This window comes from Bos indicus x Bos taurus, chromosome 16 (assembly GCF_003369695.1).
Source record: "Bos indicus x Bos taurus breed Angus x Brahman F1 hybrid chromosome 16, Bos_hybrid_MaternalHap_v2.0, whole genome shotgun sequence".
Taxonomy (NCBI): domain Eukaryota; kingdom Metazoa; phylum Chordata; class Mammalia; order Artiodactyla; family Bovidae; genus Bos; species Bos indicus x Bos taurus.
Window position 1 is genome coordinate 69506602 of NC_040091.1, and position 72089 is coordinate 69578690.

The following is a 72089-nucleotide window of genomic DNA, read 5'->3' on the forward strand; positions in this document are numbered from 1 at the left end:
CCCTGCCTTCTGGGTCCCTACCCCTGCCTTGGCCTGGCCTCCAAGTCACACCTCCCCTTTCAGCCACTCTGGGCTCTACTGATCCATTATCCAAAGGTCAACCATATGCATGTCTTAACAAAAGGAAGGGCAGGAAAATGTCTATTTTTGCACATGGCGCGCCCACTTCTCTTTACATCCCTTGCTCCTCTAAACTGTTGCCATTTTGGTCTCTCCTTATTCCCCAAGGAAGCCTTCAAAAGCTCTATGCTTTGGAAGCCTAGAGCAAACCCTCTTTTCTGACAGAGAATCAGAAAACTTGACGGGCGCACCCCCTAGTGGTGGCCTTATGAATACCCCTCAATTATTACAGGTTACGAACTCATGCGGGTTCTCAAAGTTTGTTCCGTGGGACTCCCAGTTCTGCAGGAAAATATCAGAGAGGACAAGCATTTTATGCTTAAGTTAGATTTGCAGACACTGAAATAAATAAAAGCAATCAGTTCGCTTTATCAAAGGACCCCTCTAACTCTTTACTATGTTGATGAATATTATGAATCTCCAAGGTAAGATTCTCACATACAGCGACTCTCAGATTTATCTGGTCATACTTATGGGAAATAATAGGAACATCTACCATTTATTAACCACATACATCAATTATAGTGTTGTAATTTATAGATGTAGAAATTGATGCTTAAAGAGGTCAAATAAGAAGTTTATATGACAGCAGACTCCCATGTCTTAACTTTATAAGATCCTAGCTTTATATTTGTTCCAGGACATTGCTTTGCAAATTCCACTTGCACCAGTCAGTGTGTGCTTAGTCGTGTCGACTCTTTTGCAAACCCATGGACTGTAGCCCTCCAGGCTCCTCTGTCCATGGGATTTCCCAGGCAAAAATACTGGAGGGGTTGCCATTCCCTCTTCCAGGGTCCACTTGCATAAACTATGCAATTAATGCACATCACTCCACCTGTTTCACATAGCACCAGCCATGCAGGCCTACAGATCATCTCTCCATGGAACAGGAAGAACAGGAACCTACAGAGGATACAGAGAACTCTCTTACAGCCCTTGGGAGGCTTCTGTTTCCATGACAATAGAGAGAGCATCAGTATTTCAACGCCACAAACAAAACCCTTCTTGAAAATCTCAGCAAAGGGGCCATGATGAGACACCATGTCAGGGAACCTAATACATAACTTTCCAGTGATAATTATGAAAAATACAGTAGACTACTGTTTAATTTCTTATGAAAGAAGCTTGACTTATTTTGAGTCTTATATATCTGTTAACCTGGGTTTATTCCCCTGGAGAAGGGAATGGCAACCCACCCAAAATTCTTGCCTGGAGAATTCCATGGACAGAGGAGCTTGGCAGGGTATAATCCATGGGGTCGTAAAGAGTGAGATATGGCTGAGTTTTATAAACATTAAGATATTTATATCCTGGTTTTATAAACATTAGGATATTCCACAAGAATATCCACAACATTAGGATATTCCACAAGAATATCTGGGGAGTTGTACATCTATTAAAAAATTGATTAGAATACCCACCTTACATTTTTATGTCAAATTTAAGTACATAATATAATTTAAAACTTAGGTTGTTTTTTGGGTTTTTGACCTTTTTTTAATGGTTTTCCAAGTAGAAGAAATCCAAAGGTATTTTAGTGACTCATGTAACTTAAAATAACAGCTTCAGGCACAGGTGGATCCAGGGGCTCAAAGAAAACCACCATTAAACCTGAATGCATGGTACCTGTATTTTTAGGGAAAATAAACAGAATACAGTGCTATAAACCTGACTTGGTCCCTTGTTCTCGCTGACATAGAGAGATGCTGTAAATAATTACATAGATGTGAAGAGTTTGGGGATGGACTCCCACCTCCATCACTGACCCTTCAGCTACTCTTGTTGAGACTTGACTTTTCCATCTGTAAAAATAGACACACTACTCTCTTTTCACTTCGGTGGAAGCTTAGGTAAGTAGTAAAGCTTTAGACAGCTTATTTACCTTAGAGGATTAAGTGCTGTGGTATTTATATATACACACATATATTTGCTATTAATGTTTAGGGAGATAGCATTTACACTGGCAAAGGGTTTTCCAAGTATTTATTTGTTTTACAAATTTATCATTTAAAGCTCCATAATTAGCCTGGCAAAACCTTCAACATTGCAACCACAGTTTAAAGCCAATCAAGGCACAGAGGGAGAGCGAGATATATATATATCTCTGTACCCATACCCGTATTTAAATTCCCATTGTGCGTGTGCACGTGTGTATGTTTGCAAGACACATATAAATGGCAAATAAGGAAACTTTGAAAAAAAAAAAAGACAGAGAGATAGATAGTCCCAGATTTTAAAACCACCCCCAAGGTAGAACAGGTGGTGAAAATATAATAAAACATGTTGCAAGGAACTTGTCATGAATTTTAAAAACAAAAACGCCTACAGACCAAATAAACTGCTCTGACACTCAGCTAAATCTGAAGTTCCGAAACTATTTTAAATGACAAAGCAGAAGTTCCCCAGAGGAGTCCAACAGGAACGGTTTGAGGGCGATCTCTGTGGAACTCAAACGGAACAGAGCTGGAAACGGAGGGCAGACACCCAGCGCGCTGCCCCTGCCTCAGGGGCAGACCATGTGCCCAGGGGCCAAGGAGTGTGTTGATACAAAGGCCTCTGGGAGCCTCCTGCCCCCATCTCCCTACCTGGTTGGTGGCTCTCAGTGGATCTGAAGGCAAACATTTGGGTCACTTGACTGGAAGCTGGGCACACTCCCATCTGCTTGCCGGTGCCCTGTTTGAAGGCAGGCTGGAGGCTCTGGCTTGGGAGCAGAGTTGGGGAGTTGGTGGTGCCAGCAGACACTCCCCCTCTCTGCACACCCCCCCCCAATTCATTCATCACAACCACCTGCCTGTCCTTTTGCCTCTGTCCACAGTTTATGAAGAGCTTTCTCCTCTGCTGTCTCCTTCCATTACGCAGAAACTCCCGGAGCCACACAGAGGTGATAGCAGCAGCTCATTCCGCAGTGAGGAAGAGGTCGCGTGATCCACCCAAAATCACAGAGCGGGACCCACAGTGTCGGGTGTGACGCCTGGTCCAGTGCTCTGTCTACTAGAATGTGCTCACGAAGACCATGCAGGGATAAGATTCAGGGGAGGGGTCAGCGTTCTGGTCCCTCAACCCTAGGCCCACAGACTCACTTCGTCACCCCAGATCACGCACTAACCAGAAAGCCCGTCATCCCTGGGCACCAGGAAAGTGTTGTGATTTGAGAGCAGTGCATCTTCTTCTTTCTCAAAGTGAAGCCATCTCTTGATGTAAAATGTCCTGATTTGTAGCTACCGGTTTGGTTGAAAACAACACCATTGCCATCTGAACCTAACAAATCCATTTGCAGAGGGCTTCAGGCTGCAGAGCACAAGTTTGAGATCCCTGCCTGATCGCAGTTCCCAAAGCCCCTGCTCCCTCACTGAAGGCCACGATGTAATCCATTAAAAGAGGGCCAGTCTGGAGACACAGAGGGAGTCGCCAAACCTGACTCTCCATCTTGGCCCTGACTCTTGCTAGTGGCACGACCTTAAGCAAGTGACTGAAGCAAGTCTCTCTGAACCTCAGTTTCCTCCTCTGTTGAATGGGGCTAATAATACCTCCCTGGTTTCTTCAGCCCTTATAGGGCTGTGGTTCAATGAGTGTGCAGGCCTCCCACACCATCTTACACCACCCCCGCCCCCCATACAGCTTCCGTTCAAAGCTTTCATCTCTCCTGCCATCCTGCCCTACGATCATTTGTCACTCCATGAAACTAGTGGGGTGGGGGGTGGGGTCCTCACAAATCAGGTTTGCCCATCTTTGTTCTCCCCTGAGTATACAAGGACATAACAGAAAGAAAGTGAAAGTCACTCAGTTGTGTCCAACTCTTTGCAACCCTGTGGACTATACAGTCCATGGAATTCTCCAGGCCAGAATACTGGGGTGGGTAGCCTTTCCCTTCTCCAGGGGATCTTCCCAACCCAGGGATCAAACCCAGGTCTCCCGCATTGCTGGCGGATTCTTTACCAGCTGAGCCACAAGGGAAGCCCAAGAATCCTGGACACGGGTAGCCTATCCCTTCTCCAGCGGAATGACCCAGGAATCAAACCAGGGTCTTCGGCATTGCAAACAGATTCTTTACCAACTGAGCTATCAAGGAATCCCTAGGATATAAGTGCTCAAAAAACCTTACAGGATTAAGGGACTTCCCTGGTGGCCCAGTGGCTAAGACTCCATGCTCCCAAAGCAGGGGGCCCAGGTTCGATCCCTGGTCAGGTAACTAGATTCCACCTGCCATGAGTGAAAAAGAGCCTTCATGTGTCATTGAAGACCCTGTAAGCCACGACTAAGATCCAGAGCATACAAATAAATAATAATAATAAGTGGCTACTTTCTTTAAGTTCATAAATCTTACTGAATTAAGTGATAGACCAACCAGCTCAGCAAGCACTGACTATGTTCCAGACCCTCCAGTAGGTGCTCAAGGAACCAAGAAAGACTTATGCTCTTGGAGACGAGGTGCGCCCCCGGGGAGGCAAGACACATGTCAAACAATGAGACTGCCAGTCAAGGTGCTAAGTGTGCTCCTGGGAGCCTGGATCCCAGCCACCTGGAGAAAGGAGTAAGAGGGAGAAACCCTCTCTCCCTGGCTTTTTCACAGCCTCTTTTAAGCTTTTCTTGGCCCTCGAGTTTAAGAAGCTCATCTTCCCACACAAAAACTGCTTAGGGATCCTGATATCCTCGACAAATACACCACGTGAGTGGGCGCAGAGTTGCGGGCAGCTCCCTAATTCTCATTAGGCACCGTCTTATCTGCTGGTCTGGAGGCTACTTGGGGAAAGCCAGGCTGCATTGCTGTCACAGTCTCCTGCCTGTGAAGCAGGAGAGTGGAGGCCCATCTACCACCCACTTCCTCCCACCCAGGCCCTCGCTTCTCACCCTGATTAAATGGCCCTTTCCCTGGGTCAACCAGGTAGCAAGCATGTGCTAATTCTCTAATCTGGCTTGTCCTCGGAGGCCCACCCCATCCTGCTGGCCGTACCAGCTGCCTAGGGGAGCACAGCAGAGAGGAGATTTGGCAATTATCCAGTTAATTTGATCAGTGGAGACAGCCAAACAAATAGTCTGGGCCAAAAAATGTCCAGATCAGCTGTCTGCATGGATCAAATTCCACTTCATTGACACCGTGCAGGTTCAGCCTTAGAGAATGGCTTGGACTGAAAAACTGTCCCGGGGTCCCGGCCTCCCGGGTGGCATCGGCCTTGAGGGGAAACTGTGAGCTTGGCTCCATTTCTCTGCGACTCTGCTTCCATGCCCTTTCAGCGCCCTTCCCATTCACAGGCAGCTCAGCCCCAGAGGGCCGGGGTCTTGGGCAGCTGTCAAGGGCTGGAGCATTCTTACCTCCATCCCCAACTCAGTATTTAAAATTCATTAAGAGATTTCCAACATTTGAAATGCATTCAAAAATTAAAGGAATACAGTGTAATGGTAGAACGGTCTGGAGCCAAACAAGCTGAGCTGCAGAAAGATACGAAACAGGAAAACTTGCTCATATCTTTATAATCTATACCATCTTAGAGGACACTCACTCCTTACCTCCTGAAACCCACTCTTATCGGGTCTTATCGGGCCACTCCCACTGCCCAGAGGATAATGTACCAAGTCCGCAGCAGCACGACAGAATAAGACTGTCACAATCAGCCCCCAGACTAGGCTATCAATTAAGATCAAGTCCGTTAAGCCAAATTCTCGGAAGCTGAAAGACAAGGGCTTACTTCCCTACCTAAATTAGTTCAAATGCAGGCAGTCCGCACTAGGGAGAACGGCTCTTCTAATTCTGTCCTTGCTGTGGTGGGTACCAGGCTTATTTCCTGCTAACGTGTTGGTTTTGAAGCCACTATAAAAAGCCAGGAAAGTTTCATGTTGTAAGATTCTCAGTAAACTTAGATTGCAAACCGAGAGTGGTATGTCTGTGTGTATCTGTGCTCAGACTGGCAAGCTTTCCTTTACAGGACTTTCTTAGAAGTGGAAAGAAAAAACAGCAAACCAACGCTGACTTTCTCCTGCCATTTCCCCTAAAGCAAGAGCTTCAGTCAACTTGCCATTTTCTTTCCCAGTTACCAGTGGCAACAACTCAATCAAATGCTCCACCAATGCATAACTAGGATCCCCGGCTTCCTACTTTGCAACATCTGAGTCCGAAATATTTGTCTTCCCACCTCCTCCACTCAGTCAATATCACACTTTCGATTCTGTTTCTTGGAGCAAACAGCAAGTATCAAATTCTCCATCACTTTGGATGCAGTTCAGCTGCGTAGAACAGAAGCTGAACACACAGGATTTAGTCTCTTGAAAAGGAGTCCACAGTTAGGCAGGGCTGGAGGCTTCACAGAATCATCCGAGAGCTAGGCTCCTTCTACTATTAGCATCTACTATTAGCTCCCCAACCAGGGATTGAACCCACACTTACTGCATTAGAAGGCTTTTAGCCACTGGACTATCAGGGAAGTCCCTAAATAAAGTTTTATTGGAACACAGCCTTGCCTTTTCCCCTCCTCTGTGACTGGGTAAGGGAGGCAATGTGAAACTTCTCTCTCCAATGAGATAAAGGTAGTATTTCTAGAGAGGTTTTCTCTCATTATATATCATTTAAGGCTATTTTCCTGCTACAAAGGGAGAGTTCTATAGTTGTAACAGAAGCCATATGACCTGTAAAACCTAAAACATTTATTGTGTGGTTCTTTACAGAAAAAGTTTACTGACCCCAGCTCTAGATCATCAGCGTGGAGCATGAATACTAGCTAATGTTCTCCATTGTAATGGGCAATAAAAATAAGAAAAACCCCGCAGGACCGGGAACTCCATCCAGGAAGCAATTCCTTTCATAACCACTTCCTAATGCAGAAGAAAGAGCCACAAAATCTTCTATAGATGAAAAGTTTTTACCTTCTATCTGTTGGGTTTTGATATACCACTGCCCTGGAGACAGCTATTATGACTATTTAAAACACATATAATAAACCAATTGTTCCATCATTGTGTCAATTTGTAATAAGCACAGACAATGCACTACAGCACAGTTATGGAAAAGAGCAATGTAATTCTATGAATCAGTATTAGAACCTAATTAGCCACTGAGCCCGGGCTGATAACAGCTTATCATACCTTTCAGCGGAAAGAAAGCTCAGGTGGAAGGAAGAGAGAGTGTGAGAAAAAAAGAGGGAATAAATAGCTAATTATGATAAACTGGTTTCCTTGGTAACTCTGTTTATAACCACAATGATGTTGCCATATTTTTTATGATAAACACAAAGGTTTGATGTGAGATTATGCCATGCGTACTGTCTCAGTACTGGTTCTACTCTAGCAAAGGTGAAGCCAGATACAAATGTAAAATTTGAGGAGGCTAAGAAAATTAGAGAGGCTTTCTCTAAACCCTACCCCAAATATCTGTCAGTAATTTATTCTCTGGGTATTAAGGAGTTCAGGAATTCTTTAAGGCAACAGATACTTGTGGTGCTCAGTGAATACGATGTGCCCATTTACCCTCAGGTTTCAGTTAGCAGCTACTATTCTCTCTCCCAGCTGGGCGTCCCTTGGTCATCTCTTTGACCTGCGGTTTGGAGAGGGACTCACAGTGAGTAATGCAGAATGGATGGGCCACTCCGCTAGGCAATTGGCCATGAGAGTCAACCCTGGGGTCACCAAATCATCTTGTGAGATCCACTCTCCACTCTTCATCTTTCAGGGATGTCTGCACCCCCAGTTGATGAGAGCGACATTTTGGCTAAAACAACGGGTTCAACAGCAGATTATTGTGGGAAAAATCACTACAAAAATCAGGTATTGGCAACTATGGCCTATGGGCCAAATCCAGCCCACTGCTGGTTTTGGAAGTGAAGCTATATTGAAGCCCAGATTATTACAAAATACTGAGTAGAGTTCCCTGTGTTGTTGATCTATTTTATATATAGTAGTGTGTATATGTTAATCACAAACTCCTAATTTATCCCTCCCCCTCTTTTCCCTTTGGGGCTTCCATGGTGGCTCAGATGGTAAAGAATCTGCCTGCAATGCGGGTGACCCAGCTTCAATCCCTAGGTCAGGAAGATTCCCTGGAGAAGGGAATGGCTACCCACTCCAGTATTGTTACCTGGAGAATTCTGTGGACAGAGTTGCCTGGCGGACTACAGTCCATGGATTTGCAAAGAGTCGTACACAACTGAGCGACTAACATTTTCACTTTTCACTTACTTTCCCTTTGGAAAGCATAAGTTTTCTATGTCTGTGAGTCTGTTTCTGTTATGTACATAAGTTCATTTGAATCATTGTTTTTTAAGATTCCACATGTAAGTGATATCATATGATATCTTTGTCTGACTTACTTTATAGTATGATCATCTCTAGGTCCACCCATGTTTCATTGTTTCTTTCTTTTTTATGGCTGAGAAATAGTCCACTGCGGAATCTTCATTTTAAACAGTTACCCCGGGGGAGCCTGCTGCAGGTGGTACACAGATGAGAAGCACCAGAGGGATCCCTGGTCCTGGCCCTGCTTTCTGTCCATCCTCGTCCTATTGCTCACAGCAGCCCTGGTGACCACGGGCAGTGCTGCCAACCATCACAGGCACAGAAAACTGCCAAGGTGCCATACCTGAACCCAAGAATTAAGATGTAGTGGGTCACGAACAGATGCAGAGTGCCTCCATTCCTAAAGACGTGTGCTGAGCACACCTGCCCAGACGGGCTCTGAGGCCGTGTATAGGGAGGTCCTGAAAGCAGGCTGCCCAGGTTGAGCCCATGAGCGAGGGGACAGCAGCCCCTGGCATGGTAATGGAGCTGGAGAAGGAAACAGATGCGGTCATGCTGCCACGTGAAGGAAGGATTCTTCTGGGTCACTGAAAGGGACGCGTGACCTTTGAAAGCTCCTTTAATCCCTGAGGACCTATGACGCTAAACAAATCAGTCTGTGTTTATAAAGCAGGAAAATGAAAACATCCCAAGTATCTACAGAGCTACAGGAACATCTGATACAGCGTATACAGTTATAACAGCCTATGCTAACTCCCAGAACACCTCGCCCATCCTTTTGATACCAGGCATCACCCTGATTGCTGATTAGTTGCTAGCTGTCTGGCTTCTCCACTGACCACCAGCTCTAAGAATTCAGGGACACTGTCTTGTACAGCTCTGTCCAAACTTCCTGGCCCAGTGTCCCCTAGATAATAAAAGCTGGGTATTATATAGTGGGGCTTCCCCAATGCCTCAGCGGGTAAAGAATCCATCTGCAATGCAGGAGACACAGGAGACCTGGGTTTGATCCCTGGGTCAGGAAAATGCCCTGAAGAGGAAATGGCAACCCACTCCAGTATTCTTGCCTGGAGAATCCCATGGACAGAGGAGCCGGGCAGGCTACAGTCCTTGGGGTCCCAAGAGTCGTCCACGACTGAATGACTAAGCACGTGCGTGCACACAGTATAAAGTACTTACTATGTGCAGGCCCCATTCTAAACTCTTTACCTACGTTGTCTCATTAATTCTTGTTACAACCTGATGACATTGGCACCATTATAATTCCTCCTTTACAGTTGGGGAAAGTGAGGCCAGAGATTGTTGAATAACTTGCGCAGGGTCACACAGCTAGTAAGTGTCAGAGCTTAACTCTGGAATGGACCCAGGCAGCCCTACTCCCGGGGTCTCTGCTCTTAACTGCTAAACCATGCTGGCACTTAGCAGGTGCTCAATAAAATATTAATTGGCTTGAAAACATTCCTGAAGTGTTTCCACTGAGTTTAACAGAGACTTACATAGAAGATCACCCAACATATGAAAACAAAAAAATTGTCTAGTCAAGTACAAAATAAGCTAATATCCTGTGTTTTCTGCAAGAGACAAGCTTAATTAGAGTTTAGGTAATTAAAGCTTTCATGGTTTATACAGTACATTCATTTATGCAAATCTACCCCAGAGTATGATTTTTGAAAAATACTTTGTAACTTGCTTCTCATAGAGAATGATTTCAGAACCTCCCTGAGAAGTGATTGCCTCGGATGTGGGCATTCCAATCTTCGGTCGCCTGTGTCTGTGTTAGTCTGTAGACCCCTATTCTAGAGCTGGTTGTTCCAAACAGTCACCTCAGACCCAGGACTGTGATAGGAGGGCTGTGCCTTAGGGAGGGGTAGGTGTGGCAAGAAGGGGTCCTTCCAGCTGATCCTGGGAATGACACTCACCTGTACATCCTACCCAGCCTTCTCCGACTGGTGCCCTCGGCCACTACTGCCAGACTTGCTTGTCTCTCCGAGATCGTTCTAACTGTTCATTACAGCTGGAGGAAACTCAGCAGAACTAAAGTATCTGTTGGGAAAGGAAAGGACAGGACAATTTTTCCAGGCCAGTTCGGGAGAGCGGTTGTGAGGTTTCAAGGGGTTCATGTACGTGGAAGGATTCGAATTCCTGAGCCCCACAGAAGTGCAGGGGATTTTTTGGAGGCATTTTAACAATATTTATATCTGTATAACACACAGAAAATAAACATGAATCATAAGAGCACAGATTGATGAGTTATCACAAAGTGAACACAGTCAAGAAGTTGATTATTACCAGCAAGTAATAATCCTTGCAAGTGCTTCCTCCCAGTCACTCCCGCCCCTTCCTCCCAAAGCTTACCCATTCTTCTGTTCTAACCCTCTCAATTTGTTCCTCCTGTTCTTTGAAACTTAAATAAGTATAATTGTACAACAAATCGCGTATCCTCCTGAAGCTTCAGTTTCCTCAGCTGTAAATTGGGATTAAAAATTTAACTAAAAGAACTTGGAAAATTATAGGGGATTGTTGACCTTGGGCAAACGTCAGGAGACGGTGAGGGACAGGGAAGCCTGGTGTGCTGCAGTCTGTAGCACTGCAAAGAGTCAAACATGACGGGGTGACTGAACAACAACAACTATTATCACCTATCAGCAGTCAGAGAGCAAATGTGGATAACAGCAGTTGTGGTACATATATACAGTGGAATATTACTCAGCCATAAAAAGGGACAGTTGACTCGAATGTGAGTCCATTGAACTGAGGTGGATGAACCTAGAACCTTTTATACAGAGTTAAATAAGTCAGAAAGAGAAAAAAGAGAAAGAATATCCTGTATTAACACATATATATGGAATCTAGGAAAATGGTACTGATAAACCTGTTTGCAGGGCTAGAATAGAGAGAATGGACTCATGGACACAGTCTATGGGGGAGAGAAAAGGGCAGGATGAACTGAGAGAGTAGCGTTGACTTATATACAGTACCACATGTAAAATACACAGGCAGTGGGAAGATACTGCATAGCACAGGGAGCCTAGCCCAATGCTCGGTGACAACCTAGACCAATGGGATGGGGAGAGGAGACTCAAGATGTGTGTGTGTGTGTATGTGTTTGCTAGTCACTCAGTCGTATCCAACTCTTTGTGACCCCATGGACTGTAGCCCGCCAGGCTCCTCTGTCCATGGGATTCTCCAAGCAAGAATACTGGAGCGGGTTGCCATTCCCTTCTCCAGGGCATCTTCCCAACCCATAGATCAAACCCAGGTCTCCTGCATTGCAGGCAAGTTCCATACTGTGTGAGCTACCAGGGAAGCACTATATGGCACACGGAGCCAAGCCCAGCTCTCTGTGATGACCTAGGCAGATGGGATGGGGAGAGGAGGCTCAAGAGGTAGGAGTTATATATGTATATATGCACACATACATATACATACATATATTCACATTGTTGTACAGCAGAAACCAACACAACATTGTAAAGCAATTATCCTCCAATTAAAAAATATTTTTAAAGGTTAATGGGCAGTCATGGTGTCAGGTGAAGCTAGAAACTTCCTACATGTGACCACTTTTGATTCTTCCCACCAGCAATTGAGGTAGGTCCTCTTAGCTTCTATTTTATAGATGAAGAAACAGAGGCTCAGAGTAGTTCATCAGCAGGCCCGAAATAGAAGTGGAGGCAACAGCTAAGGGTCTCTCAGTCGATGTGCTGAGTTTCATCCTGAGGTTGCTCGACACACGGCGACTCAGGGTGAGCTGCTGGCCCAGGAGAGAAAAAGTTCTGGCTATGGAGGATCCTGAGGAGCAACTAAAAAGAGGTCTTCTTAGATGGCCCTCCTCGTTTTCACTTAGGCTGTTCCCTCCGCCCAGAATGCCTTTCCACTTGATTTTCCCTTGGCCCTCCACTCAACATACAGCAACAGCACCCTCTGAATTTCCATAATATATCTGTCTGTCCTTTTCCCATGTGATTCTACTTTCTAAAAGTTACAAAAATGTGCTTCATTTTTTTCCTTATATTTTTAATCTATGAAAGCTAATATGATGTCAGGTTCATAATAAAAGCTCAACACCGAGAGATCTAGTAATGCAGTCGGGCTGAAGTAAGCTTTAAGGGCAACCTCCTGGGTAGGAAGAGTCAGAAAGGACTTCAGTTCATTGAACTCCATTTCACAGCCACAGAACTGCACCCGTAATGCTGAGGCCACACCTTAGACCCAAGTCCCTGAGAAGGCGAGTGTGAACAGGTGAAGGCAGGAAGCAGGTGCCTGGATTAGAATCACTGTTTCAGCAGTGAACTGGCTGGGTGACCTTAGGTAAGTTACTTCCTCCTCTTTGCCTCAGTTTCCCTGTCCGTAAAATTAGGATGAGAATACTAGTACCTACATCGGAAGATTGATCAAACAACTTAATGTATGTTTAGGGCTGAAACAGTGCCAGACACATTCTAAGTGATACGTAAGTGCATTTTTACAAGCATAAATCAGTGATCACTATTAGAGAAGCATACCAGAGCATTCGCTTATTCAAAAGATAGTTAACTTTGTGGCAAGTATTGTTCAAGACACTGGGAGTGATGAAACAAATATCTGTATCCTGATAAACTTACATTCTAGCAGGTGATGACAGACAGTCGGCATAATGTGTAAACTCTACAGTATGACAGAAAATGCTTGTCACTTTAGGAGTCCTGATGGTGTCATCTTATAAGCGCCTGAGGACAGCCCTCTCACATCACACTGACTTCTTTTTTAAATGGTCACGATAAATCTAGTTAACATCCATTTCCACACATAGTCACAATTTTTTTCTTGTGATAAGAATTTTTAAGATCTACTCTCTTAGCAACTTCCAAATATACCATACCGTTTTATCCACTGTGGTCACCATACTGTAGCATACTTCCTCAGGACTTATTTATGTTATAATTGGATGTTTGAACTTCTTGAGCCCTGCCATCCATTTCTGCCTTCACACTGTTCTTATTTCCCCACAGTAGTCATTCATGGGGTCCTGAACCTGAAGCGTGCACAATAAATTAAATTGGTTGACTGAATTTTAAATAGATAGCATAAGTACCTAACAGTCCATGCTTAGCACACCTTGTCAGTGCCACGAGTACTGATCTGGATCAGAGATCCAGAACTGTATTTGCCTGTGCCCATTCGCGTACTGGGACCAGCTCAGGGATAGCTTGTCATTGTTATTTTTGCTGTTGCTATCGAAGTTTCTCTCTCTCTCTCCTTTATTTTAAATTTTGCCATATCACACAGCATATGGGTTGTTAAATAAACACAGTGACAATACACAGCCTTGACGTACTCCTTTTCCTATTTGGAACCAGTCTGTTGTTCCATGTCCAGTTCTAACTGTTGCTTCCTGACCTGCATACGGATTTCTCAAGAGGTAGATCAGGTGGTCTGGTATTCCCATCTCTTTCAGAATTTTCCACAGTTTATTGTGATCCACACAGTCAAAGGCTTTGGCATAGTCAATAAAGCAGAAGTAGATGTTTTTCTGGAACTCTCTTGCTTTTTCCATGATCCAGCGGATGTTGGCAATTTGATCTCTGGTTCCTCTGCCTTTTCTAAAACCAGCTTGAACATCAGGAAGTTCACGATTCACATATTGCTGAAGCCTGGCTTGGAGAATTTTGAGCATTACTTTACTAGCGTGTGAGATGAGTACAATTGTGCAGTAGTTTGAGCATTCTTTGGCATTGCCTTTCTTTGGGATTGGAATGAAAACTGATCTTTTCCAGTCCTGTGGCCACTGCTGAGTTTTCCAAATTTGCTGGCATATTGAGTGCAGCACTTTCACAGCATCATCTTTCAGGATTTGAAATAGCTCAACTGGAATTCCATCACCTCCACTAGCTTTGTTCGTAGTGATGCTTTCTAAGGCCCACTTGACTTCACATTCCAGGATGTCTGGCTCTAGGTCAGTGATCACACCATCGTGATTATCTTGGTCGTGAAGCTCTTTTTTGTACAGTTCTTCTGTGTATTCTTGCCACCTCTTCTTGATATCTTCTGCTTCTGTTAGGTCCATACCATTTCTGTCCTTTATTGAGCCCATCTTTGCATGAAGTGTTCCTTTGGTATCTCTGATTTTCTTGAAGAGATCCCTAGTCTTTCCCATTCTGTTGTTTTCCTCTATTTCTTTGCATTGATCGCTGAGGAAGGCTTTCTTATCTCTTCTTGCTATTCTTCGGAACTCTGCATTCAGATGTTTATATCTTTCCTTTTCTCCTTTGCTTTTCACTTCTCTTCTTTTCACAGCTATTTGTAAGGCCTCCCCAGACAGCCATTTTGCTTTTTTGCATTTCTTTTCTATGGGGATGGTCTTGATCCCTGTCTCCTGTACAATGTCACGAACCTCATTCCATAGTTCATCAGGCACTCTATGTATCAGATCTAGGCCCTTAAATCTATTTCTCACTTCCACTGTATAATCATAAGAGATTTGATTTAGGTCATACCTGAATGGTCTAGTGGTTTTCCCTACTTCAATTTAAGTCTGAATTTGGCAATAAGGAGTTCATGGTCTGAGCCACAGTCAGCTCCTGGTCTTGTTTTTGCTGACTGTATAGAGCTTCTCCATCTTTGGCTGCAAAGAATATAATCAATCTGATTTCAGTGTTGACCATCTGGTGATGTCCATGTATAGACATGTATGAGAAATGCTGGACTGGAAGAAACACAAGCTAGAATCAAGAACTATTGATCCTGGAATCAATCCAGGAGAAATATCAATAACCTCAGATATGCAGATGACACCACCCTTATGGCAGAAAGTGAAGAGGAACTCAAAAGCCTCTTAATGAAAGTGAAAGTGGAGAGTAAAAAAGTTGGCTTAAAGCTCAATGTTCAGAAAATGAAGATCATGTTATCCGGTCCCACCACTTCTGGGAAATAGATGGGGAAACAATGGAAACAGTGTCAGACTTTATTTTTCTGGGCTCCAAAATCACTGCAGATGGTGACTGCAGCCATGAAATTAAAAGACGCTTACTCCTTGGAAGGAAAGTTATGACCAACCTAGACAGCATATTCAAAAGCAGAGACATTCCTTTGCCAACAAAGGTTCGTCTAGTCAAGGCTATGGTTTTTCCAGTGGTCATGTATGGATGTGAGAGTTGGACTGTGAAGAAAGCTGAGCGCTGAAGAATTTATGCTGTTGAACTGTGGTGTTGGAGAAGACTCTTGAGAGTCCCTTGGACTGCAAGGAGATCCAACCAGTCCATTCTGAAGATCAGCCCTGGGATTTCTTTGGAAGGAATGATGCTAAAGCTGAAACTCCAGTACTTTGGCCACCTCATGCGAAGAGTTGACTCATTGGAAAAGACTCTGATGCTGGGAGGGATTGGGGGCAGGAGGAGAAGGGGACGACAGAGGATGAGATGGCTGGATGGCATCACTGACTCGATGGACGTGAGCCTGAGTGAACTCTGGGAGTTGGTGATGGACAGGGAGGCCTGGCGTGCTGTGATTCATGGGGTCGCAAAGAGTCGGACACGACTGAGCGACTGATCTGATCTGATCTGATGGGTTGTTAGTTCCCCAAACAGGGATCAAACCCACATCCCCCATACTGGAAGCTCTAGGTCTAAACCACAGGACTACCAGGGAAGGCCTTCTAGTCTCTTTAAAATACCCTAGTGGGCTTTTGTCACTGACAGAGGTGAGGATAAGCTATAAGGTCAGGGAGGCTTAGACTTCCCTGGCAGTCCAGTAGTTGAGACTCCAAGCTCCCAATGCAGGGGGAATTTTAATCCTTGGTCAGGGAACTAAAATCCTGCATGCCACACAGCACCACCACCAATAATAATAATAGTTAGGCTAGGGAGGCTTCAAGCATCACTTGGTATTACTTAAGGGGGACTAAGTATTACTCACGGGGAGACACGAGTCAAACCGAGTTAGACTAAACTCAGATCAATAGTCGCCTTCTTTTCCCGCCCATTCTTAGCCAGGGACTGCAGAAGCCACCTCCCAACAGGGCAGCTTCAAAGAGCCCATGTTGGTAGGATGGTAAGTTTCCTTTAGTTTTTGCAGCTATTTTTTCTAATTTCTTTAGAAACAAGATCTTCCTTCCTTTTACTCCTCTCACATTTACACAGCAAATTGTGCCTTCTTTGCATTGGTCCCGAAGCTACACTCATTGAATGCCCAAAATTGCTGAGTAATTACAAAATTTCAGTCTTTAGCAAATCTCTTCTTGACCAATTGAAACCCTTTGTTCTCTTATGAACTTCATCCACTCCATTTGGCATTTAACTTTTCATAGTGACAAGTCTTCAACTTCTAAATTCTTTTTTCATATGTCTCTACTGAAATCTGGCACAGAAAAAAACAAACTTAAAATACTTAAAACTTTTGATACCATAATTCTAAGTATTGATTCTAAGGAAATAATCAGAAATCCCATGAAAGTGTGGGGAGAAAATATGTTATTATAATTTTAATTATAAAAATAAATATGCAATTAAAATACAATCTAAAAATATACCACATCTAAAGGGGACTTCCCTGGTGGTCCAGTGGTTAAGAATCTGCCTTCCAGTGTGAGGGCCGCAGGTTCAAGCCCTGGTCGGAAAACTAGGATCCCACATGTGGTGAGCCAACTAAGCCCGCATGCCCTGGAACCTGTACTCTGCAACTAGAGAGGGTGCATGCAGCAACAAAGAACCAGCATAGTCCCCAAAATTAATCATGTATATTAATATATTATGTACATAATTAATTGATTATGTATGTTAATATATATTAATAATATACACAAAAAAAATCTAAGTCATGAAAAAGTAGTCAAATACAGGGTTTCCCAAGTGGCTCAGTGGTAAAGAATCCACCTGCCAAGTAGGACACAAGTTTGATCCCTGGGTAGGGAAGATTCTCTGGAAAAGGAAATGACAACCCACTCCAGTATTCTTGCCTGGGTAATCTCACGGACAGAGGAGCCTGGTGGGCTACAGTCCAGAGGGCTACAAAAGAGTCAGACACAACCTAGCGACTAAACAACAAGTCAAATACGATTTTGTAAAACCATCAACTGCTATATAACACAGTCATGAAAATATTTCAGAAATATTTAATGACAAACATATCAAATATGATTTTAAAATGTGTACTAAGTAGGATACTTAAAATGCATGTGTGCTAAGTCACTTCAGTCACGTCTGACTCTTTGCAACCCTATGGACTGTAGCCCACAAGGCTTCTCTGTCCATGGGATTCTCCAGACAAGAATACTGGAGTGGGTTACATACCCTCCTCCAGGGGATCTTCCCAACCCAGGGATAGAACCCACATCTCTCACATCTACCTGCATTAGCCAGAGTATTCTTTACCATTAGCAGAAACTGGGAAGCCCAAAAAATACATATGTATATATAAATGTGTACAGATATAACTTTTGTTACATGTATATTTGTGCACACAGAAAAAGAAAGGAAATACAACACAACTTTAAACACTCTTACCGCTGGGTGATAGGATAATATATAATTTTATTTTCTTTCGCCTTGAATATTTTCCAAGTTCTCCATGATGAATACGTATTATTTTTATAATCTGAAACTGAAAGTGTTTTTAACGACCATTCCAAGTCTTTAATTAATTCAGCTGTCCTTTCCTGGGTCTTCTCCAGCTCCATTATGTCATTCTTAAGAAGCAATAGACAACATGGCACAGGATTTTCCAGGTGTCCACTTTCAGGAAATCTGATCTCTAACTCTCAGAGGCTGCTCTCTCTCTCTCACACACACACACACACACAAACACATGTGCATGCACACACACACACACACACTCAGCCACATCTGCCACAGAAATGCCCATCCTATCCAGCAGGACCTCTACTTGCTCTTTTGTTGATAAAAGAGAATGCTGTTTTATTTGCACCCAGATCAAAATATCACACTACCTACTATCTAGCCACACGTGCATATGATGAAAAGCGAGAACAAGGTCAGTTCTGATTGCTAAGCTGTAAAACTCATCTCTGATTGCTTTTCCACCCGCAGGTGATCCTAGAGATGCAGGACTTCGGTTAAGGAGGGTGGAAGAAAGAGAGACAGAAAACACAAAGAAGAGAAACCTTGAGTCGTAACCATCCCCAAGCTTAGCACGAGGGAACAAAATCCAGGATCAAGGTTTCAGCCCGGCAGAATGGATCAGCATGCCATCCCATACCTTTTGCTGTAGGTCTAAGTCCACACCGCCCTAGCTGCACCATTCTCAGACCTGTGGGGACAGGAGCTCCCCCGGAGGTCAGCAGGAGTTGGGTGAGGATTTGAGAAAGGATGGTAGAGAGCCATAGCCCTCAATCTGAAAACAGTTAACAACCAAACTAAATGTTTGTATTTCTCATGATGAGATCCTCTGTCTCTGAGGAGAGAAATGTTAATAATGCCATGTTTTATCACACACTCGTGACCCTGGCAAGGTTGGTCATTACTGCCAGGACCAGGGACACAGCAACTTTACTAAAAAGAATAAAAGTCCTGTTCTCCAGTTTTATTTTTGAAATACTGAAATACAGTACTGTTTTGTTTCCCATGTGGTCTGTGGTTTTGTATTTGAGAAGGTTTTCAGGTTTTACAAATTTGAGTTCAAATAAAAAGTGTTTTTAGGAGAATTTCCCTGGAGGCCCAGGTGTTAGGATGCTGTGCTTTCCCTGCCAAGAGCCCAGGTTCAATCCTGGTCTAAGAACTAAGATCCCCACAGCACAGTGGAAAAAAAAAAAAAGCAACTGTAAATTCCCTGGGAGAGTCCCCTTCTGCTCCTTGGGACCTATTTGCCAATCTATGATTCCCCCTAAGAATCTGATGACCCTTAGCATCGACCTCAGGCTGAGTTCTGCCTGCTGAAATTATTGTAAGTCAGCAAGATGTAGAAACCTGGGGGACCTTTGCCCTGGGGTAGGGAAAGCAGGCTTATCACAGAAGCACCTTGACAATAAATCCAAAGTATCAGATGGCCTAAATCCATCCTGCCTCCCTTGGTTACCCTGGATCCTCCCAGTGCGGACACATTGCCCTCCTCCAGGTCAATGCTAGCGGTGACCAATGGCACTGGGTGTGGGCAGGGGGTTAGGAGAAAAACACATCCACGAGACCTGTGTATGGGCAATAAAAGTGTATAAATGAAAAAATAAATACTTTCCTAAGCTAATAGAAAATTTTTACAAACTTTTTACAAAAAAAAAAAAGACGTTTTTTACAAAAAGAAAATTTACTAACAAATTGGGCCAAAGAAAGCCAAAGTCATCTTCAACTTGAGTTGAGAAAGAAACCCTAAGCATGAAGACTAGGGTGTGGTGGTGTTCCTTCCATTTCCTCACAGCCCTTCAAAAATTCAATCACCTATCACTCATTTGTTCGATTCAAGGAGCACTTTTTAAGCACTTATTTGTACCAAACACTGTACTGAGGGCTCTGCATACATTATCTCATTTCATCCTTTCATGTGGCTGCTGCTGCTGCTAAGTCGCTTCAGTCGTGTCCGACTCTGTGCGACCCTATGGCAGCAGCCCACCAGGCTCCTCATCCTTCCATAAACCTGCCCAGTAGGGCTTACTGTTATACAGAGGAGGGGGAGAAGCCAGGAGATATGGCTTTTCATTCTACCCAGAAGAACTATGGAGCCACTTAGAAGATCTATAGTCAGGTCTTGATACATCAGTTAGGAATACTAAAATTAGAGAAAAAAAAAAAAAAAAACACTTTAATAAAAAAATTTTTTAAAAAAATGACTGTAAATTCCCTGGGAGAGTCCCCCTCTGCTCTTTGGGACCTACTTGCCAATTAAGATTCCCCGAAGAGTCTGATGACCCTTAGCATTGACCTCAGGTTGAGTCTGCCTGCAGACATTCCCACTCAAAACACCTTAAACAGTATGGAAATCTATTATTTTCACAGTAGAACATCCAAAGACAGGGTGAGCTCAGGATGGGCAGATCCAGCACCTTAACCAGTGCCAAGTTCCGTGTCCCTTACACCTCTTTTCTGCCATTCTTCTTGTCGACCTCATCCTCAAGATGACAGAATAACAGCTGTCATACTCAAATAGTTTTTCTTTTAAGGGCAAGGACAATGTCTGTAGAAGCACTTTTGGAAGACTTCTCTCATGTCTTCTAGGCCAGAATCAGGTCACACGCCCTTTCCAAAACCCATCGCCTGCAAGGCGAACAAAAACAACCCTGAAGATGAAGAAGGGGAAGAATTAGAGGGAGGGTGTTTATTGTCACACCTCTCGGTGCTCTTTTCATCTGTGCGAGTAGTTATGAGCTACAGGTAGATCGCTGGGAACATCAGTGACGTCATTTGGGATGCTTTAGAGAAAGTCTCTGGGGCTTTCCCTCCGAACCACTGAATCAGACTCTCTGGGGTCCAGAAATGTGTGTATTTTTATTTTATTCAAGTCCAGTTGATTTACAATGTTGTGTTAATTTCTACTGTGTAGCAAAGTGGTTCAGCTTACACATATATACATCCTTTTTCACACTCTTTTCCATTATGATTTATCATAGGATATTCAATGCAGTTCCCTGTCCTATACCGTAGAACATTATTGTTTGTACACTCCCTATATAATAGTTTGCACCTGCTAATGCCAATGTCCCAACCTTCCCTCCCCTGACCCTCTCTTCCTGGGCAACAATGAGTCTGTTCTCTGTGTCTGAGTCTATTTTGTGGATAAGTCTGTTAGTGTCATATTTGATTCTACATATGGTGATATCATATGGTACTTGTCTTTCTCTTTCTGACTTCATTTAGGATGTTAATCTCTAGTTTCATCCATGTTATTCCAAATGGCTCTCGTTTACGGCCGAGTAGTATTCTATCGTATGTATATACCACATCTTCATTCATTCATCTGTCGTTGGACAGTTAGGCTGTTTCCACATCTTGCCTATTGTAAATAGTGCTACTATAAAGATAGGTGTGCATGTATCTTTTTGAATTACAGTTTTGTCCGGATATATGCCCAGGGATGGGATTGCTGGCTCATACGGCATTCAGTTTTTACTTTTTTGAGCAAACACCATACTACTTTCCATGGTGGCTGCTGTACCAATTTCAGTTCTGCTCAGTCACTCAGTCATGTCTGACTCTTTGTGACCCCATGGACTGCAGCACTCCAGGCTTCCCTGGCCATCACCAACTCCGCTCAAACTCATCTCCTTCGAGTTGGTGATGCCACCCAACCATCTCACCCTCTGTTGTCCCCTTCTCCTCCCACCTTTAATCATTCCCAGCATCAGGGTCTTTTCCAGTGAGTCAGTACTTCACATCAGGTGGTCAAAGTATTAGAGTCTCAGCTTCAGCATCAGTCCCTCCAATGAATATTCAGGACTGATTTCCTTTAGGTTGACTAGTTGGATCTCCTTGCAGTCCAAGAGGCTCTCAAGAGTTTTCCCCAATGCCAGAGTTCAAAAGCATCAATTCTTCGGCATTCAGCCCTCTTTATGGTCCAACTCTCACATCCATACACGACTACTGGAAAAACTATAGTTTTGATTAGATAGACCTTTGTCGGCAAAGTAATATCTCTGTTTTTTAATATGATATCTAGGTTGGTCATAGCTTTTCTTCCAAGGAGCAAGCATCTTTTAATTTCATGGCTGCAGTCACCATCTGCAGTGATGTTGGAGCCCAAGAAAATTAGGTCTGTTGCTGTTTCCATTGTTTCCCCATCTATTTGCCATGACGGATGGGAACAGATGCCATGATCTTAGTTTTCTGAATGTGGAGTTTTAAGCCAGCTTTTTCACTCTGCTCTTTCACTTTCATCAAGAGGCTCTTCAGTTCCTCTTCGCTTTCGCCATAAGGGTGGCGTCATCTGCATATCTGAGGTTTGATATTTCTCCCAGCAATCTTGATTCCAGCTTGTGCTTCATCCAGCCCAGCATTTCTCATGATGTACTCTGCATATAAGTTAAATAAGCAGGGTGAAAATATACAGCCTTGACATACTCCTTTCCCAATTTGGAACCTGTCTGTTGTTCCATGTCCAGTTCTAACTGTAATTTACATGTCCACAAACAATGTAGGAGAGTTGCCTTTTCTCTACACCCTCCCCAGTGTTTGTTATTTATAGACTTTTTCATGATGGCCATCCTGACCCATGTGAGGTGGTAGTTTTGATTTGCACAGAAACGGGTGCTTTAACAAGCTCCCCAACTGATTCTGCATTTGGTGACTTTGAGAATATTAAAATACATCTTCAGACCCTGTAAGAGATGATGCAGGTCTTTAGTGTGGTCTACTCGCCCTTTCAGAGCTGCTCCAGCACCACCCCCCACCTCACTCCAGCTACACTGACCTCCCAGATCATGTTAACCTCCCGGTCTCCTAGTAACCTCTCACCTTTGACTTTACGTTCTTGGGCAGGTTGGATAACCGCCACCCCAAAGATGTCCATATACTGTCCCCATAACCTGTGATTGTGTTAAACAACTTGGCAGCTGGGGTTAAGTTCCCTTTGCCTTTGTTTCTTTCGCATTTCCTACCCACTACAGAGCTGATCAGGTTTTCTTTACTCCTTTATTTTCTTTCCTCTGACTTGAAAGCTAGATTTTTATTTTTGTTATCCCAATTATCTATACATTTAATATACATACATACTATATATTTTCCTATTTCTAAAGCGGTTCCATGTCTCTCATCTCCTTCTAAAACAAAATAAAAACTGTTTAACTATCTCTTGAGAACAGGTAACTTTAATTTTCTGGTTGCACCTTTTGTTAAAAAGAGGAAAAAAAGTTTTTACAATAATTAACCTTATTACCAACAGATATTAGTTTCATTTTTCACCAGCTTTTTGGCATCCAACTCTTTCCCTCTGGGACCACTTTTCTTCTCCTTACATATACCCTTATTAATCTATTCTGGAAAGGTCTTGGAGGGTTAATTCTTTTGGTTTTTGTAATAGTAAAGAGGTCTATGTATCATCATGAATCTTAAATATTCGTGGGGTTTTTGGCTGTGGAATCTGGGTTAATGCCTTTTATTGCTCAACACTTGAAAATATCATTCCTTTGTTTATATTGTTAGTTGTAAGAAATTTGTAATGACTGTATTTGTCATTCTTGACCTCCACTACTGATAACAAAGGACTCTAGATAATTCATATTCAGACCAAATTTCCTGTAAGAAGTTTCTAGGTCAGCTCTGCCTTAGGTATCACTCATCCTCCTGGGACCAGCAAACTAACCTAGAGATGTCCTTTTTCATGAGAATGAAAGAAGCGCAAGAGCACATATGTTTGTAAAGTCATACTCTGTACTTACCTATGCACACAGAGCTTTCCTGTAAAGAGAATCATACCGTATATGCTATAGCGGCCAATTTTTTTCCATTTGAATTGTATTATAGGCATTATACTATGTCAGCACATGTAGATTCTACTTTATATTGTTTAAAATCATATAAGCAAATGAGCTTAAATAAAAGCGGAATTCTTATATCCTCACAATGTTCTGTTTCACTACTCAGGGATAACCAGTTCTATTTTCTGTTTTCTAGTCATTTCCATCATAATTCTTACACTTCTGTGTCATGACTTATGAACTTGATGACTCTCCTCTATCAAAAAAGATAAAATTTAACTCTCTAATACTACCTCTTGCCTCACCACTCTTCCCATAATTCTATTGGTTGTATTGTTCATTGTTCTGCTGGTTACCTTTATAATGATGAATCTCCAATATTAAGTCATCTGTACATTATCTATGGGGCTTCCCATGTGGCACAGTGGTAAAGAATCTGCCTGCCAATGCAGGAGACACAAAAGACTTGGGTTTGACTCTAGGGTCAGGAAGATCCCCTGGAGAAGGAAATGTAAACGCGCTCCAATATTCTTGCCTGGAACATTCCATAGACGAGAAGCCTGGTGGGCTACAGTCCACGGGGTTGCAAAGAGTGGGACACAATTAAGCAACTGAGCACAGAGCACATGTATTATCTACAGGTTAATTATACAAAAAACTAAACACCAGTAAATAGGAGTTTTACTGCTGACTATAGCATATTAGCTAATAACAGACCAGCCCTCCTGCCAGGAATAACTGAGAGCTGCATTATTTGCTAAATGCAATGTGATATACTAGATTGGACCCAGTCATTTTCAAAGGATACTACTAGAAAAATTGATGAAATAAAAATAAAGTCTGAAATTTTGTTAATAGTAATGTACCCACGTTGACTTCTTAGTTTAAGCAAGTATACCATAGTGATATAAGAAATTACATGTTACATTAGGGTAGGTTGGGTTAGAGATATATGAAAACTACTATTTTTACAACTTTATTGCAAGTATAAAATTATTTCACAATAAAACATTTATTAAAAGAAAAAGACATTTAAAGGCATTGGAAAGCTGCCAAGACAAGAAGATTTCAGAAGTCCAATATGTCAAAAAGAAGTAAGCACAGAAGAAAGTCAGCTCTCCATGTAGGTTTCAGCCTCAAGGCATTTGCCAGTGCTTAATGCTGCAGATAAGAGGCCAAGAAGCAGAGTGTCAAAAAAGCACAAGAGAAAGTGACAGCCACAAACCTGAGAGGCTAAACAGAATTCTAGGCATCCTCAAGTGGCTAGAAGAATAAAAAATGGAATTTAGGGCCTATCAAGATAGAGGATCCCAGGAAAACATTCCAGTCATGTCCTAGATGGGAAATTCCCTAGAAATAAAAAACCAGAAGAGACCAGACTTTCCCAAGACTAAAGTCCAGCTTTGAGTAAACTAAATTCTAGATTCTGGTGCAATGCCTGCCATCTCTAAAAACAGCATCCACAGATCACATGTACAATTTTTATTTCACAACATCCATAATTCAATCAAAAATAGTTGGTATAGCAACAGGCAAAATTAAATGATCAAAAAAGGAAAAAACAAACAATAAAACAGATCCATCAAGAGAATGAGAAAACAAGTCACAGACGGAGAAAATATTTGTAAAAGGCATTTCTGATAGATACTTGTTATCTAAAATACACAAAGAACTCTTAAAACTCAACAGTAAAATAACAAACAGCCCAATTAAAAGATGGGCCAAAGACCTTAACAGATATCTCACCAAAGAAGGGGTACAGATGGCAAATAAACAAATGAAAAGATTCTCTGTATCCTATGTCATCAGGGAACTGCAAATTAAAACAACAGTGAGATACCTCCACACACCTATTAGAATGGCTAAAATCCAAAACACTGACAACACTAAATGCTGACAGAGATGGAAGGCAACAGCTCATTCATTGCCCATGGGAATGTAAACTGAATGCACAGCCGCTTTGGAAGACAAGTTTGGTTTCTTAGAAAACGAACGGTGGCTCAGACGGTAAAGCATCTGCCTACAATCCGGGATACCCGGGTTCAATCCCTGGGATGGGAAGATCTCCTGGAAAAGGAAGTGGCAACCCACTCCAGGATTCTTGCCTGGAAAATCCCATGCACAGTGGAACCTGGTAGGCCACAGTCCATCTGGTCGCAAAGAGTCAGACACGACTGAGCAACTTCACTTTCACTTAGAAAATTAAATATATTAATACTTTTACCATACTTTTTACCATCTGGTGACCACACTCCTCAGGTGTTTACCCAAAGGAGCTGAAAACTTAGGTCCACAGAATAGCCTACACACAGATGTTAATAGAAGCTTTATTCATAATCACCAAAACTTAAAAGAAATTGGGGTGGCCTTCAGTAGGTGGATGGATTTATCCTGTAGTACTGGATACTGTGGTACATCAGACAATGGAATATTATTCCATGCTTAAACAAAATGATGCTAAACCTGAAACTCCAGTACTTTGGCCACCTCATGTGAAGAGTTGACTCATTGGAAAAGACTCTGATGCTGGGAGGGATTGGGGGCAGGAGGAGAAGGGGACGACAGAGGATGAGATGGCTGGATGGCATCACTGACTCAATGGACGTGAGTCTGAGTGAACTCCAGGAGTTGGTGATGGACAGGGAGGCCTGGCGTGCTGCGATTCATGGGGTCACAAAGAGTAGGACACGACTGAGCGACTGATCTGATCTGAAACAAAATGAGCTATCAAGCCATGAAAAGACATGGAGGAGACTTGAATATTACTAAGTAAAAAAAACCAGTCTAAAAAGGCAACATACTGTATGATTCTGACTATATGATATTCTAGAAAGGGCAAAATTAAGATTTCCAGGGGCTTACAGAGAGGGAGGGATGAACAGCTGGGCAGCGAACCTCTTCCATATGAAACTACCGTGGCTGACACATGTTTCTTATTTGTCAAAACCCATAAAACGAGCAGCGCCAAGATTAAACCCTAATGTAAACTATGGACTTTGGGTGATGATGACATGTCAATACCAGTTCACTAAAAGTAAAAATGCACCACTCTAGTGCCAGATATTGATGGTGGGGAGTCTGTGGGTATTTGGGAGAAAAGGGTATATGGCAACCCTCTGTATTTTCCACTCAATTTTTCTGTGAACCTAAAACTACCCTAAAAAACAAAATCTATAAAAAAATAAAATAAACATACCCAAGGGAAATCCAAATATTGCAATTATCAGATAAGAGCTTTGAAGTAATTCCGATTATTATGCTCAAGAAAACAGAAGATTGATAATTTCATCAAACAGAGAGTAATTGGGACAATCTCAGGATACTGGTAGAATTTTGTTTCTTGATCTGGGCAATAATATTCATCAAGCTGTACCCTTTGATTTGTGAATGTAGATTATGCTTCAATAAAATAATTTACTATTGAAAATAAGCAGTATTTATAATATTAAGTTTATATAATTATTATTCATTGCAGAACCAAAAAATGTGACTGAAATCAAAGGAAAATTACCTTCTGTCACTAAACTTATGCAATTTGAAAAAAATAAACTAAAAGAATCAAAAGGGTTGGCATTTTCTTATTCAATTATTTAACAAATAATTAGTGCTTACTGTGTGCTACGCAGTTTTCTAGGTGCAAGAAACAGAACAGTGACTGTGAGAGACAAAATTCTCTGCCCTCACAGAGCTCACATTCTACTGGGGGTACAAAACAAAGAAACAAAACAGAAAACAAATAATAGATTTATAAGATATAATTAGATTTTAAGGAGTATTAAAAGATGTTAAGTATTATAAGAAAAAGCTATCTGTAAAATAATTCAAAATCATGCTGCATTTTAGCTGACTACCTATTTGGGCCATGATTTCTGGTATAGCTTTTGGTTTTCCTGAAACTTCTGAATTCTTATTTTTCCTGTAATGAAAAGAAGTATACATTTTTAAAAACCATATTCAAAAGATATTGAGAGCAAATAATCATACTACTTATTGAACATAATCCACTTTTCTTCTTAAAAGCATTCTTCTTGGAGTTATCTGACATCCAGTTCTAACTTGATCTGATTGATTTTTTTTTTTTTTGGCCTGCTGGCAAACTGAGATTTCTTTTTAATAGTCTCTGCATATTGGCTCCTGTGTTTACCCCCTTCTTCAGTTATTTTCTTATTTTGCTAGACTGCATGCTAGGGGTTTTTTGTTTGTTTTAGTTTTGCCTTGTTTTGTTTGCCTTGTGTTTTTGTTTTGTTTCTGTGGGAGGTAAAGTTTTTTAATCTTTTCATCTCTGAAAAGTGTCCTTACACCTCACACTTGAATGATACTTTGTCAAGGTACTAGAAATCTAGGTTCAAGATTACTTTCCCTTAAAAGTTAAAAGGTATTGTTCAATTCTTTTCTAGCAAACAGGGCTGCAAATGAGAATCATATGAAATCTGATTTTTTTTTTAACTGGTAATCTATTTGATCTGCCCTCATAGCTCAGTTGGTAAAGAATCCGCCTGCAGTGCAGGAGACCCCATTTTGATTCCTAGGTCGGGAAGATCTGCTGGAGAAGGAAAAGGCTACCCACTCTAGTATTCTTGGGCTTCTCTTGTGGCTCAGTTGGTAAAGAATCCTCCTGCAATGCGGGAGACCTGGGTTTGATCCCTGGGTTGGGAAGATCCCCTGGAGAAGGGAAAGGTGACCCACTCCAGTATTCTGGCCTGGAGAATTCAATGCTCTGTATAGTCCATGGGGTCACAAAGAGTCGGACACACTTTCACTTTCAATCTATTTTTCCCCTCTAGATGCTTTTAGAATCTTCTCCTTTTCCTTATGTCCTGAAATCTGATGAACAAATCATTAGATGTGATATATTTTATTCATTTGTTTGATAGCTAATGAAAGTGAAAGGGCCTCAGTCGTGTCCAACTCTTCGTGACCCCACAGAATATATAGCCCATGGAATTCTCCAGGCCAGAATACGGAAGTGGGTAGCCATTCCCTTCTCCAGGTGATCTTCCCAACCTAGGAATTGAACCAGGGTCTCCTGCATTGCAGGCGGATTCTTTACAACTGAATTATCAGGGAAACCCTGATAGCTAATAGGCTTTTTTAATTTAATTCTTTAAAAATAGGTTGTCTTCCTTGAACTTTGGGAATTTGATTAGCTCCTTTTTGTCATGTCTCTGGTATCTCTTTCTGTAGCTTTAACTGCATAGGATTATATCTCTTGGTTTGACCTTTTCTGTCTCTTCACTTTTCATTTGCATCTTACATCTTTTTTCTCTGTGAACAGAGATTTTTTTCCCCCAGTGTTATTAATATCTTCCAGGACTTTTACTGAAATCCTTCAGTATTCACATTTTTTAATTCCAAGGATTCTTTCTTGTTCTTGAACTTCTTTCTTACCAACTACACATCACTTAAGTCCTGTTTTGTTCTCTAACTTCTCTCTGTTTCCTCTAGGATTTGTTGGTTCTTCTCTTTTGTGTTTTACATTTTCCCCCTTTAATGTCTAGAGACAACCTAGTCTATATTACACTAAATAAAGGTCTTATTTATACTTATGAATGAAGTTTGACTAATATAGGTAAACAGTACAACTTTCCTCTGATATTGTATGTGTCTTTCCCAGTATGCCTCTCCTCTGAATTAAAAGACTGATTACAAGCTGTGAATATATGGGAAGGCTGGCAATTAACTGACTATGTTAGGGACATGGGTGGAAGCGTGAAACAGGCTGGTTTCCAATCCCCACCAAATTAAGAAAGAGCTGAGGTACCAAGAGCTGTACAAAGAGCCTTTTCCCACTCCAGATATGACATTCATGTTTCCTTAGAGAACAAGCCTGTATGGACCAGACACTACTGCTGCTTATCACTCCAATGGAGAAGATTTGCTTTTCTTTTAAAAGTTAAAAAAAGAATTAATATCTAAATCTGGTCGATAAGTGAGATGATGAAACTTTCCCAGTAAAAAATGACGTGTGATTTCCAAGGAATCAACAGACTGTGACAGGAAAAGGTGGTGCCACAGCCCCTGGGTAATGGGAGAGATGCTGGACCCAGGGTGCGACTTCCTTCTGAAGCCTTCAAATGGACAGCGCTCGTCTAATGGGTCAGGTGGAGTCAGATTCACCCCTCACATCCACACCTTACTTGAGGAGGACAGGCCACCTAGTGAGAAATCGACTGAGCTACAAATAATGAAAGGTAGTGGGACCTGGGAGCATGGGAGAGATCTGACTTGTCAAGAGAAGAGTTGAACAGAGAAATGAACATTTACTGACTTTGGAGTAAGAGACAAACTTTGAAAGGATACAATATTTACAGTGTGCGGGCTACCCATGATACATCACATAATACTTACAACAGCCTCACAGAGCGGGTACAGTGATTGCTACCATCTCGCATTTGAAAAGAAAAAAGTACATCATAGAAGCGAAGAATTCAGCCTCTAGAGCCAACTGGTAAGAATCAAATCCAGGTTCCTCTACTTCAGAGTAGGGACCCAGAACAAGTTACTTATCATCTTATCATCTCTGCACCTCACCTTTCTCACTCATAAGATGAGGACAATTATAGCATACACCCTGTGGGATTGTGATGAAAATAATTTAATTAGCATCCAGAAAACAGTACCTTTAAACAGTGCCTGCCACACAGTCATTGCTGTTTAGTTGCTAAGTCATGTCCGACTCTTTTGTGACCCCATGGACTGTAGCCAGCCAGGCTCCTCTGTCCATGGGATTTCCCAGGCAAGAATACTGGAGTGGGTTGCTATTTCCTCCTCCAGTGGATCTTCCTAACCCAGGGATCAAACCCACATCTTCTGCATTAGCAGGTAGATTCTTTACCACTAAGCCACCAAGGAAGCCCCACAATATAGTCACTGGTCAATAAAAACTGCAGTTTTTATTATTATTGAGGAGCTAAGTAATCTGCTAGCTGTCAAGCCGAGACATTAACCCCAGATATCTCAGATGCCTTGATGCACATTCTTACGCATCACTCTGTGTGGCCCTTCTCCCATGGTATAGCAAATGCCTACATGGCAAGATACCAGGATACCCAGACATGCTCCTACCCAAACATTTCACTAGTGACCTATTGACTGGGCATTCGACAGAATCACAGGGCATTCTACAGGTAGCTGAAGACTGTTTCCTGTTAAAATATAAACCCATTCCCTCATTCTCTGGCTCTCCTCAAACTTCAATTCATCAGTCAGTGATCCTTGAGCATGAATGCCTCTCTCATGTTATGGTTGTTTAGTTGCTAAGTCGTGTCTGACTCTTTTGTGACCACATAGATCATAGCCTATCAGGTTCCTCTGCCCATGGGATTTTCCAGGCAAGAGTACTGGAGTGGGTTACCATTTCCTCCTCCATCTTTCATGAAAGCTTTTCTTAATTGGGAGGGGAGGGTAAGCAGTTTAATAAGTATCTAAGCACCCCAACAATAAAGGGGACATGCTGAAGAAGCAAAATCACAGAGATCAAAGATTAGAAGCTTCAAAGGCAAACTTTCACCAGTCCATAGGATAGCATTTGTCAGTTTCATATTTTCTCTCCATTGTTGTCCTGAATGGCAGGGATTACTATCATCCCCACTTGATATAGCAAGGAAACTGAGGCTCAGAGACACTATGTGACTTCTCTGAGTTAAGCCAGCTGATAAAGGATCCCAACCCCACCCCCGGGGAACTAGAGTCCAAGTGTTTCCAGCACACACCTTGACTCTGTCCATGGTCCTGCCTCACCCCTCTCCAGACACTGCATGGTTTGGCTGTGATTTATTTCTGCCCAGTCACTCAGATGGAGTCAGGCAGGGCCAATCAGCCTTGATGACCCACATTTCTGTCCATTCACTGGAAGCTCCTGCAGCAGGCCCAGATTTATCAAAACAGAGAAAAGAAGAGGAAAGGTCATTGTTCTCCACCATTTGCAAGAATATCTGAGTTAAAAATGGAAGATTTGTCATTTGCATGGTGAAGGGAGGCGGGAGAGAGGAAGCATTGTTAGGTGTTGGTAATGTAAAAACATAAGTATGCTGTTATTTATGTAATTAGTTATTGCTTTCATTATGGGTGCAGTCTTAATGGTTATAGTATTTATGTATAATTACCTTAATATTCACTGAAATTTCCAAGTAGCTCCCTAATTAACTGTCTCAAATATATAATTACATTGCATCTTTACGCAAGACTTGCCTAATTAATGTAGTTACACCACTTCTTTTGTGAATGTGCATTATTAATGCTCTTTGCATCATTCTTCTGACTTCTTGTAATTCACGCTTTACAAAAATTAAGACCCCGAATTAGAAACCTTCACAAGCAGCCCAATCTAGCAGCAAAGCAGAGGCTCAGAGCTACTGGAAAAAACAAGGACTTGCTAAGCCTCATTATGAGTTTCTCGTTATACAACCTTTCTGCTCGGAGGTGAGAGGAGCCCAGGGTAGCAGGGCTCATTAGAACAGGCAGCCTTCTAGTGAGGCCCCACGGTCTCAACTTTCCTCATCCACTTCAGGCTACTGTCCTCGGGTTAACCTGCCCTCAACAGGGAAGGCTACCAGTTGTCCTGGGACTTCTGCATGATGGAGGTGTTGAACACTAATTCTATATTCCCTTTGAGCTCACGTGTCTGACACAACCTCACTAGGTCTTGATTTTCTAATCTGTAAAATAGGTGCAGTGACAACTACCTGTCTCCTTAGAAAGTTTTGCAAGAATTAAATGAGGTGATAGACATGAAAAAACTCAAGGATATCATGAATGTAGTGTATTCCTGCAAAAGATCGCTTCTAAAACCACTTTGCCTTGCCACCAAGGTGTTCTCACAGACTGTATTGGTTACTCAGTGCTGCATAACAAACTACCCCAAATCCAGTGGCTTAAAACCACAGGCAAGTTATTTAGTTCATGATTGTATAGCTGGGATGTTTGGTTCAGTCTCCGCAGCATGATCTTTCTGGTCTGAACCTGGCCCAGCTGTTCTTGGACAGGCTCATGCCCATGACTGGGGCCACAGCAGGCGTGGCCAAGACCTCTCTCCTTGTGGCCTCTTGCCCTCTTCCCAGCTCGCCTTCTCCTGTTCAGTGTTGGAAGCATTTCCAGCTCAAGATCAAAATCTAGAAGGCTTCCTTCCCGGAACTCGCACAATGTATTTGCCCACATTCTGCTCAACAGAACATCTTACAGGACCAGCCCAGAGCCAAGGACTAAGGAAAGAGACCCCACAGCTGATGGGAGGAGCTTGTGCCACTCTTTGCAGTCTATCACACCTGGCTTACCTTCAACCTGTTCTTTCCAAGAGGAAAATAACCCTTCAACTGATCAATAACCAAGGGTTTGTTGAGCACCTGCTGTGGACTTTGCATCATGGGAGATTCCATAGGGGATCTAGAAGAAGCTAAGACAGCAATATGATCAGACCTCTCAGGATGGCTGTTGTCTTGCTCTCTGGTCCCCTGCTCGACCAATGCCGTTTCACCTGCACCCTACTCATGTGACGGGCCTTCTTACATCCTTGACCCAGGCCGCAGCTGGTGATTATTCTAACTTTAAATCAGAACTCTCCTCTATGTTTATCAAAGGGCTAGTGATGGGCATGCCTTCTGCTGGTTTCCCTAGTAACTGATGAGCCAATCTGACGTCAGTTTTGACCCTATAACTGACAACCTCCGCCTGGCCCTGGGAGCAAAGACTGCTGCCATGTCCCGCCAGCTGTCCACCATACACAGTGGGGTGTCGCTCCAGGACCTTGCTTCAGATGTTAGGCTCCCCACCCATTAAACCATCGCTGTCTTTGTTGCTAACTCCTGATCTTTCTTCAGGTTTGAACCTGAGCTGGTCCAGGCCTGGTAGACCTGCAGGGTGCAGACCAACACAGCTCCCTTCCAAACCGCTGAGATGCAGTTGAAGAGGCAAAGTGAACAAACATGAATGAAAGGGAAACAAAGTATGTGAAACTATGAGGTCCAGGCTACAGTAAAAGCACAATAAAAACACCCAGAAAGGAGAGCTCAATGGGTTAATGAGAGAAGACTTCATGGAGCATCTTAGGCCAGGCCAAAGCAAGGTGGTAAGGAGGGATTTCATATGGGAAGCCATGAGACAGTCAGATGCAGAGGAGAGTGAGGTTCCTACTGGAAAGAACTCTGGAAGCATCTGGACTTTGACAGTCCATGGGAAAGCAGTTCAGTTCAGTTCGGTCACTCAGTCATGCCCGACTCTTTGCAACCCCACAGACTGCAGCACGCCAGGCTTCCCTGTCCATCACCAACTCCCAGAGCTTGCTCAAGCTCATGTCCATTGAGTCGGTGATGCCATCCAACCATCTCATCCTCTGTTGTCCCTCTCTCCTCCTACCTTCAACCTTTCCCAGCATCACGGTCTTTTCCAATGAGTCAGTTCTTAGCATTAAGTGGCCAAAGTATTAGAGTAGGAGAAAGCAAGGTGGGGTTTAAACAGAGTAAGCCCAAGATCCATGAATAATTATTTATTTAACATTAAGCGAATGGTTCCCAAGAATCTAGGAACTCAGCTCTTTCCCCAGATAACCACATTGTTCACTCCCCTTAATTCAGGTCACCTTCCCAGGGAAGGCTTCTCAACCATGCTGCACACACATTCTCACACACACACACACACACACACACACACACCATTTAAACACATGCTCACCCCTCACTAACTCTGCTTACTCTGCTCTTTTGCCTTCAGAAAAATGTCACTGCCTTACACCATAATTACATATTTTTGCGATTCTTTGCTTTTTGTCTGTCTGGTTTCCCATCCCCCACAGGACTGTATGCTGCATGAGGGCAAGAACTTGATCCATTTTGTGTGGAATTCTATCATCTCTACCCACACCTGGCATGTAGCAGACTCTTAACAAATATCTGTGGAATGAATATACACTATATGCCAGGAACCAATCAGCTGGCTCCAGTCTTCACCAAAAACAGTATCAAAATCAAAAACCATAGTGATTAGGAGATGCTGGAAAAAATGGTGTGGGGGTTAATGATCACTCCCTAAGAGCATCACGGGGAGGGCAAATCAGCCAGCTTGCATTCCACTCCGCTTCCTGCTCCTGCCATGTGTGTCCTCCAGAAGCTGATGGGGTAGTGAACACACAGCATGTAGTCATTGCTGGTGCTGTGTGGAGACGCAGAGCTGGGTACATAGAATTATCAACAGAAATCTAAATGGTGATAGAGCATCTCCATTTTTACAGAGGAAATATCTGTCTCAGAGATACAAGGGACTTCTCCAAGGCCACACAGCATTACTGATGAAGGTGAGATTCAAACCCAAGTCTTTGGGCTTCAGATCAGAGCTTAGTCCACTACCGCACTTGCGGCTTTTGTACGTGGGCAAAGGAACCCTGAGCCCCACCCTATATTAAGCCAGGAAGAATGGGGAGGGCACGAATTACACGGGACGGGGAGGCAGGGTTTACCCCTGTCATTGAAAGACACCATTCACAGCATCGTCTATGGAAATCCATGGTGTCCCCCAGAGGTGTGCAACCCAGGAAAAGGCAGTAAGTATCTGGAAAACTCAACAAGCAGGATGACAGCTAGAACAAGAGATCTGCATTTGGAGGTGATAACTTTTGGCTCCATCACTCACTTGCCTAGTGTTTCCTCTTCAGCCTCAGGTTCCTCATCCACGAAACAGGAATCACATCTACCTTAATTGTTGAAAAGTTTTTGAGAGGATAAAATGAAGGGACATAAAAGGATTTTGTAAATATGTAAAGCGTCAAAAAATCTTAGGCATTGTCATTCCCTCCATATCAAATGATAACTCTGTGACCCTCCTGAATTGGACACACTCCATCATTAAGATCTTTCTTGGACTTTCTGGTGGTACAGTCGACAAGGATCCACCTGCCAGTGCAGGGGACATGGGTTTGATACTGGTCTGGGAAGATTCCACTTGTGGAGCAACTAAGCCCGTGACCCACAGCTACTGAGCCCACGTGCTGCATGCTGAGCCTGCATGCCCCAGAGCTCGTGCTCCTCAGCAAGAGAAATCGCCGCGATGGGAAGCCCAAGTGCTGCAACGAAGAGTGGCCCTGGCTTGCAACTCGAGAAAGCCTGCAGGCTGCAACAAAGATCCAGTGCAACCCAAAATCCCATTAATTAACTTTATTTTATTTTATTTTTAAACTTTACAATATTATATTGGTTTCGCCAAGTATCAAAATGAATCCGCCACAGGTATACATACATGTGTTCCCCATCCTGAACCCTCCTCCCTCCTCCCTCCTCATACCATCCCTCTGGGCCGTCCCAGTGCACCAGCCCCAAGCATCCAGTATCGTGCATCGAACCTGGACTGGTGACTCGTTTCATATATGATATGATATGTATTTCAATGCCATTCTCCCAAATCATCCCACCCTCTCCCTCTCCCACAGAGTCCAAATTAACTTTTTAAAAAACAGCTTTCTCTAACAACAGATATGCATCACATAGCCTCTCTGTGCCCAACTGTCTCCTACCTGATGTAGAGAGACTTAAGGAGAAGCACTTGGCACAGTACGGGAACCCTATCTCATACTTGCTGACTCATAAACTTGATTTTGGCCTTACAACACTTGCTATACAATGAGAATTGGAGCTAGATTTGTCGTTTTCAAGCTCAAGTTTAAAGAGGTTCTGAAAATACTGTATTGCATTTCATTGTTAAGAGTGGACTTTAAATGGAAAATACACACACTCAACTGTATCACATATTGAAAATTAGCACATTAGATACCTTTGATGCTTTAACTCAAGAGCTTGTTGATTTTAGAACATGAGAATGTTATAACTTTGAACTTGAGAGATTTATTTAAATAATTTATTGCTGTTATGTCTTACATTTTGGGGTCCCACAAAAACTTTTTTCTGAAAAGGAAATATACTGATAAAAAGAAGTTTGAGAATCACTGATCTCAATGGCCTTCAGTTCAGTTCAGTTCAGTCACTCAGTTGTGTCCGACTCTTTGTGACCCCATGAATAGCAGCACACCAGGCCTCCCTGTCCATCACCAACTCCCGGAGTTCACTCAGACTCATGTCCATCGAGTCAGTGATGCCATCCAGCCATCTCATCTTCTGTCGTCCCCTTCTCCTCCTGCCCCCAACCCCTCCCAGCATCAGAGTCTTTTCCAATGAGTCAGCTCTTAGCATCAGGTGGCCAAAGTACTGGAGTTTCAGCTTTAGCATCATTCCTTCCAAAGAAATCCCAGGGCTGATCTCCTTCAGAATGGACTGGTTGGATCTCCTTGCAGTCCCAGGGACTCTCAAGAGTCTTCTCCAACACCACAATTCAAAAGCATCAATTCTTCGGCTTTCAGCCTTCTTCATAGTCCAACTCTCACATCCATACATGACCACTGGAAAAACCATAGCCTTCACTAGACGGACCTTTGTTGGCAAAGTAATGTCTCTGCTTTTGAATATGCTATCTAGGTTGGACATAACTTTCCTTCCAAGGAGTAAGTGTTTTTTAATTTCATGGCTAGTGTCACCATTTGCATTGATTTTGGAGCCCAAAAAAATAAAGTCTGACACTGTTTCCACTGTTTCCCCATCAATTTGCCATGAAGTGATGGGACCAGATGCCATGATCTTCGTTTTCTGAATGTTGAGCTTTAAGCCAACTTTTTCACTCTGCTCTTTCACTTTCATCAAGAGGCTTTTTAGTTCCTCTTCACTTTCTGCCATAAAGGTGGTGTCATCTGCATATCTGAGGTTATTGATATTTCTCCCGGCAATCTTGATTCCAGCTTGTGCTTCCTCCAGCCCAGCGTTTCTCATGATGTACTCTGCATAGAAGTTAAATAAGCAGGATGACAATATACAGCCTTGATATACTCTTTTTCCTATTTGGAACCAGTCTGTTGTTCCATGTCCAGTTCTAACTGTTGCTTCCTGACCTGCATACAGACTTCTCAAGAGGCAGGTCAGGTGGTCTGGTATTCCCATTTCTTTCAGAATTTTCCACAGTTTATTGTGATCCACACAGTCAGGGCTTTGGCATAGTCAATAAAGCAGAAATAGATGTTTTTCTGGAACTCTTGCTTTTTCCATGATCCAGCGGATGTTGGCAATTTGATCTCTGGTTCTTCTGCCTTTTCTAAAACCAGCTTGAACATCTAGAAGTTCACGGTTCACGTATTGCTGAAGCCTGGCTTGGAGAATTTTGAGCATTACTTTACTAGCATGTGAGATGAGTGCAATTGTGCAGTAGTTTGAGCATTCTTTGGCATTGCCTTTCTTTGGGATTGGAATGAAAACTGACCTTTTCCAGTGCTGTGGTCACTGCTGAGTTTTCCAAATTTGCTGGCATATTGAGTGCAGCACTTTCACAGCATCATCTTTCAGGATCTGAAATAGCTCAACTGGAATTCCATCACCTCCACTATCTTTGTTCGTAGTGATGCTTTCTAAGGCCCACTTGACTTCACATTCCAGGATGTCTGGCTCTAGGTCAGTGATCACACCATCGTGATTATCTTGGTCGTGAAGCTCTTTTTTGTACAGTTCTTCTGTGTATTCTTGCCACCTCTTCTTGATATCCTCTGCTTCTGTTAGGTCCATACCATTTCTGTCCTTTATCGAGCCCATCTTTGCATGAAATGTTCCTTTGGTATCTCTGATTTTCTTGAAGAGATCTCTAGCCTTCCCCATTCTGTTGTTTTCCTCTATTTCTTTGCATTGATCGCTGAGGAAGGCTTTCTTATCTCTTCTTGCTATTCTTTGGAATTCTGCATTCAGATGTTTATATCTTTCCTTTTCTCCTTTGCTTTTCACTTGTCTTCTTTTCACAGCTATTTGTAAGGCCTCCTCAGACAGCCATTTTGCTTTTTTGCATTTCTTTTCCATGGGGATGGTCTTGATCCCTGTCTCCTGTACAATGTCATGAACCTCTGTCCATAGTTCATCAGGCACTGTATCTATCAGATCTAGGCCCTTAAATCTATTTCTCACTTCCACTGTATAATCATAAGGGATTTGATTTAGGTCATAACTGAATGGTCTAGGGGTTTTCCCTACTTTCTTCAATTTAAGTCTGAATTTGGTAATAAGGAGTTCATGATCTGAGCCACAGGCAGCTCCTGGTCTTGTTTTTGCTGACTGTATAGAGCTTCTCCATCTTTGGCTGCAAAGAATATAATCAATCTGATTTCGGTGTTGACCATCTGGTGATGTCCATGTGTAGAGTCTTCTCTTGTGTTGTTGGAAGAGGGTGTTTGCTATGACCAGTGCATTTTCTTGGCAAAACTCTATTAGTCTTTGCCCTGCTTCATTCCGTATTCCAAGGCAAATTTGCCTGTTACTTCCTACTTTTGCATTCCAGTCCCCTATAATGAAAAGGACATCTTTTTTGGGTGTTAGTTCTAAAAGGTCTTGTAGGTCTTCATAGAACCGTTCAACTTCAGCTTCTTCAGTGTTACTGGTTGGGGCATAGATTTGGATTACTGTGATATTGAATGGTTTGCCTTGGAAATGAACAGAGATCATTCTGTCATTTTTGAGATTGCATCCAAGTACAGCATTTAGGACTCTTTTGTCAACCATGATGGTTACTCCATTTCTTCTGAGGGATTCCTGCCCGCAGTAGTAGATCTAGTGGTCATCTGAGTTAAATTCACCCATTCCAGTCTATTTTAGTTCACTGATTCCTAGAATGTCAACATTCACTCTTGCCATCTCTTGTTTGACCACTTCCAATTTGCCTTGATTCATGGACCTGACATTCCAGGTTCCTATGCAATATTGCTCTTTACAGCATCGGATCTTGCTTCTATCACCAGTCACATCCACAGCTGGGTATTCTTTTTGCTTTGGCTCCATCCCTTCATTCTTTCTGGAGTTATTTCTCCACTGATCTCCAGTAGCATATTGGGCACCTACTGACCTCTTTCAGTATCCTATCATTTTGCCTTTTCATACTGTTTATGGGGTTCTCAGTGGGCTTCCCTGGTGGCTCAGACGGTAAAAGCGTCTGCCTGCAATGTGGGAGACCCAGGTTCGATTCCTGGGTCGGGAAGATCCCCTGGAGAAGGAAATGGCAATCCACTCCAGCACTCTTGCCTGGAAAATCCCATGGACGGAAGAGCCTGATAGGCTACAGTCCATGGGATCGCAAAGAGTCGGACACGACTGAGTGACTTCACTATGGGGTTCTCAAGGCAAGAATACTGAAGTGGTTTGCCATTCCCTTCTCCAGTGGACCACATTCTGTCAGATCTCTCTACCATGACCCGCCCGTCTTAGGTTGCCCCACAGGCATGGCTTAGTTTCATTGAGTTAGACAAGGCTGTGGTCCTAGTGTGATTAGATTGACTAGTGTATCTGCCCTCTGATGCCCTCTTGCAATACCTACCATCTTACTTGGGTTTCTCTTACCTTGGACGAGGGATATCTCCTCACTGCCACCCTTCCTGACCTTCAACATGCTGAAATAGCTCTCTGATTCTATGGGTGTATATAGCACAGAATTCTTGCCTTTAAAGAGAATGTCATCTTCTTGAGAAGATAAAAAGAAAAATAAGACAAAACACACCGTGAAGCAGTTGCACAGGCTGCCTTCTTCCCACCCTTTTCCCACAGCGCTATCTGTATACACGCTTGCCCAGAATAAAACCCACACTTCTGAGTCTGCTTTGCGTCTTGGTGTGGTCATAGGACAAAGTCCTAGAAAGGGGTGGAAACTGTAAGCTTGTGCATAACACAAAATTCTCAACAAATGTACTTAAAAAGAAGTCTGTCTTTCTTCTGATCTTTTCTTCTGCTGGCTAGACTATAGAGTTCATGGTTGGACCTATAGCAGCCATTTTGGATCATGAGTCAGAAGTCACATGTGGAGGATAGCAGAACGATAAAATAGAAGGAACCTGACCCCTGACCATGATGGACCACCTACCTGGACTTTCACATGGGTGAGAAATCAATATCCATCTGATTTCAACCACTGTTATTTAGGGGATTTCTGCCACTCACAGCCAAAACTAATCCTAATACAACAACCTGTCATTATGTACTTAACTTCCCCTCAGGAGCAATAAGCTGTCTGCCATACCATCCTCTTGAGGCCATGAAATGTGATCCTTATTTGTGCTTTTTATAGAAGCCATCACTAGTTCTTATGAGTAAAAATGACTATCAGAGCTGGTTCTTCATTCTGTTCTTCTCTGAGCCTCAGTTCCTGCATGTGCAAAATGGGACAGTAATTCCTAACCCTGTTGTCGTAGGGAGGGGTGTGGTGGGGAAGTCATTTGATCCAAGACTCAGCTTCACAGAGGGTTTCAGGAGTAGCTTTTTCATATCATCTCCAGGTGAGATACCACTTCCATCACAGCAATACACAATAGGATTGGCAGAAGACAGCCATTGAACACCTTTGGACAAGCATCCTGTCACCATCTATGTGTGTGTGTGTGTGTGTGTGTACCCTGTATATATATTTTGACCAAGAGCAAATTTATCATAGAGTTAATGACCATAAGGTTCCAGGCCCCACCCTCACACAGATCACTCTCGAAGGCCACAGGAGCGTTCCTTGAAATGTATTCGCATCCTCACATGTTTTTATAAATTTTGCAAAAGTAGCATATTTTAGCCAGAGTGTTGAGGGTTCTCCCTCATTCCAGTCACCCTGGTTCTAACTTCCCCTCCGGTGGTAAAGGAATGGGTGCAGGCATCTCGGGATTCAGTGCAGGGAAAGCTGAGGTGGTAATACATTTAGGTTTGGGTTTTTGGGGATAAGTTCATGTGGTTTGCAATCCCTTGTATATTTACTGCTAGTGGTCCTAGTGTAGGAATGTCTCCCAGGATACGCCTAATAGCATCAATTCATAGAGTATTTTAGAACAGTATATAAGAAAAACTTAATGGAGGTGTTTCCCAATTTGGTGACATTTGAAGCCATCTGTGTGACCTCAGGGAAGTTAGTCAACCTCTCTCTGTCTCAGTTTCCTCATCCATAAAATGAGAACTAGAGCATCTACCTCATGGGGTGGTTGTACAGATCAAAGGCATTAATTCATATGAAGCACTTTAAACAGGGGCCTGACCTCAGTAAATGCTATTTTTATTATAGTCCTAAAAATTGAAGGAGTCTTCCGTCTGCTTCCTCTTTGGAGCCTAAGAGGTCCCAAGCCTGATATTGAAGTTTTCCAGTGTGTCACCATTAAAAGGCCAGTCCTTTGCACACATAGGGAACAGACTTGTGAACACAGCCGGGGAAGGAGAGGGCGAGATGAATTGAGAGAATAGTACTGAGACATGCATATTACCATATGTAAATTAGATAGCTAGTGGGAAGTTGCTGTATGACGCAGGGAGCTCAACCCGGAGTTCTGTGACAACATAGCGGGTGGGCGATGGGGTAGAGGCTGGAGGGAGGTTCAGGAGGGAGGGGACATATGTATACTTATGGCTGATTTTGCATTGTTGTATGGCAGAAACCAACACAATATCGTAAAGAAATTATCCTCCAATTAAAAATCTAAAAATTAGGTAACAAAAAACAAACAAAAAAACCCAGTCCTTGCTGCCAAAATGAAACATGAAACATCAAAGAAATATCAGACGAGAGTTCAGGAACATTACTACAGCTTTACCTTTCATGAAGCTGCAGAAAATCAAGCACCCAAAACAAACACACACCCCCAGATCTCACCCCAAGCATCTCACAAGACAATTCAACACAGCTATTCAACACAGATCAGTTTAAGTCCCCTGTGAATAGGGAGATAACAGGCGTGGATATTTTTTGCTGAACATGAGACAATCACCACATGGGTAAGCAAGTCTTATATCCTTTACACAGATGACACATCAGGCTTTTCCCTTAATTCATAACCTCCACTCCACTTAATTCAGTGTTTCAGTATTAGAAAATTTGGCTCTCCATGTAATGAAAGAAATACCAGGAACCATGATCACAAATACAACAAGAAATATGCAGAATCAGTTGGTAGACCCCTCTCCCAAGTCTCTTGTACAGCCTCAAGGGTCTACACACATTCATAGGGAGGAATGCTGTAATGGCTATTTCTCTTTAAATAACTACAGGCCTAAGGGGAGGCCTACATTCCACCTCTGACTGTGGAATGAAAAGAAAAAAAAAGAAGTTTGGGAGGTAGAATCAATAAGACTTTCCCACTGATTGGTTGTGGGTGATGGCTTTAAGATCAGGAAGAAATCCAGTTAGAACTGTTAGTCCCTGACTTCCAGCCCCTGCACTTTCAGCTCTGCCTCTTGTCTGCTTGGAGCTCTGAGCTCCTTTTCCAACCAAGAAAGGTAATAATGCCTCTTCTACCTAATCCATGGAGTGGTGCAAAATCCAGTGTCTTTTTTGTCACTTGTTACTTGTTTTTGTCACTTCCCTGGTGGCTCAGTAAAGAATCTGCCTGCAATGCAGGAGACCCAGGTTCATTCCCTGGGTCAGGTAGATCCCCTGGAGGAAGGAATGGCAACCCAGTCCATATTCTTGCCTGGCGAATTCCATGGACAGAGGAGCCTGGTAGGCTATAGTCCATGGGGTTGCAAAGAGTCGGACACGACTGAGTGACTAACACATTATGTCAGGTGTGACACCAGATCCATTCCCCAGTGGTATGAAAGCATAGTGTCTAAGGAGCACGTGGTCCTGCCACCCCATCTGAGGTCAGCCCTCTGGACAGGAGTGTGGTCTGGTCAGGACAGAGAGAAGACACCCTCTCTACATGGAGAGGAACTCGCAGCTCCGCTGGGCCGCCCACAGCCACCCGCAGAGGAGCCGACTAAATGGCGTCTAAGGAAACAGTTTACCTGCCTCCAGGATCTGGCCCACACAGAATCCACTAATGAGGCTCTTCCTATAGGCCTTTCTCAGGCCAAATTCCCAGGGACGGCTGGCCGTCCTGGTGCCAGAGATCTATTAGAGTCCCCATCGGAGCAGCATATGTCTTCTGTGGCATTTCTTCTACTTTGCATATACAGGCAAGCGTGGTCTCCACTGCCATCTGACTGGAGTGCTGAATTGATGGATCTTTTTTTTTCCTATTTAAAAAGGACCATGTATTGATTGAGAAAACAGATAAACATAGTGGAAAAGCCACCACAAAAAAAAAGACCATGAACTATCACACTTAAGAAGATATCTCCAGGAAGGTCCAATGCTTAATAAATTTAATTTAGCCAGTGTTCAGTGAGAGCCAACTATGTGTGAGGTGCTGTGCACTGCTCCATGAAAATGGCATATTATGAAAGCATTGTGGACATTTTAACTGAATTTACTACATTTCAGTTGATTGACTCTGCCATGACAACAACACCTAAGCGGTGCATTTGAAACATTGAAATGGTCTATTATGCAACCTGGGATACAGGTATGGAAAAAAAATTTTTTCCAATATAGGATTTTTCCACTGTCTTTTTTTTTTTTTTAATCTTGTGATGCCCTGATAGCTACCAAAATAACCAATGCCTGCAACATCTGGGAGACCAAACAGACACAGGAAAAATACAGCCGAGGGGGAAGATCCATGAAAACAGGAAATATGGAGAGGAGAGTCAAAGATGTCAAAACAAAGGCAGGCTGGGCGGGCAGCAAGGGAGGAGGCCAGGAGAGAGGCTGGGAGTTCATCGGCCGACGCGAGTTCCTCGGGAGTCTGCAGGGAATTGCAGGGTGACGTCGGCCCTGCCACACAAAAGGACCGCAGCCTTTCACCTCTGTTTTACACAAAAGACATGGCCTCCTTCAAAGCCAAATAACAGCAGCGCCACCAACCTCCCTGCCCAGGGACACAACCATGCCTGTCCTAGCCTCCCACCCCACAGAGGTTAACAGAGGTGGAGCGGCAGCAAAGCCCTGGGGTCCCCAGGCAGTGGGGCAGGGACCTTGTTCCAGCATTGCCAGCCTCATCACACAGGCCCTCCGCCTGCCCTCACTTGTCTCCTTCACCCCCCTATTTCTGCATGGGCACTGGGCCTGGCCCATAATAGATATTAATAGTTGCTTAATTAATACTTGACCAGAAGGTACTGGGAGTGGCTTTGACCACACCACCCAACACATTTACCACATCACTCCCATCTCCTGGTCTGTGTTTTCAGTTCCAACTAGAGCCAATTCCTCCCACAGCTGAGAGGAGCAGTCCCCTCTTGCCCAGAGTGGGCATGCAAGGGACAAGTCCAACTTTACAAGCTGGATGTGAGGTGAAAGTCATTCAGTTGTGTCTGACTATTTGTGACCCCCCTGGACAGTATAGTCCATGATTTCTCCAGGCCAGAATACTGGAGTGGGTAGCCGTTCCCTTCTCCAGGGGATCTTCCCAACCCAGGGATCGAACCTAGGTCTCCCACATTGCAGGTGGATTCTTTACCAGCTGAACCACAAGGAAAGCCCAAGAATACTAGAATGGGTATCCTTTCCCTTCTCCAGAGGATCTTCCCAACCCAGGAATCAAACCAGGGTCTCCTGCAATGCAGGTGGAATCTTTACCAGCTGAGCTACCAGGGAGACCAAGAATTCATCAAGTCCAACCTTCTGCTCAGGCCTGAATCCTCAATCCATCATTAAAAGAGACACATGAGTTCATAAGTCTCCCATATCACGACATCAGTACCCAGCAAGGGACACTTGTCCACTTCCTACTATGAACAAAGCAATGGCTAAATGCTCATTTCTCTTTATTTTTTCTCCAAATGACAAAAAAAAAAAAAAAAAGACCTATCACCACCTCCTTTTCTCTTCCTTCTTCCATATGCCAAGAAAAAATTAAAAAACCGTTGCTTTCTGATTCTATTTTCCAGTAGTTTTCTTTGTGAACTCTTAGGAGAGATCTGATCTCCTCTTGCTTTAGCAATTAGCTCTTCTCAAAGTAGCTGCTGATGCCTTGAAAAGTTCTTCTCCCAGGAGAAAAGGAAGATATTGCAACCCAACAGCAGGATACTTAAACCACGGAGGGCTCACTGTCCACCCTCTCAAGACAAAGCAAGACAGGGCAGAGGGAAATAGATAATACCCTGTTGCCTGACCTCTTGGCAATTTCTTTCTCTACTCTCCAAACTGGTCACCACCCTGTATGAGTGAAATGAGAAGAGATTCAGGCTGGTTCTATGATCTCCCAGTAGTCATGCCACCTGGGTCTTACCATCAAGTTCCCTACCCTGAGACCATGGAGCGTGAAGCCATCAGTCATCAGGATCAACGAGACTTTCATGACCCCAACTGCACACAGACCAGGTCCAGGAGCTGCTCTCTGGGAACTCCTGGCCCTTGTCACACTGCCCTGTAGGTTCATTGCTACATGTTTCTCCTCGCTTGTTGTGGTTTAGTAGAGCGAGTTGACACTTTCGTCTCTCTTGCCTGCTGGACTTCTCTCTTGCCTCTTGGACTCCAACAGGAAGGTGATTTAATAAACTGGTTGCCAGTGTCCGGCTATAAATGTTTATTAACCTGAGACATGAAGAGAGAGGCCAGCTGGGTATGGCGTTCCCAAAGAGAAGGTCAGTGAACTAACTTGGTGTTTAGGGAAAATGAGGCATCTTGAGACTAAATTCCCAAATCAAGAGCAGACACACTGAGGGGTGGGGGGTGAGGTGTTAGGTGTCTCCTATATCCCATGGGAATCTTTTTCTTTGGCCTGTTTAAAGTTAAAGCAGTGGCTGAAGGAGCCAGGCTGGACACAATGCCCAGTGTGAATGGGTTTCCATCTCTCTGGTGCCCCCATGGGAGGCCCTCAGACAGACTGGTGGAGAGGTCCGTGCCGGGAGCTTTTCCACACAAAGCGACCTCCCTCTTGAACCCTTCTCACTTCAGGACCCTTTGAGAGGGTGCCAAGGTTTTACTCACTGGCACAGAGACCAGCTTCTTCCCTCAGACACGGTGTGTGAAAGGGAGGCAGGAGGAGCTTTTGTTGTCTGCGTGACGGGAGGGGCCAGGGGTCCGACGGTGAGACCCCAATAGAGGAAGGACCTCAGACAGCTGTCTGCCAAGGCACAGAAGAATGTCTTTCTCACTTTCAGAGAAAGAAAACAAACAAACAAACAAAAAGATCTAAGGAAAAGGGAAAGAAAGGTAACCATGGAGCTTTTTTCAAGGAGCCTAAGACAGCTATCTCTGCCAGCCGGAGAGTGGGAAAAATTCAGCTTTGTTCTGATGAAGGGATATGAGGCTTATTTCGACAAGAAAAAAAAAAACCATCCACTGAATAATCAGATGCCTCTGGACTGGCTACAGAAGGCTGTATCTGGTGGTGTCCATTCTGCCTGCTGGCTTCCTACAGAGATGAGAGCTTGCCCCCAAGAAGACTGCCATTCTCCCAAAGTGGAGTTCTTGGCACGGAGTTGGGGCCCTTGCGATAAGGGATTAAAAGGTCTAGGGCTTGCTCTGGCCTTCTCCCTGCCAACCCCACATGAAATTAAAATGCTTCCTCAGACGTACCTCCCACTCAACTCACCACTCCCACTGAATCTGTGACCCCCTGGGTTCCCTGAAGATGGAGACAAGATCAAGGCTATTGAGAGATGCCTCACTGAGGTTCCTGGGGAGGAATCATTCCATCTGTAAGACAGAAAAAGGAAAACAAGTCCCAAGATGAATTTCACCTCCATACCTATCAGTCCTGGCAAGTTCCAGAAAAAGAACTTGCTTCACTTTTATTTTGTTTGTAATGGTACTGTAAAACAGGAAAAAAAAAAAAAAAGGTGAGGAGGACTTCTCTTTCACATAGCTCCAACTAACACCTAAGCTAAGTCACTTCAGTCGTGTCCAACTCTGTGCAACCCCATAGACGGCAGCCCACCAGGCTCCCCCATCACTGGGATTCTCCAGGCAAGAACATTGGAGTGGGTTGCCATTTCCTTCTCCAATGCATGAAAGTGAAAAGTGAAAGCCAAGTTGCTCAGTCGTGTCCGACTCTTCTCGACCCCATGGACTGCAGCCTACCAGGCTCCTCTGTCCATGGAATTTTCCAGGCAAGAGTACTGGAGTGGGGTGCCATTGCCTTCTCCGAACTAACACCTAGCCAGCCCTGATAACAGGCTCAGGATTGGGAGAGGGAACTCTTAGTGATTGGAATCTTGGTCTGTGTAATAGGAATTTTTAAAGGGTGTGATCAAATCAGAGGAGGAAATGCCTTCTCTCGTGACTCTATCAGCTTATTCAGCTCCTGGAAAAAGTGCTGTTAGCCTGTGTCCACGCACTAGCAGAGATCAACCAACTTAGAGTTTCACCCAGCCTTTCAGCCATGTGGGTCCATTCGCAGTGTCTCTAAACTTGCAATGTCAAGACCAGAGGGGCTTCCTCCCTCCTTGTCGTGGATCTTTCCCTTCTCATCTCTCCTTCTCTCCCCTCCCCAACTCCATCCTCACCTCCTCTCAGTGGTCCTCCCACACCCAGAGGTCCAAGCAGAACTGCAGAGATGGCTGACTCCCAGCTCACATTGAGCGGATACAACACAGACCATGAATTCAGGAAAAGAAATGTCTTTGCTTTCCAAGAAGTCACTACTTTCCTTACCCATCAAATGAGCACCCCTTTAAAAAGGGGATTTGGCAAAATGCCTTTTATAACTAAAGGAGCTCAGTGATCCACATTTTTGTCTCCAGCAAATTCTATGATGGTGTCACAGTTCCAGAAAATAGTGTGAGTAACCTCTGGTGGCTCAGGTGGTAAAGAATCTGCCTGCAATGCAAGAGGCCTAGGTTCGATCCTTGGGTTGGGAAGATCCCTTGGAGAAGGGAATGGATACCCATTCCAGTATTCTTCCCTGAAGAATTCCATGGACAGAGGAGACTGGAAGGCTACAGTCCATGATGTCTCAAAGACGCAGACATGACTGAGTGACTAACTTTCACCTTTCAACCTCTTAGAGTTGATGGTTAATATGAGCTGACCTCTAGGCCGCATACATTTTCAGAAATCATTTGTTTACAGAACAAGTATGTCTCAAACACCCTCTGAAGATGTGGACATTGTGGAAACAGGATTAAAACCAATAATATTGCCCTCAGAAAACCCACTGTCTAGTAGAGACAACAGATAATAGACACACAAGTAAAGTTCAATAAATAAGTAAACAACTTTTATACCAAAAAATTTCAGACAGTAGTAAAACTATCTGGCCTCCCTCATAGCTCAGTCAGTAAAGAATCTGCCTGCAATTCAGGAGACCTGGGTTTGATCCTTGGGTTGGGAATATCCCCTGGAGAAGGAAATGGCAACCCACTCCAGTATTCTTGCTTGGGAAATCCCATGGACAGAGGAGCCTGGCAGGCTACAGTCCATGGGTTTGCAAGAGTCAGACACGACTTAACGACTAAACCATCACAGTAAAACCATCAGTATAAAGCAAATACAAATGTGGTAATGAGCTAGAGATGTGGGTGGAAGGGTGACCACTAACTGATCTTTGGAGGACAGAACCAGTCTCTTTGAGGACAAGGGATTGGTGCCAAAACCTACATAAGGAGATGACCCAGGCTTGGAAAGATCAGAAGAAGGGATTGTCAAGCAGAGGGAAACAGCAAGAGCAAAGGGAGATTGGGGAAGAAGTGTCAGAACCAACCTGGGTAAATCAGTCTCACCAATTAATTTTTCAGCAATACCAGAAAAGTCCCCTCACTTTCTGAATGCTTTTTCCTCCCAATAGAAATCAATTATAATTATTTCCCCCCAATTTCTGAGCTGCCAGGGCCTCTTAGCTTGTATCAGCCCCTTCCTCCAACACCCTCCTTGCCACAGACACACATGTACACACAGAGATACCCAGCTGCTAGCAACGCAGAAGCTGCCCAGAGAAAAAGAAGTTCCTTCTTCAAAACCAGAAGACCACCCACGAGTCATCCATGTGACCAGGAACCTGAGTGGGATTCCTGGGAAGAGGCCCCCAGGGCTGGAGGCACAGGCCAGGCTGTCGAGGGAAGCAAGGAAGCATCAGTGAGGCTTTTCACAGGGTTTTATTTCATCTCCCTTGGTTTCTATCAACAACACTGATTAATAGTGTTGTGGGGGTTTTTTTATTTTTGTTTTTAGCAGATTAAGAGCTAGTCTAAAGCAAAAAAGTGGCTGCAAAATTGAATGACTTCTTTCTTTGCCCCATTTGAGCAATGCCTCCCTCCTCCTCAGGCTCCCATGTCTGCACCCCAGGTCCCTGCAATCTTCCCATTTCCTGCATTTTCGTGCGAAGGAGCATTCAGGAGACCAGCAACAAGGGTTTTATTCAACTTGATCATCTCCTCAAAAAAAAAAAAAAAAGAAAGAAAGAGAAAAAAAGATGAAGAACAAAAGTTGGGAGAGGCCAGACTAAGTGGATATGATCTGAATGCATATTTGTGTTACAACTCATACAACCAGCATCAGAGAGGGACCAAGATCAAATAAATGGTAAAACCTGACAAAGAGAAGAATAGATGGTATGTGGAGCCATCTGTTTTGGAGGACACCCAAATCTGTCTGAATCTGCGAGGCCAAACTACCAGCTATTCTAAGACGCCCCATTCCAAGAGTGGCCTAATGCGTATCTACACAATCAGTTTCTCTCACCATCACTTTGGCTGCAACTTTTTTGTGCAATTAAGTAATTTATTCCTTTCTTCAGCCTCCTGATTCTAATGAATCCGAGCCACAAACAAGCCTCAGTTGCTCCTATTCAAGGAGTCTGATTGCATCTGGCAGTGATTGCTGAAAATCCTGAAGAGGAAACAGGGAAGGGAAGCATATTGTTTGGGGGGGTAATAGGTGAAGACCTGCCTCTCTTGACCTATAATACATTAGTGTCAGTGAACATTTGGCAGCCTTCAGATGATTAGCAATGAAGATGAATCAAGCAAAAAAGAGGTAGAAACCTGCCTCATCTGAATCACCAGAACTGCATACATTTGCATGCTGATTAGCTGTTCTTTTGTCTGTGTTCCTAATTATTATGACACATTATGTCTTCATCAGGCAAGATTCTGATCTGTCTTGTTCAAAATGCATGTAGAAAAAAGTGCTGTTTATTGATTCAACATGTAACTTTTATTTTTATGTTTGCTTTAATTAAATACATATTTGATTGCCTTTGACTGCTGTCCTTTTTTTTTTTTTTTCCTTGCTCTTATTTATTTCATCTTGTTGACAAACACACAGGTAACCTTCCTTTATCATTCTCAGATCATTTGGTGCCCACTGTCTCTTCCCTCTCTGGCTCCCTCTCTCTCTTTCTAAGGTGCTCACTTTCATTTTCTCGAAGAGGCAAAACAAAGGAGGAAAAGAAAACAAAACAGCATCTCTAGTAAAGAGAGAGGAGCCGAGGGCAGGAGGGCACACAGGCGATGCCCAGAGGACGGAGGGAACACGACTCGGGCCTTAGTAGAAGAGAAACGTTCCTGACTTCGAAGAAGGGTTTTCCCGAGGACCGTGGGCAGCAGAAGGAGGGTAGAAATAACACGATCCTGAGAAAGAAGGAGACCCTCTGTCATTCCCAGTTGTCTTCACATGTTACTGACTGTGAGGATTTGAGAAGAGAGTGTGAAAATGCCTGTCCCATGGGTCAAGCCTCCCTTTTTCCCACCTGGCCAATGACTTTGATGGATATCTAGAAAAGGAGGGAAAATCTATCCCCAATGGCACTCCTTAGGCCAACTCATGCCCTCTTTCTTGGAAGCGAAAGTTGTGAGGGAAATTCAACATCTGAGCCACACCACACAGAAAGCAGCCAGAAAACCAAGTCCCCAGGGGCCAGGGCACTAGTCAGAGAACTCTGCACCAAAGGGCCTCCAGCCTTCTCCTAAAAAGAGGCAGCGTGTATGAGTGTTGTACCCCACCGCTTGCTGGGCTTAGTCTCTCTGAACAGGGAGAAGTGTGGGCAGAAAGGAAAAGGACAAGGTATTTGTTTCCTGCTGCTTACAGCCACCCCAAGCTCTGATGTCCTTATCATCCTCCACCCAGGGATATGCTAAACAGCTGTAGTTAGCACCAAGCTATTTGGTGAATCCAATCAAGACACTTAGAAAGCAAAAGAGCATCACAGAGGAAGAGCCGGATGCAGGAGTAATTGAGTGTGCTGAGGGTCCGTGGATGCTCAGAAAGAAAGCAGGGCCCAACCAAATGCAAATGGCTCCTCACTGAAGAGGCATAATACCCACCGCTCTTTCCTGCTAATGGGCAATGATTGGCTGGAAATGTAATCAACAGCTCTGCCCCCAACATCTATCCCTAGTGAGGGATGATGGAAATCCATATTCATGAGAAAGCAAACCGGCAATGTTTACTGGGTGCAGAAGGGGGCAGGGCTGGCCTGGGTGAGACTGAGGTCCCTGGAGAGGGATAATGAGGCTGGAAGCGGGGAAACTGGTGTCGTTAGAGCCCCCGTCTCACCCCGACACTCCCCTCACATTTCTGCCTCTCCCCCCTCCCAAAATGTACACATATTGGCTGAACTTGAGACTAAGAAGAACTCCAGTGTGGCAAATCCATAATTTCCCTAAGCAAAACTTCTCCAGTGACAGTGGCCTCCTATCCTATCTGGATGCCTGCATCTCGCAACATCTTGTATAAAAGTTCTTACATCCTTTCCCGCCAACCCACCCTCTCAGTGCAGCATATCTGTTCCATAGGTAGGAAGGGACACAGAGCCAATGATGGCAAAATTACACATATGCCAATGGCATCCTGAAATCTATTTCGAGATCCCTCCATCATACAGCGGTTTCTCTAAGCTAAACCTAAAGGATACCAGTCCTTGCGCTGGGCTGAATATTGTCTATATTATTTCTTGGGCTGCCATAACAAAATACGACAGATAAGGTGACCTAAACAACAAAAATTAATTTTCTCATAGTTCTGGAGGCAAGAAGTCCAAGATCTAGGCCTTTCTCATTGGCTTGTAAACAGGCCCCTCCCGTTACATGTTCACGTGGTCTTTCCTCTCTGTGTGCACACTCCTACCATCTGTAATCTCCTCTTCTTATAAGGACACCCATCATATTGCACTGGGGCCCACCCACAAGACTTCATTTTAACTTTACCTTTAAAGGCTTTATCGCCAAAGTCATACTTAGAGGTACTGGGGGTTAAGGTTTCAACAGGTGAGTTTTGATGGAATGCAATTCAGCTTATAACAGTGTGTCCCCAAAATTCACGTCCACAGGAAACTCAGAATGTGACCTCAATTGAATATATGGTCTTTGCAGATGTAATTAAAGTGAGATGTTACTAGATTAGAGTGAATCTTTAACTCAATGACTGATGTTCTTAAAAGAAGAGGGGACGAATGCTGGGTTGGCCAAAAAGTTTGTTTGGGGTTTCTGTAAGATATGGAAAACCTGGCCAAAAAGTTTGTTTGCTTTTTCTGTAAGATATGGAAAACCCAAACAAACTTTTTGGGCAAGGATACTTGCTCCTTGGAAGAAAAACCATGACCAACCTAGACAGCATATTAAAAAGCAGAGACATTAGTTTGCCAACAAAGGTCCATCTAGCCAAAGCTATGGTTTTTCCAGTAATCATATATGGATATGAGAGTTGGACCATAAAGAAAGCTGAGTGCCAAAGAACTGATGCTTTTGAACTGTGGTGTTGCAGAAGACTCTTAAGAGTCTCTTGGACTGCAAGGTGATCCAACCAGTCAATCCTAAAGGAAATTAGTCCTGAATATTCATTGGAAGGATTGATGCTGAAGCTGAAGTGCCAATACTTTGGCCACCTGATGCAAAGAACTGACTCATTGGAAAAAACTCTGATGTTGGAAAAGATTGAAGGCAGGAGGAGAAAGGGATGAGAGAAGATGAGATGGTTGGATGGCATCATCGACTCAATGGACATGAGTTTCAGCAAGCTGAGGGAGTGGGTGGTGGACAGGGAAGCCTGGTGTGCTGCAGTCCATGGGGTCACAAAGAGTCAGACACAACTGAGCAACTGAACTGAATACAAATACAGACCCACAGGGAGAATGCCAATTGACAACAGAGGCAGAGATTGGAGGGATGCAGCTGGAAGCCAAGGATTGTCAGCAAATCACCAAAAGTTAGGAAGAGGCAAGGAAGGCTATCGTAGAGCCTTCAAGGGGAACATGGACCTGCTGACACCTTCATATCAGAATCCAGCCTCCAGAACTGCAAGAGAGTAAGTCTGTGTTACTTTAAGCCACCTTGTCTGTGGTCATTTGTTATAGCAGCCCCAGGGAACTAAGAGAAGTATGATGACTGAAAGCCATAGAGGATCCCCAGATCTCAGTGCAAAATTAGATTATCATTGGAGCCAACCACTTGCTCACCACAAGATGACCACAACACAAACAAGTCTGCATTTCTCTTCCTTCCTCTGCCTCCCAAGCCTCCCTCTGGTGGTGGAGCCAGTGAGCAGTGACAAGGATTGAGAAGATCCACAACCAAGACAGTGGATCCTAGACATCTGGTCACCCACTTTCTGAAGTCAGAGCCCAAAGAAATACAGGAGAATAATTGTACCCAGTAAAGTCAGAAGTCCAAACCACAAGCAACCAAACAGTCTTTTGTCTCTAGACTGAGGTTTAGAGTCCTGTGCCAATCCACAATGACCCTCATTGAAAGAAGAAACATAAAAACAAAGCACTGAATTTGTGTAAAACTAACTACGTTTAATTCAATGGACTCTCCATTTATTCTGAGAGCATGTCCTTTTTATATCCTGGATGTCCTACCTACTATGAAATGATAGCAATATGAGAGGGAAAATTTTTTTCTAATGTCCATTTTTAGCCAAGTTAAAATATGGCAATTCTCTGACTGGTCCTCACTTAAAAAATAAAAATCCATCACCTGTTACTCTTTCCAAGAAGCTTCTCCACATTCCTCCATTCTTTGGCACTGATGCATAAATCTTGTGTTGCATTTTTTACTCATTTATACTTAGTTCTATAATTATTTCCTAGTGAAGTGAAGTGAAAGTCACTCAGTCATGTCTGACTCTTTGCTGCCCTATGGACTATACAGTCCATGAAATTCTCCCACCCAGAACACTGGAGTGGATAGCCTTTCCCTTCTCCAGGGGATCTTCCGAACCCAGGAATTGAACCCAGGTGTCCACCATTGCGTGTGGATTCTTTACCAGCTGAGCCACAAAGGAAGCCCAAGAATACTGGAGTGGGTAGCCTATCCCTTCTCCAGTGGATCTTCCTGACCCAGGAATCACATGGGGGTCTCCTGCATTGCAGATGGATACTTTACCAACTGAGCTATCAAGAAAGCGCATATAATCATTCCCTGATTCCCTCCAAATAGACTGCAAACAGATCCTTATCTCCCAAGGATAAGGACCATGACTCTTACATCTTCTATTTTTACTTTTACAGAGTGCAGAGCAGTATACAGTCAACAGATGTCCAGAAAATGCTGATGAGTGAATAAAAGAATAATCAGATAAAGTGGTTAAAAAAAAAAAGTCCAAGATGTCTTCACTGGGTCCAGGACAAAGCACTAATTTATAAATTGATAATGGGATTTGATAGCTTCTTAAGTCCCTTCCCACCACAATCATCTATAGTTCCTGTCTCTGGACAAACCATTGGGATGAGGAATACACCCCAAGTCAATTGAAATGATAATGAGAAAGGGGGTACCCATGCCATAGGCCTAGAGAATTATGGACATTTCCATGCTGAAACCGAGGCAGCCTGATACATCCCCACAATCCAAATGCTTCTCACTGCTGCTGCTGCTAAGTCGCTTCAGTCGTGTCCAACTCTGTGCGACCCCAGAGATGGCAGCCCACCAGGCTCCCCCGTCCCTGGGATTCTCCAGGCAAGAACACTGGAGTGGGTTGCCATTTCTTTCTCCAGTGCATGAAAGTGAAAAGTGAAAGTGAGTCGCTCAGTTGTGTCCAACTCTTAGCAACCCCATGGACTGTAGCCTACCAGGCTCCTCCGTCCATGGGATTTTCCAGGCAAGAGTACTGGAGTGGGTGCCATTGCCTTCTCCAAATGCTTGTCACTACCTTTGCCCAAACCGTCTTCATCCTTCACTGTAATGCATTCACCTCTAAGGTAGTTAGAATACTGGCCTTCCAAAAGATGAACACGTCCTAATCCCCAAAACTTGTAAATATGCAACCGTACGTGGAAAAAAGGACTTTACAGATGTTGAGGCAGGGAGATTATCCTGGATTGTGTAGGTAGGCCTAATATAATCACCAGGGGCCTTATACAGGAAAATGGAGGGTCAGAGCCAGAGAAGGAAATGCGACAGTGGAAGCAGATGTCAGAGGAAGAGAGATACTGGAAGATGCTGTGAGAGAGAAGACGCTGAAGACTTTAAAGATGGAGGAAGAAGCCAAGAGCTGAGAGATGCAAGTGCTTTTCAGAAGCTGGAAAGGTCAAGGAAGTAAATTTCCCTCTTGCACCTCCAGTAGGAGCACAGTCCTGCTCATACCTTGATATTAGGACTCGGACCTCCATCACGGTAAAATAATATACATATGTTGTTTTAAGCCACTGAATTTGTGATAATGTGTGACAACAGCAGTAAGAAGTGAATACACCCTCCTTTCTGGCCTTTCTGTTTCTGCCCTTGTCCTTCTACAGTCTATTTCTAAACACAAAAGCAAGGGCAATCCTTTTAAAATCTCAGTCATTCGTCTGCTCAGTATCTCCCCGTGCTGCCCTATCCCAGAGCGAAGCACAAAGTTCCTAGACGCCCGCACAGTCCTGCCCGACCCAGCCACCCACCTTCCGAGGCTCCCTCCCCTGCCATAGCCTCGCTCTCACTCCATTGCAGTCTTACTGGTCTCCTTGGGGCTCCCCGCACCCCCTTGTGTGAGAGTCTTCACATTTGCTCTGCCTGCTGTTTAGAAATCTCCTTCCCAGACATCAAGAACTAGATCCAACTTCCTTCACATCTTTGCTCAAACGGCAGCTTCTCAGAGAGGCCTTCCTTGAGGGCCCAATTTAAAGATGAAACCTCAAAACTAAAACTCCCTTCCACTCCCAGGCCTCCCTCCAGTTTCTAAGGAAACCAAGAAGCGGTCCCCAGCCTTTTTGGTACCAGGGACGGATTTCATGGAAGACAGTTCTCCCTGGAAGGGGTGGTGGGGGTGGGGGGTGGTTTACTGTGCACTTTATTTCCATTACTGTTAATGGGTGCTTCCCCGGTGCCTCAGACAGTAAAAGGTCTGCCTGCAGTGACAGAGACCCGGGTTCAATCCCTGGGTTGGGAAGATCCCCTGGAGAAGGAAATGGCAACCCACTCCAGTATTCTTGTCTGGAGAATCCCATGGATGGAGGAGACTGGCAGGCTATGAAGTCCATGGGGTCACAAAGAGTTGGACTTGACTGAGTGACATCACTTATATTGTGGTATATAATGAAATAACTATACAACTCACCATAATGCAGAATCAGTGGGAGCCCCGAGCTTGTTTTCCTGAAACTAGATGGTCCCACCTAGGGGTGATGGGAAGTGCATTGTGCTCCTATGAGAATCTAATGACGCCACAGATCTCACAGGAGGCAGAGCTCAGGCAGTAACATCAGTGACAGGGAGCAGCTGTAAATACAGATGAAGCTTCAGTCACTCCCCAGTCACTTGTCTCCTGCCGAGAGGCCTGGTTTCTAACAGGTCACAGACCAAAATCAGTCCATGGCCCAGGGGTTGGGACTCTGGCTCTGGAGAAGGAAATGGCAACCCACTCCAGTATTCTTGCCTGGAACATTCCATGGACGAAGGAGCCTGGTAGGCTACAGTCCATGGGGTCGCAAAGAGTTGGACCCTTGCTCTAAAGGCACTTAAATCCTCTGAGGTGGCTGGAGTGAATAAAACAACATAACCAGTGCCGATACCAACAATCTTGCTACTCAAAGCTAAGTCCTTGGGTATTTACCAAGCCAGGCATTGCGGCCAGCGCTTTACATGTGTTAACTCAGATAAGCAAATCACAGTGGGTCTTCACATTAGGGCCCCTCCAGAGAACTCAAGGAGCCACGAGATTCAAAATGTAGGGTGGGAATAGCTGACTTCCCACTAAGGTCGCAACTGATTCAGGACAAAAAGAGGAAACTGTTTACTGGACAAAACTGATGTCATCACAGGAGTCCATAAAACAGTCTGACTCAATAACCCTCCAGCTCTGGAAAGTGTCTGAACCGTTGTCAGAAATACAGTCAGAATCTGCTAATTTGAGTGTTTTTTTCTTTTTTTTAACCAAAAACCTAATGTCACCTGCCAATATGGAAAGAGAAGGCTTTTATCTCAACAGAGTTGAGATACATGGAAAAACTCAGAAAAATAGGAGATTTTGGTTCAACAAGCCACACTTCTGAAAATCCTCCAAATTCCATCCGTCTTCTCATGTCACAGGCCCACAGTGCGGGGGTTGGTAGGTAAGAGTGTAGATGAGAAGTAGACCAGAGAAAGGGGACAGCAATGAGATGAGACGGGGGCTCCATAAAGGGGCCTGTGTGTGTTCAGTTGCTCAGTCGTGTCCGACTCTGCAACCCCATGGACTGTAGCCCACCAGGCTCCTCTGTCCGTGGGATTTCCCAGGCAAAAATAGTGGAGCGGGTTGCCATTTCCTTTTCCAGGGGATCTTCCTGACCCAGGGATCAAACCTGTGTCTCCTGAGTCTTTTGAATTGCAGGCAAATTCTTTACCCGCTGAATCCCTGGGGAAGCCTGTAAGAGCTCTTATTCCCCAAGGATTCACAGATGGGGAAGTGTGACCCACACTGCCATGTGAGTGAGTCTGTGGTCAGGTGAGGGAGGGAGGCTGGATAGGATGTCTAGGAGGTGTGTCTTCTTTCTGGCTCTTCCCTTCCCCATTTCCCACCACGGGTCTCCTCTGGGAACATGCTTCTGAAGCAACAGAAACTCATCTACAACCCACGCCACTCGGCTTACAAGCCTCAGCATCCCTGAGGGAGAAGAAAAAGAAATCCCCCCTTGAGGCCACATTAAGGGTGGGGATTTTCCTTTGTTTGCAATTGTAATCCCAGTAGTCACTCTAGTCAATAAACAAACAAGTGAAAAGACTCAGCGAGGTGTAAAAATAGATTTGCACAGGGCAGACAACTGCGCATTCCATTTATTTACCTCTTCTAACAAACCGATACCTGGGGTGACATTTATTAATAAACGGCATTACCAGGTGCCTGCTATGTGGCTCACAGAAATTAATTACCCAGCCCATGGTAAAACCATAACAAGCCTGCAGCGCTGTAACATTTGTGCTAATTGAAAATGAGATAAGTGCTGTGGGTGCAATTTGCATTCAATGCAGTGTATTAATTATCTTCAGTTCTCTTCATGATAAATATACCTGACTGAATCGCTCTCCTAATTTACCGGGTAATAGAGTCATAAGTGGATTCCCTTAGGTAACCCAGGGAAGGCATCGAGTTGTGGGCAAGAGGAGGCCCTCCACTTTTCCAGGTACTTCCCCAAGCTTAGCTCCAGTACTTCACCACCTTGCACCATTCCTCTGAGTACAGCGAAACCCACTTGTTAGACTCACCAGAACTCCCAGCCTCGGGCACCTCAGGCCCTAATCCATCCTTCCCTCTTCTTCACCAGGCAGACCAACTGTTCTAGAAGCTCAGAGAGTGCTCAGACACATGAGTTAGAGATATATTTCAATCTATTGAACGACTCTTCTGAATACTGAGTGTTACCTGTCAAGGAAGGGCCCTCTGGGGCAATTAATTCATTCATCATCTTATCATCTCAAGTCGCTCAGTCGTGTCGACTCTTTGCGACCCCATGGACTGCAGCCCACCAGGCTTCTCCGTCCATGGGATTCTCCAGGCAAGAATACTGGAGTGGGTTACCATTTCCTTCTCCAGGGGATCTTCCTGACCCAGGGATCGAACCCAGGTCTCCCGCATTGGAGGCACCTCCATATTAATTCAGTATTTAATTGCATTCAGTTAAAAATAGACAAGAATTGAAACTTGTACCACTGGGTTGGCCAAAAATGTTTGCTAGGGTTTTGCTGTAAACTGTTAAGGAAAACTCCAAATGAACTTTTGGCCCACCAAATATAACAACCAGGAAAATACATATCGAAAGATACTGGGCAGTCGCAGTAGACTGATGCTTGAGGGTGATGGTTTGCAGAGAGGGCTCCAATGACAAACCCAAGCTGAGATGTCCAGCAAAGCTGCTTAGTACCAGCCAACAAGGAAGGCCTGCCTTTCAAGATGGAAAAAGGGAAAAGACATCCTCAATGATTAGGAACCTGAGCTCCCAACCTTCCGGTGCTGGCACGCCTGCAAAGCCATCACCACTTCTTCGAATTTGGTGAGGTTTTCCTGTTGCCTTCATGCACCGAGCAGCATACAATGGGGGCAAGGAGACAGTTAATAACAATAGCAGTTCCCATGAATTGAGGGCTTACCGGGTGTCAGGCAACAAGCTAAGGACATAACTCACATTATCTAAATTAATACTCTTTTATAAGCCTTCTTTTATTTTTTCTAATTTTTTTAACTTGATTTTATATTGAGGGATAGTTGATTAATAATGCTGTGATAGTTTCAGGTGAACTGTGAAGGAACTCAGCCATACATATACATGTATCCAGTCTCCTCCAAACTCCCTTCCCAGCCAGGCTGCCACATAACACTGAGCAGAGTCCCCTGTGCCATGCAGTAGGACCTTGTTGGTTATCCATTTTAAATATAGCAGTGTGTACATGTCCATTCCAAACTCCATAACTATCCCTTCTCCCCATTCCGAAGTGAAAAGAAAGTGTTAGTCGCTCGTTCGTGTCCGACTGTTTGTGATCCCATGGACTATAGCCCGCCCGGTTCCTCTGTCCGTGTAATTTTCCAGGCAAGGATACTGGAGTGGGTTCCTATTCTCCTACAAGGGATCCTCCCGACCCAGGAATCAAATCTGGGTCTGTCTCGTGCATTGCAGTTGGATTCTTTACCATCTGAGCCACTAGGGAAGCCCTTACCCCCATTCTAGAAGTAACCTCCAGGAAGAAAACAAGGTGCTGTCTTGAAAAGTTATTGTGTGTGGTGTGTTAGGTACTCAATGGCATCGGACCTTTTGTGACCCCATAGACTTGCAGCCCAGCAGGCTCTTCGGTCCATGGAATTCTCCAGGCAAGAATACTGGAGTGGGTTGCCTTTCCCTCCTCCAACTGTGTGTGGGGTGGGCTCCTTTTAGAAAGCCCGCTTTCTCTGTCTAAAGCACCTCCTTGTGCCCCACCCGACCCCTCCCCGCACACAGTAACTTTTCAAGACAGCACCTGGCTTGCTTCCAGGAGGGCGCTGCTCCAGTCTGTCATTGCCTGATTCCTTTACTGCCTCCTCCTAATTAGCATACAAGCTTCTGAAGGTAAGAGCCCTAGCCTGTCTTCTTCACTCCTACTATGTGACCAGCACACAGGATACTTAACAAATATATATGGAATGAAGGAAAACTTATAATAATCTGAAGTAAGCAGACCAAAACTCATTGTATGACTCAGACTGAGTAATGCATAAAACCCATTCCCAAATTAACAACTTTATAAGATGTCCCACCCCGCATGTAGCACTCAGAGAGACCAGGAATCCCATGGGAGAAGAGCCAGTGGCACGTGGAGGCCTACTGTGAAATCCCACATACCCGCTAGAGGGGAGACTGCAGCCCGATGCTGATCCTTCTCATGAGAGGAGGAAAGTATAGTGGTCAGTGCCTATAACGCAAAGCCAACCAGGAGCCCGAGGGAAGCACAACCATTTCTGATCCTCCCCCGGAGGGAAACTTCTCCTGAGGACAGAGAAGATACTGTTCAATGTCCAGTCACACCCATGCAGTAAGGAGACTGCTGTCAGCCCACAGGTACTTCTGCATGAATGAGCAAAGGGCACACTCTCCAGGCCAGCGTGGCCGCGAGGGCACAGGGCTTGGCGAGAGGAGTCCGGCTGCGTCTCAGCCCTTGCTCCTCCGCTTCAGCAGGAGCCCGTGCACAGCCCGGGGGCAGCCCTGATGAGGATCTGCAGGAACTGTCTCCTCCGAAAGCGTCTCATGTTATAGTGAAGTCTGGCAAAAACCATGCCCACGGAGGCCCCTGGGCTGCGGTCCTGGTCCCCCGGTAGATGTTGCCACCACATCTAGAGCAACTCTACTAAGTTACACCTCAGTATGAAAAATGATGGCAACTGCTGTGTTTCTCCTAAGAGAGGGGTGATAGATTTTATTTTAGTTAAATAAGCATACTCTCCATTCTGTTTTCTTTAAAAAAACAAACAAACTGAACTCTTAATATGTCACTTCCTTCCTGTTATGGACTGAGTCTTTGGGTTCCCCCCAAATTCACATTTTAAAGCCCCGCTCTCAATGAGACAGTATTTGGAGACAGAGCTGTCTTAGAGGCCATTAAGGTTAAATGAGACTCTAAGGGTGGGACCCTGATCTGATACGATTTGTGTCCTTATTAGAAAAAAGCTTATCTGTCTCCCTACATGTGAGGACTTAGCAAAAATCTACAAGCTAAGAGAGGGGGCCTCAGAATGAAACCCACCTGGCCAGCACCTTCATCTTGGACTATCAACCTCTAGAAAGAATTGTGAGAAATAAAAATGTATTTCTCTTAAAGCCACCTAATACCGTGGTATTTTGTTCTGACGGCCTAAGCTAAGACACTGCCATGTGGGAAATGGGCATCTTTGTATAAGAGAATAATGCATAGCAGGATGCTGAAGACTACAGTTAGGAAAAAAAGAAAGACAGGGGACAGGAAATTATTTGTTCTTTTTTATATCCCCAGTAATTTCAATAGTGCCTGGCACATAATAGACACTCATAACTATTTCTTAAACAATGAAAATTATACATTATTATAAGATAGCAGATAATAAAACAGCTACATGTATTGAGCAATGAGCTAATCTTTGTACATACATCATACATATATACAGTTGGCCTTAAACTGAACTCTTTACACACCAGGAACACAGCTTTAAGTACATCATCTAATTTAGTCCCTACCACAGCCATCTGACATAGGTGCTGTTATTCCTGTCTTATAGATTAAAAAAAACTGAAGCTCTCAGAGTGAGTCACCTACACAAACTCACAAAAGTAGTAAGGAGTGAATTCGGTTAGGATTTAAACAGAATTCTGTCTGACTCCAAAGTCCATGCTCTTAAACACTCTATGAATCTGATACAATCCAAAAAGTGGTGTGGAAATCAGATATCTGTAACTGAAATACACCAGGAGTATTTACTATTTAAAGGGACCTTGTAATCAATTCCAAGTTGTATATTTTAAAAAACAAACAATACTTCTTTTGAAAGAGACCTCTCATGTATTTATTTGTGATAAATATGCCAGTTTTATCTTAATCCGGGACACATTCATGATCCCAAAGTAATTTTCATTTGACTCTGCAATATAACGTGTGACATTTCCACCAAGAGACTGACCTTCCTAATTAGATTTTGCCCAGGCTAGTATCAAAATGGATTTTTACTCCACCCCCACACAACACACCATTTGGCAGATCCAAGATACAACCATCAAAAGTTTGCTCAAAAGCCCACCTGATTACTTTTTCAAAAAAGATGTGTGAAAGAACTCACATGGTATTGAGAGTGTCAAAAGAGGACTTTTGAAAATTATTGTTGGGAAATGATCATCATTATGTTCCTTTAAATATAAGCAGAAAATCAAGTTTTCCTCAGGCAGCTCACCATTCCATCACATCATTTAAAATCATTGTGATTGAAAGCATAGAATAGCATAGGGACTCACTGACTTCATTGATTTTCCTGGCTGAATTACTGGGCTCAGGTAGTAATTACGCACTGTACATTTTTTAAGGCCTATGTTTGTCCCCATTTCAAATGCAGAAAGACACTATGCAGGGGTCAGGTGAGTGGACTGAGCCCTACGCAGCGGGATTCACAGACTTTCTGTCCAACTCTTAACTGAATTTGAGTATCACTCAGAATTGAGTCTTTTAAAATCGCTCCTATTCTTTAGTGCCCATTTGATATTATATAAAACATTACTCAACTGAATGCCATAATATCCTACTTAACTTCATTTGGGGCAATTCATATGGTAGAAAAAACATTCAAAGGGCCTTTATTCCCCTAAAGTAGTTCCCATTGCTGTTAATGGAAGAAACCTGGAGGGGAAAAAAAATCCCTGTGGTCAAAAAGCTAGTGTAAATAAATTTTACTTGAGCAAGTGTCTCTATAGCAAGATTTCTCAGCTCCTTTAATAGGCTCACAGGCATCTTAGCGCCAAGGTCAGGGTGTCTTGCTATCATGTACCTCTAACATGTTTGACAACAGAACATTCTTTAATCAAGAACCTAAGGATTCCTGTTCCGTAGCCAAGGTTTTAGGAAAGACTGCTTCAGGGAGTACATCAAATACTCTAAGCTTTAAGAAGGTTACAATTTACTTGAAGGGTGCTACAAGTTGAATCATGCCCCCCCAAAAGAAATGTTTAAATCCAAACCCCTGTTATCTGTGAAAGTGACCTTATTTAGAAACAAGATCTTTACAAATGGAATCACGTTCAGATGAGGTTATTAGGGTGGGCTCCTAATTCAATATGACTAGTGTCCTTATGAAAAAGAAGGTCATGTAAAAAGGCAGAGACAGGCAGACAGAACACACATGAAGACAGAGGCAGAGAGTGGAACTGTGCCACCAAAAAACTGGGAAACCTGGAAGCGGCACGGAAGGGTCCTCTTCTAGAGACCTCAGAGGGATCAAGGCCCTGCCGACTCCCTAGATTCAGATTTCTAGCCTCCAGAATAAATCTCTGTTGTCTTAAGCCACCTGCTTAGTGTTACTTTGTTATGGTAGCCAAGGGATCTGATGCAGGAAGATGAGACGTATGAATGACCAACTACAAAATGGAGATTAACACAGTAAGAGGAGAGGATGGAAGGAGGCGGTGTAGACGGGTGTCCGAAATGGATTACAGATAACAAAGATGCAGGGCTTGAAAGGAAAGAGTTCTCTGGTGACTGGGGTGATCAGAGATGGCTTCCAGGAGGTGGGAGAGGAAGGGAGGAGTAAACACAATCTGGATTATCAGAGGAGCTAGCGCCCACACACACACACACACACACACACACACACACAGTCCTTGATGGAGTCACTAGAATAGACTGACATCCTGGCCTTCTGAGAGACTTCTTCTCTGGGCAGCTTATTGGTCATCCCTCTAACCTGAAGGCACCATGTAAAACCTAGTCATCTCTCTCGTGTGTTCTGTTATGTGCTTAGCTGCTCAGTTGTATTCAAGTCTTTGCAACCCCTCAGATTGTAGCTCACCAGGCTTCTCTGTCCATGGGATTTTTCAGGCAAGGATACTGGAGTGGGTTGCCATTTCCTCCTCCAGGGGATCTTCCTGACCCAGGGATAGAACCTGTGTCTCCTGCATCTCCAGCATTGTAGGCGGATTCTTCACCCACTGAGCCATGATTGCTCTCTCATAGACTTACCAAAGGAGTTTCAGAAAACACACACACATTTCCCATTTTTGTGCATTTTCAGGTTTTGCTTGCATATGATGAAAAGAACAGCTAAAACAATCATTCTAGATCAAACCAGTTACACAACCATCTCGTTTCAATAGGAAGACCTAGAATAAAATATTGCTGAAAATTTGGAGCAAAAAATCTCCACTGAATAAAATAGCAGTGGAGATTTGCCTGGGGGAAGGGAAAGAAATCATCAGAACCTTAACTTTTAGCATGAAATGCATCTGTTAAATAGACCTACTAATGGTGTTATTGTAGCTAAAAACAGCGACTTGAAAATGTTGTGTACATTATTACTGTCATTATCCACCAACTGTAAGAATGCTATGTTAAAACTAACTCAAAACACCTCGAGAAAGGTAATTGCTACTAATGGATCTGAAGTGTGCAAAATTGGACATCATTACCCTGTCCTCACGTTGTGGGGCTGGAGAAGCTGCTCGAGATGGCGGTTAGTAGGCTCCCTCATCTTTCCATCAGGATGGAGATTTGAAGAGAAGGCCAGCTCCCTTTCATTCGAAAGCGCAGGGAAATTCCACACTGCAGAGCGCTACAGGCAAGGCTTTATGGGGCAAAGCCAAGGGCAGGAGGTGGAGTCTTAGCACCATTCTCCAAACTTTCCCAAGCTGATTCTGTGCTTGGGAAATACCACAGATGCTTCTTTGCTGAAAATCTCCCATGCGCCAATTTGTCAGATCAATTGCCACCAGAGTTAGGTATTGCTGACCCTGAAATTTCATGGAATAACCCAGCATCCAAGGTTATAAAAGCTAAATGGTCACCTTGAGTCACCTTCTGCTCCCAGACACCCTCATGCTTGAGAAGAGAGTGACCCAACTGTTCCAGGTGAAGGTGACACCCCGCTTCCCTCCACCCCCGCCGACACCCGCCTCTCTTGGGGCTTTTTCCTGGCATCTGGCCTAACCTCCTTCAGCTGAGCTGAGTTCCCCATCTCCTCACCTCACACATTGCCTCCTTTATCCCACGCTAACTGATAATTAAAGAAAGAAAATTCTCAGTCCTTAAATGTTTTCCAAACTTTCAAAATGAATGCCCCCAAACTGGACACGCATCTGAACATGTAAGCTTCCCTCCTCTGCCCAACTATGCAGTCCACCACCAACCCCATGCCCACCAAGAAAAAAGAAAAGAAATCCAGGGAAGCTGATTTGGAACAGGAATTTCAACCTCTCTTCTCACTAGAAGTCTGACAACTTAGGGAGAAGAGCCCTTCTTCCTTCTGGCAAAATACAAGAGGAAAAAAAAGGGCCAAAACCTAGAAACTACATAGGTAATCTCTGACCTAAAGAGCTGCCGATATTCTAAATTAAAAAAATATATATATATTTTAAATCCTAGTTTGGGATTAACATACACACACTACTATATATGAAAGAAACAAGCACATGTTGCACACCACAGGGAACTACACTATTTATCTTGTAATAACCTATAATGGAAAAGAATCTGAAGAAGTGTTTGTGTATATATGTGTGTGTGTGTGCATACATATATATACAACTGAATCACTTTGCTGTACACTTGAAACTAACACAACATGGTAAATTAACTACACTTCAATTTTTTAAAAAGTTCTTCAGCCATGTGAGTACAGTAAATTCTTCCCAGCCCCAACGGCTCTGGGTGAGCAGGAGTCCCAGTGCCCTTGCAAGTCTGTGATCTTGAAGCTCTGAATGAGTGATTTTGCCCTTATTTCTTCCCCCGAAGATTGAAAAGCAGGTACCTAATGATCCTTCAGTTCCCAGGGTGAGGCTTCACCCTGTCAAACAGCACAGGGACAGATAAGTGCACCTCAAGATGAAATGCTCTTGGGGGAAGAAATCTGGCAAGCAGTCTGACTTTTAAAACAATTTTCCTGTATGTAACCTCAGTATAGATAATATAACTTACTTCCCCATTCAGGTTATTCTTTTGTTTATTCGAGGATTACTTATTTAGCATCTCCCAGCAGTTTTCGTGCTCTAACAGTATCTGCAAACAAAGGAGACACAGGTACCTGGTGCATAGATCTGAAACCTACAATGAATACAGAACTTCAGTTCTGATATGCGAAGGCAGATAATAGACATATCAGTGTGCATGTCAGGCCTTGATCATCTTTCTAATGAAGAAAACTTTCATAGAAAAGGATGACAATGTGAAGTGCTCTTCTACTTATTTATTTTTAAATCATTGTATTCATGTATTTGTTTTGGCTGTGCCGGGTCTTCGCTGCTGCGCACAGGCTTTTCTCTAGATGCGGCCACCGCCCGCCCACCCTTGGCTGCAGCGCTCATGCGTCTCAGCGCAGCAGCACCTCCTTCCGTGGAGCTCCGGCTCTAGAGCACGGGCGCAGCAGTTGTGGCACATGGGCTCGGTTGTTCCACAGCATGTGGCACTTTCCCAGATCAGGGACCAGACCGGTGTCTCCAGCACCGGCAGTGGATTCTTTACCACTGAGCCACCAGGGAAGCCCTGAAGTGCTCTTTTATAATGGGTGCTCAGACTCCCGATCTAGCCCTCCCCCTCCTTCCCCCACTGCCCTGGTAACCGTAAGTTTTCTCTGTAGGAACAAACCATAAGTCTGGGAGTTTTGGAGTTCGGGGGTTTGGGATGGACATGTGCACACTGCTGTATTTGAAATAGATAACCAACAAGGACCTACTGTATCACACGGGAACTCTACTCAATATTCTGTAATAATCTAAATGGGAAAAATAATTTGAAAAAATAGATATATGTATATGTGTATATGTACATAAATGTATATGTAGCCATTCCCTTCTCCAGTGGATCTTCCCAACCCAGGGATCGAACCTGGGTCTCCCACATTGCAGGTGGATTCTTTACTATCTGAGTTACCCAGGAAGTCTGAGATACACGTGGATGAATAAGTGAACCACTCTTCTGCACACCTGAAACTAACACAACATTGTTACTCAATCATACTCCTAACTATACTCCTAAAAACTATACTCTTTATATAAAATAAAAATTAAAAAATAAACAGCCCCCCTCCCCTGTCAAAAAATGAAATGGGTGCTCAAGACATGCAAAAAGAACTGAAAAGAAGTGAGATCTCTAGGGAACATCCATCCTTCTGGGGAGAGGAAGAGGAGTGGAAAGGTCTTGGGCAGGGAGGGAGCCTGGGGAGCTGAGGAAGGACAAAAACCCTGGGGGCATGGAGCACGGGCCAGGAGGAGAGTGAAACGGGGACTCAGGCAGCAAGACTGACTGACTGGGCTTTAGGGTTAGGACCTCGGGAGGACCTGGCATTTTATTCTGAGGGAGATGAGAAGCTGCTGGAAGGTCAGAGGTCAAGAGAGATAAGGTCTGACCTATTGTTTTCTTCTTTTTATCTTTTTTATTTAAAAAAAAAGTTTATTGGAGTCTAGTTGATTGATAATGTTGTGTTAGTTACAGGCGCACAGCACGGTGATCCAGTTGTACATATACATGTATTCATTCTTTTGTTAGATTCCTCTCTCATGTAGGTTATTACCTGTTTTAAAAGGATCACGATGCCTGCTATGTGGAGAGGAGACATCACAGGGACAACGAAGGCACTGGGAGGCCAGTGAGAAAGCCACAGCAGCCATCTAGGGGAGAGACTCAGGGGTGGGAAGTGGTCAGACTCCAGGGGTGTTTTGAACAAGAGGCCAACAGGTACTGCTTGTGAGTGGGAGGTGGGGGGTGAGAAGGAGGCGGACTGACTGGCTGGAGTGCCTGGAAGAACCGGCAAGGTCAGCAATCCAGTCCTGCTCCATCACCACGGGCATGACTTTGAACAACCTCTCAGGGTCTTCATCTCAAAAGTCAGATGGCAAGACTAAAAATTTCTAAATTTCCTGGGGACTCCGACATTTTTCACTTCACTTTTACCATGAGGTAAGAATATAAAGCAGATCCTGTTTAAACACTCAGTTACGGCGTCTGTGTTCTTATGGCACAAAGAATTCTCTTTTCAAATACCTATACCGTCATCATCCCTTTCAGTTGTCTCTTCTTCCATTTTCAATTAATCCAGCTCTACCAATTCTCCATTATCAAAGGCTTTGCTCCATGTCGCCATCAACAACTTGGTAAAAATCTTGATCCCCTGCAAGATTTGCAACTTCACTTTGCAGTCTATATTTTGTTTGCATTAGGGTTGTCAGATGTTTCCAATACCCTGAAATTAGCTGAGATGAACTGAGAGCCAAAAATGTTAAAGATATTGACCCAATGGGCAAGGTTAAAACTCCAGTGTTAAACACGGAGGATGGTTTGAGTGAAGACTGATTTTATAAGTGGTCACATTATTACTAAGAATTTCCTTGTTAAAATGGCTTTTCCTTCCAGATGCAACTGTGGACTCAGATAATGAATACTCAGAGAACAAAAGGATCCTTACCCCAATAAAAAACAGCTTTAAAAAGTTTCCCATAATGGGTCTGAAATATCATTTAGCAGATAGGCGTGGTGTTTTAACACCTAGCTCCATGGTGGCTCAGAAAGTAAAGAATCTGCCTGCAATGCGGGAGACCATGGTTCAACTCCTAGGTCGGGAAGATCCCCTGGTGAGGGAAATGGCAACCCACTCCAATATTCTTGCCTGGAGAATCCCATGGGCAGAAGAGGCTTGCAGGCTACAATCCATGGGGTCTCAAAGAGTCGGACACGACTGAGTGACCAACACTGCAAATCTTTATGTGTGTGTATTATAATTATGAGTACTAAATATTCATGCAAGGACTTCCCTGTTTGTCCAGTGGTTAAGAATCTGCCTTGCAATGTGGGAGACACGGGTTAGATCCCTGGTTAGGGAACTAAGATTCCACATGCTCTTAAGCCTGTATGCCACAACTAAGACCCAAAATATTCCATGGCCCCAATTGAGAAAAGATTTTGGAAAATCTGTCCCTAGACTTATCATATTTATTATATAGACATAGATAATAAGGATGAAGAAAAATGTGGCACAATGCACTTACTATTTTCCCTTGTAAATAAATTCTTTTTTTTTTCTTTATAAATTTTGGCACTAGCCCATGGTCATTATACAGCCCTTTACTACTCAGAGCTGGCACAGTATTGACTTGCTGGCCACAGCAACATGAGAAGGTCCCAAGAAAGTCCTGTGCTCTCTGGAATGAGAGAGGCTGAGGGCCAGCCAGAGGAACACTGATGGGAGAGAGAGACAGGAACTGGTAAATAGACCATGGAGGTCCTGCTGGGGCTCTCTTGTCCCATTTACCATTTCACTTGAGTCTCCTAGTACAGATTCTATGGGGAACCCATCCCAGAGTCCTGGCCAAGAAAGAGCCCCTTTGGAGATCCTGCAGGTCTTAACACCACTTCCCCTAAAGCAATTGATGAGGAAAGGTGGTATCCATCCTGGATGAATTAAAAAAAAAAAAAAAACTTAGAGCAAGCAGAGGAGGGACATTTGTATCATTCCCATTTGCTAGTTTAGGTATTTTAAGACAAGAGAGAATTCTGTGTAAGGCAATGGAATCTGGGACCTAATAAGAATAAAGTTTTACTTGGCATCCAGAAGAGTAAGCTAGGGAAAGAGAAACATAAAAGGAGATGATGCTCCATTAACACCTTTATTTTCCTTGAAAACACATGTCACAGGGAGGAAGCATATGGTTAGTTCTTTGGGACTCGTCGTGATCAGGGGAAAGCACTTCAAAACCTACATCCTTCTTATGGGAGTGCATGTGAGAGAGAGCCGATTAGCAATTACTTCTATTGCTTGAATTAATGTGGCACTGACAGTCACATTAGCTCCGAGATGGAAGAATGAAGACAATAATGTGCCTCCACTTCCCTGACCCACAATACACACACACACACACACACACACACACACACACACGCACGTGTGTGCACGCAGGCATCCCATGACAGGCACCATGCGAGTTCCATGTGAGCTGCAGGCATCAGCACTCGGAGGAGAGCTTGCTCAGCAGTGCTTTGTAAAATTCTGTTGAATGCATGGATTCCTGCCCTCTTCTTCCCTGAGCCTAGAGGCTGACTTAGAGTCCTGCTCAGTGCAGCGGTTGAGTTCTAAGAAGTTTTCCAATCAAATAGCCATGGCACACAGATTAAAACCTTCCTTGGTCCCTTCACAATTAGCTAAATCATAATGCTCTCCCTTTAAATGTTGCAATTTGTATAGAAAATATAGGTAGATTCCTGGGTTACTTTGAGCTCCATAATGACATCCAAGTTAATTTTATCTTGTTGTTTTCACTGTGGGGCATGCAGCTTCACATATATTTGTACACAACAAATTCTATTTGAAATATAAAGCCTATATAATAGGTGCTCTCATAAGTCACTATTTATCGATGCTGCTTACACATATTTAATAATTATGTTTTTCTCTAATTACTGTGTTTGGACTATATTTTAAGATCTCTCTCTCTCTCTCTTTTTGGTAATTCAGATAGACATCATGATGCTCAACCATATTTCCAGTTCTCTTTCCTCTCTGAACATACAATCACATTTTCCTAACCCCAGGTAATCAGGTGAGGTCACGTGCTTGATTTTGACCCAAAAGCTATCACTGTATGTCACTTTCAGGTTGAAGCACTTAGATGATGCTCAATTTTCTGTGTACTCATCACTTGCCTTGGTCATCCTGAAATCATGTTTTAATATCAAGGTGCCATAAAATCCAAGCAGCCTGGACTGTTGGGTCATACTCCATTGAACGACAGCCACCTGAGTGAGAAAGAAACCTGATTATGTAAAAGCACTAAGCTTTTGCTGCTACTGGTTGCTATAGCATTACCTGCTGCTGCTGCTAAGTCACTTCAGTTGCGTCCGACTCTGTGTGACCCCATAGACGGCAGCCCACCAGGCCCCCCTGTCCCTGGGATTCTCCAGACAAGAACACTGGAGTGGGTTGCCATTTCCTTCTCCAATGCATGAAAGTGAAAAGTGAAAGGGAAGTCGCTCAGTCGTGTCTGACTCTTCTCGACCCCATGGAC